This window comes from Colossoma macropomum, unplaced genomic scaffold (genome assembly GCF_904425465.1).
Source record: "Colossoma macropomum unplaced genomic scaffold, Colossoma_macropomum, whole genome shotgun sequence".
In the NCBI taxonomy this organism is placed as follows: Eukaryota; Metazoa; Chordata; class Actinopteri; order Characiformes; family Serrasalmidae; genus Colossoma; species Colossoma macropomum.
This window is the reverse complement of record NW_023494790.1, coordinates 29,808,981-29,881,069: the sequence shown is the minus strand read 5'-3', so window position 1 is coordinate 29,881,069 and position 72,089 is coordinate 29,808,981. Positions and strand designations below refer to the sequence as shown.

The window sequence follows — 72,089 nt, the reverse complement described above, 5'->3', positions numbered from 1 at the left end:
AGAGAGAAAGAGTCTAAATCTGTTGTCATACAGTCTGCTGTGCTATTCCCAAGAGGAGAAAAAAATGTGTATCTTACTAAAGAGTCCCCTCGTGTCCTTCCACTGACGAAGTACAGACCCAGACTCTGACAGAGCAGCAGAGGTTCTTTTAGGTTTCTGTTTGTTATGCTGTTGTGACTGTCTCTGTGGGGATGAAGAGGATTGTTGCTAATAAAATACATTTTCTTTGTAGTAAAATTATCTTTTGGTGTATGTATGAAGTCAGGTTGTGTCCCTGTTCTGGCATTCAAATCACCGCAGACAAGCACATTTCACTGGGCCTGGAAATGGCACATCTTTCTGCTCAACTCAGTAGACATGTGTTCAGAGTAGTAGGGGGATGCTCTGGGGGGGGGGTGTATATAGCGCAGAGGAATAGGTCCTTATGTGAAGGCATTATAGTGTTTTGGATTTTCCTGTTTTTACAACGTCTACACATTGATGTACATTTGAACTGTACAAGATTATTAGTCCTCCTAATCATCTGCCTTGGCATACTGTGCTCAGCTCTTGGGACGGTACTATAATTTCTCTGTATTTTCTGGCACAGTGAGTGACAGTGTCAGCCTTGCACCACATCTCCTGTAGGATGATGATGTTGAGGTCTTTGATACAATTTTAAAAATCACCACTTATCATTTTTCAAGCCAAAGCCTGATGAACTTGACTTGGATATTCTACAAACTAACTTGATATAGTCTAGTCTTAATATAAATCAGTAACACCTTATGCACAATGAATATCTGTTTTTTTTGTTTGTGGGTGTAGTGCCCCTGGAGCTCCTGTACAGTTTTTACATGAGTCTAGTGCAGATGTACTACAATAACTACTTGATCTCACCCATGTCATGAGTGGCAGGTGCTCCTCTGAGGGCATCAGCATAGCTGCGGTGCTGCTGTGTCTGTGGCTTTCTGTGCTGTGCTCTGCAGCCCAGTCCTCTGATTCTCTCCTGTTCTGCTCTAAAGTCATTTGTGCCTGTGTGGATGATGATGCAGGCAGGCTTGTCAAGGATATTGTCAAAGAGGATTTGATTTGCATCTTATGCTCGTGGGCACCATTTCTTTGAAGTTTTCTGTTTAAAGAAAAGCTTCTTTTCTTGTAGGAATCTTCCATTAGAATCAATGAGTCTCTTTGCAGTGCCCCTGTCCTGCTGGTCTGTGGGTCTTGGGTTTGAGTGGTGAGAATTCGGTCTGCTTGTTGTTTCTTTGCTTCTTTGTCAGAGGCTGTGGGTGTGACTGAGGTTGTGTGGGCATCATCTGGGTGTTGGCTGGCTTAATGGTGCTGGGAGTGGGTTCTGTAGGGCTCAGAGTAGGTTGGGCATGCTCAGCGTGGGCAGTGTTCAGGACAGCAGGCTGAGGCTGGGCTTTGAGAAACTCCATGATAGTGTCTCAGTGGTGTATCTCCTGTCTGAGGCCTGACAGCTCTCTTTTCAGCCCCTTTTTTTGCACTGTCCTTGCACTTTTCTAGTTGTCTTCTCAGTGAGTCCTCAAGCAGGCTATCTATGTTTCCTCCTCAGCTCCTGCACTGTCACCTACAGCTGGTGTTTGGTTCTGCTGAGCTGATCTCTGAGGTGAGCAGGGAGAGGCTGTCTCTGCACTGTGCTAAGGTGGTGTGGAGTTGTGGGCTCAGGGCAGAGGTAGTACTGTCTGAGGGGACTGTGTCTTCTGCAGCAGTGGCGTGGCTGTGGGGGGCGGGGGTCTGTTTCTCTCTCTGCACTGTGTGTTTCAGAGGGGACTACTGTTGTCTCACTTTCACACTGTTCTTTGAGAGTGGAAGGCTTCTTCAACTGTATCAGTGCAGCTTCACTTCCTTGCCTCAAGACTGTCCCGTTCTGATATGTGTTGACTGCTCTACTAAGGAATCTATGAGATTTCGCACTTTGTTATGTGGCTGTATTTTATAGTATAGATAGTTGAAGGCCACATGTCTGTGTGTTCAGTGTAGAACAGCAGGTTGGTGATTTTTCCCGTTAATTAGGCTAAAGTCTTTAAATAAGGTTTCTAGATTTTCCCTCTGTGTTTTTGGCTTGTACTGCTGCTGCAGCTCTGAGAATGAGTGTCTGCAGGGAACTCAAACTCTCTGGCTCCGCCTACTGCTGCAGCTACAGCTATTCTGATACAGTGTTTCCTTTTTTCAAAAATGCCAGAAGCCTAACTGACCACTCAGGGGAGGGGCATAACTGACCACTCTGGACAAGGGGCTCAAATGTGACTTTCACAGCACTAGCAGCTTAGCTAAAATCTTTAACAGTATTTTATTGCAAACTAATGGTATTAGCTCTATTTCTGACGATTTAACTTCTTTCAGGACCATGTCAAATACAGCTGTGTTAAACATTCATCCACAGTATTCAGCTATGGCAGGTGCTTCCTTACCCTTAATGTGGAGGAGAACAGATCTGCCTGCTGGTTTCATTATTCCAGTCCTTCTCTCTGTTAGTTGCCTGATCCCTGTTTTCCTGTCTCTGTTGTCCCTGTGGATGTCTTCTTGTTCATTCCAAGAGGTTTAAATGTTCTTTCTCCTGTTCTCCCTTCCTTAGCCCTCTCTTCTGTTCTGGCCTTTGTCCTCTGCTTTTCTCCCGAGTTTGTCTGGTAAAACTGCTATGCTAGACTATTTTTAACATTTCTTAATGTTTCCTTGCCAAATTTGATAACTTTCTAAATCAATTTGTGTTTACTATTAAGATGTGATTTTATATTGACTGTTTTCTGAGTTCAGTCTCATTTTAAAATAAGAGAATAACATGTTTTCTTCTTAATTATTCTCTCTCTCTCTCTCTCTCTCTCTCTCTCTTTTCTTTCTGTTTGTGTCTCTCTCCTTCTCTTCTTCTCCCTCTCCTGTCTCTCTCTTGCTGTCTCTCTCTCCTCTGTCTCTCCTCTCTCTCTCTATCTCCCTTTTCTGTCTCTCCTCTCTCTCCTCCCTCTCCATCTCTCTCTTTTCTCTGTCTGCCTCTCCTCTCTCTCCCTCTCTCCTCTCTCCATCTTCCCTTTCCTCTTTCCCTCTCTCCTGTCTCTGTCTGCCTCTCTCTTTCTGTCTACCTCCACTCTCTGTCTCTCTCTCCTTCTCTCCCTCTCCTGTCTCTGTCTCTCTCTTTCCCTCTCCTTCTCCCTCTCCTGTCCTTCTTCCTCTCTTTCTCTTCCTCTCTCTCTCTCTCTCTCTGTAAAATGGCTGAAGGTGATCTGGTCTCAGTAAGTTCAGTGACTGTACAGGCAGTGGCACATCTGTAAATTGCTCTAATTGCCATTCCTGTTTACTCAGCTGCTTTCATTTGTATGTCTGTACCGACTCCACAAACGTTCAGCCTGACACGTTATAATTCCAACTGTAGCTCTTTGAGTCCTGACTCTGTTGAGTAAACATAATCAGGGAGGGGAAAAAAATAGGCTATTACATTACACACAGTCCAGTGTCTGAGACACTGCACTCAATCAGTTCTGTTGTCAGAGTTAATCAATAATAAGTACTACACTCTCAGAAAAAAAGTGCTAAACTGTACCTTTCAGGGTGCCATCTCTGTCACTGGGTCCCTTTAGTCCTCAGCACTTTTCTGTTGTAGTTTTGTTGAAGCTGCATTGACTCCATTTGCCTGGTCTTGGATGTTTATATTATTTTTCTATATAAAGCTACATTAATTAGGGAACGTCTCTGGTGGAAATGTATAATTGCAAGCAATGTGTGAAAGAACATTTTGTGATGCTGATTATGCTTCAAGAACCCTTCCCTGAGTGGATGAATCGGGTGATTGCAAGAGTAATGACCTTCTATTTCAAAGAGAAGTCCGTCAAAACTTGGTGAAGGACATGTCTTCCATGGATGTAAGTGAATGACCTTCTATTGTCATCATATCTTCATCAGTATAATATTGATTTTGCATTTGAGACATAAACATAGAGCCAGACCTTCTTTTTGAGCCTCTGCAAGTGATGTTTATATGTAAAGACACATGACGTGGTCTGAAAAAATCCTGAGAAATCCTACTTGAAATCTCTGACTTTTGAATGATTATTTCAGGCTTTACAGGGTGACTCGCAGCAGCACACATACACCATATTTTAGCATGACTCAGTGATGATACTTTAATAAAAGTTATAAAAAGGTACAAATATGAAATCTATCTTTGTAATTGATTATAATCAGTTCTGATATTCAACAACAAATGTTCCAATTGGTTCTATACAGAACCAGTAGTTGTTCCACAGCATCACTTTAAGAGTACAATGTATTTATATTTATGTTGGGTATGTTGTATCGACAGGTTGTCACTTGCCTGGCTGAACTGCCAGAAGACAGATAGAGGTCATGCGTTTCGCCCCTGATAGCACATGATAGCATAACCTTCTGCAGGACTGTGTGGCTGTTTTGAAATACAGTACGAAGGATGTGTGCTGTCTGTCCTCTTCTTCGTTAGACTGACCCCACTGGTTGTCATTGACAGACTGTGTGTGACTGACTGTCATCAACTCTGATCTTCAAATGCAAAACCTTCATCTCACCACAGTAATAGCAGTAGGTCACTTTGAAATGCAGGGGTCACAAAAGAGAGAGTGCTTATATTTCAGCACTGCTGATCAGTCTCTCATAGTGTAGATTTGTCCTGAAGAAATAAACCCTCAGAGCCCTCAGAGTCGAAGTCATCACCGGCAATAACAAAAACATGGTGTAATTTGATATGAATTATTTCTCATTCATAGCTCAATGACACAAGCAGAGAAATTCTGCCAAAAGTGCAGATACTAAACTCTTGAACGATAACCACATCTGTGTTTGTAAGCATTAGAGAACCCATATTGTGATTTAAATTTGGAAAGTTGTGGTTGTGTGCAGAGTCTTGTTTTGCAGAAAGATTCTTTATTATTTATGTTTTTGCCATGGCTTTAGTCATTTTTTGTGACAACTGAATAATGTCAGAATTGCAGACATGAACCTTTCAATACAGACTGTGCATTGAATGTAAATCTATTTTTTTGGGACAGTATGTAAAACAATAGTAGTCATTTCTGTTTGATCTGTTTTAAATTGAAAACCATATAGAAAGACCTAACCTTATGAACTTAATTTATTTTTGAAATATATACTCATTCCAAATTTGATGCATGCAAAACGTTCCAAAAAAGTTGGGACAGGAGCATATTTATCACTGTGTTACATCACCTTTCCTTTTAACAGCACTAAATCATCATTTGGAAACTGAAGACACCAGTTGATTCAGTTTTGAAAGTAGAATTTTTTTTGTCATTCTTCCATTATGAAAGTTTTCATATAAGCTGTGCAACCATTTGGGGCCTTAGTTGTCTTATTTTGCATTTGCATTTGAAAGACAGTTTTGGACTGCACGCAGCTCAGTCTTCACCCGCACTCTCTGAATATGGAGCTGTGATGTTGCAACCCATATAGAGTGTGGCTCCACACTGTCATGTCGAAATATGGACGTCCCTGAAAAGGACATCGTCTGGAAGCGGCAGATCCAAAATGTGTCTATATCTGTCAGTGTTAAAGGTGTTTTCACAGATGTGCAAGCTATCCATGCCATGGGCTCTGATACTCCCCATTACCATGACAGACCATGGATTTTGAACTTTAGGCCGGTAACAATTGGGATGGTCCTTTACTTCTTAGGCCAGGAGAACACAATGTCCATTATTTCCGTAAACAACCTATAAGATCAATCTATAATTCATCTGCCTCTCACAATGTGTAATTGGTGAATTCATGTGCTTGCCTACATTTTGTGTGAAACTAAGGACTGACCCATCACATTGTACACTCTTCATTCTTCATTCATTCGACACCAGAGGCACATTTGAAACGGTGTGCAATGAGTTTACAGCCATGAAGCCGCTGCAGCAGTTTTGCAAAGTATTGACGAAGATAACAGAGCATTTTGATATGAAACACATGGCCATTATGTACCCTTAAAGGTGATTTTAAGATTTTAAAGGATTTTAAGATTTTTTTTTTTTAAGAATTTAAGATTTTTAAGCAAAAATCTGGGAAATCTCTTTAAACCCCAGACGGTTATTTTAAATGTTGTTTTAAATGGACAACAAATAAATGATAAATAATTTAACCAATCATATCATACTCAACAGACATATTTCATTTAAGATCCTTCTTTCCAGAAAACTGTTTAAGTGAATTTATTTTAAATCTATAAGGCAGTGTAAATATACACATGCATTGAGTTTGGGGGTGGGTAGTGTGGGGGGGTAATCATATATTTAGATAATCTGATTTTAGTTTTGTGTGTTTAGACTGTGTAAAGAAAAAAAACCCCAAAAAAACATATAAATAAAAGCTGTTATGGTGGTCACGTGTCCAACACTACAGTTAGTATGCTGCCTTTGTAGAGCTGCATGTAAAGCTCGGTCTGCTCTACACGACTTTAAAAGATTTCAAAAATGGAGAGCATCACACTGTTTGTAACATAACTTCCTGTTATTTTGTTGTGAGGCAAACACACTAACAAAGCTAAACTACACCTGGTTGTGCTTTTATGCAGAAAACTCAAGCTGGGGATGAATATGAGGTTGAAATGCAGATATTACAATCAGAGCTGGAGAAATATTTTACTACAAACTGGAAATTGGCTGCTGACTTGAATTTGTAAAGAGAGTGATCATTTGCCTGAACTCAACAAGCAGCTCCTTGGTCTTCATGGTCTGTTATTCATACGATAGAGTGCATGCACATCTCTCTTCTAGTTCTGTCATTGGCTGTTTCTTAAATCACTCATTCAGTTGCTCCACTGACCATCCACTGACAACAGGAATCATTTTGAGTTGTAAATATCAACACATCAAACACATTCCAAACACTCCAGAGCTTGACCGGAAGGCTAAAGATTGACTCATTTCTCCTCTCACACTACCTGACCTACAAAATTAAACCAGATTGTGAAAAATTGTCAGGGTTAACATTGGGCTATCATTCATGACCACCAGAAAAGACAGATGAATAGAGCCCTACCAAACCCAGGTTTGTGCCCAGTTTGCCCATAACTTGATCAATTTTTTTTGTGCAGCTTTAAGGCAAGTTGCTATGCAAAATGATCAATAAATATATTGTGATGTGATCTATTGTTGCCTAAAGTTTCAGTGAGTGGCTGATTTGTTTCTGGTAGGCTCTGTTTTAAGAGGGGATTTGGGTGAACAATTTAAACAAAGTAGTGACTATATGATTACTGCCCCGATATGCTCACACGCTTGTGATGTACTATTAATGTGATCTTTTACTCTAATCTACCCTTTCTGGGGTGTGGACATCAGTGAAGAGCTCAACAAAAGCACAATACAGAAAGATCATTCATAATAATACCATTCACATAATAAGACCATTCACAAAATAATAAGCGTGTGGCAGCCAAACACCTCATTACACAGCATTGTTTAATTTAACAACCTTGTAAATCACCTTGTAAGAAGTCATTTTGTACTTGTTTGCCACCACTAAGGTAATGCTGTTTTTCAGTGCAGTGTGAACGGTGTTAAATGATGAGGTACAAGCCATCATGACTTGTTAGAGACATTAGCCTTGTAGCTCCAGCACAAAACTAAACAAGCAAACTTCAGACAGGTCTTAGCTAATCAGCTACATTTTTGGTAAGGGGATCACACTGTCAAGTTGAGATCACCTAAAAATAAAAAAAACTGTTTAGAATTCAGGACCAATGCAGAAAAGCAAATATTAGATGGTGGAAAGATGCATTTAGAGATCAAAACAAAAGCAGAGGGAGAACTGAGAACAGTTACACTCAATTCAGCTGCTCAGGCTGTGAGAACTGGCTAAAGAGAAGAAAAGCCCTGTGACTGGACCCTCACCACACACACATTCCAGCCAAGTCAGAGCTGACTGGAGCGCAGACTGTCAAAGGGCTCTTTATGCTGCACAAAGGATAAATAAACAGGGTGTCAGAAGTGACAGTTTGCAGATTCTCACTCCAATTTCTGGCTTTATAGGGAAACCGGTGGGTATATACTTCTAAAATTAATAGAATTAAACAAAACACATTCAAAAGTATATCATTATTTTTCCACAATTTATTTATCTGTAAATCATCTGAAGCTTTCTTAAACTTGTGCTATATGCTATATCTATTTTTTCACCAGAATTCCTTTTCTTTCTTTCTTTCTTTCTTTCTTTCTTTCCATCCTATTTATTCCATTTGAATTATATTACTCTTTACTGAGAAACATTAAGTTTAGATAATGTAGTTATGATATTTTTCCGCTAGCCCTCCTGTTGTGTTCCAGTCAAATCTGACCGATTTACAAGTTTCCTCTTTAAAAAGTGTAGTAAATTTCATCTGTTTGTCATGAGGTTCCATGACTTTGTTCACACATGGTATTTGAACACCTACAATAAATCTGAAATATTGTTATAAAAAATTGTGTGTATAATGGAACTTGTACACACCCATGGTGTTCCCAGTCAAAAATGACCGGTTATTGAAAATGAATCTGTAAGACTACAGTTAGTGTATAAAACAGAGCTCAAGCACATATCTACTCTCCTTTCTCACACCTCAACATGTAGGTGTCTTTGAGCAGACACACACATGTGCACACACACACACATACACACATCTTATGCCCCTTTTTGGCATCCATGGCAACCCCCACAGGAACCAGTTGACAATCTAGATTTTATCCCACGGGAGCACCACCAGTTGATAAACAAAACTGTAAAATTGTTTCACTCGTACAACTTTCTCGCAGCTCTGCTATAGAAAGCTTTTCTGAGTCCGTGCTCACAGTTCAGTCTGTGACAGCACAAAGGCCAAGAGATATACAGCATCTGAAGCTCTGGACCTCGTATTTGATCATGACCATGATCAGGAGGAGAGAAGCCAGGTTGACAGTGAGGAGGCCTTCGAGGAGGAAGTGTCAGAGGTTGAAGATGACACAGAGTACAACCCAGAGGAGGAAGACTCAGACACTGATGATGAAGAAGACCCAGCTGAAGTTGTGGCCTCCTTTCGGTCCAAAAATGGAAATCTTCCCTGGGTGTCATCCCCACCTGAGAGAAGAGGTCAGCTTCCAAGTGAAAATGTCATCAGGATGACCCCAGGGCCAACGCGATATGCGATATCTCGAGTTGATGACATCAAATCCTGTTTTCAACTTTTCCTCACGGACCTCATTTTAACCATAGTCATGAACATGACAAACCTGGAGGGGAGAAGTGTTTATGGAGATGCCTGGAAGGAGACAGACCAAGTGAATATTGAGGCCTACATGGGTTTGTTGACTTTGTGTGGTGTCTACACATCCCGTACTGAATCTGCATCCAGCTTATGGGATGCAGACACTGATCAGGCAATTTTCCGTGCTACAATGTCTTTGTAGACCTTCCATATCCTGTCACGTGTGATTCACTTTAATGTCCGCCACACAAGAGCAGCCCGTCGTGAACACGACAAGCTGGCACCAATCAGGGAAGTGTAGCAGAAGTGGGTGGAGCGCCTGCCACTCATTTACAAACCAGGTCCTGACATCACTGTTGGTGAGCGTCTCGTCAGTTTTAGGGGACGGGGCCCATTCAAGCAGCATATGCCAAACAAACCATCTAAGTATGGTATAAAGATATGGGCAGCATGTGATGTGAAGACAAGTTATGCCTGGAACATGCAAGTGTACACAGGCAAACCAGCTGATGGAGTTCCTGAGAAAAATCAGGGGAAGAGGGTGGTCCTAGAAATGACAGCAGGGCTACAAGGACACAACATTACCTGTGATAATTTTTTCACTAGCTATGCCCTGGGTCAGGAGCTGCTCCAAAGACAACTGACCATGGTCGGAACAATAAGGAAAAACAAGCCTGAGTTGCCTCCTGCTTTACTGACAACCAAGGATAGGGAGAGCTTTTCCTCCAGATTTGCCTTTACTGACACACACACTCTTGTGTCCTACACCCCAAAGAAAAATAAGAATGTGCTTCTGATGACAACCCTGCACAGATTATTTTATCTGCATTACAAAAATAAGGCACAATGTTTAGTAAAATGTTCAGTAAATTCGCGAACAATATGGAATCAGTTATTTCCATTTGAATGTGTAAATATGTTTTACATGTGCTAAATTATAAACAGTGCATGTGTGTTTCATGTTACTATGAAATAAGACATGAAATATCAATTGTATGCACTGTTATTTACTGATTATTGCACCTTTGTAGTTTACTGGCACATACTCCTGCAAAAGAATGACGGCACCTTAGCCTATGGTGGTGTTTTTCAACATCATTGATGTGTCGCCCTATAATGCTTGTGGTTTGGAGGGAGATCAATCCAGGCTGGAAGGAGGGGAAAAGCTACAAGAGGAGACTGTTCCTTGAAGAGCTTGGCAAAAGTATGGTGGAGCCCCTCAGGGCGCCGACAACTTCCACGAACACCATCCTCTGCTGCATTGGTGAGAGACATGCAAGCAACAGCAGCAACATCCACAGCAACCAGAGAAGGAGGAGTCAAAAGAAAGAGGTGCCAACTGTGTGCACCAAGAGATAAAAAAATAGCTTTGTGTGCCACAGATGCGGTGTATATATATATATATATATATATATACATATATATATATATATACATATATATATATATGCAAAGAACATGCAATGACCACAGTATATTGCCCCACGTGCTCATGATTGTAAATATGTTCATACAGTGTATGGTTCAAGCATTTCTCTTAAATTTTCCCTGTGTACATTTGGGCTTTTGTTTTTCAATAAATACAATGTCCTGCATGTACCTCTTTGCCATAAATATCTTTTAAAAAATACATTTTATGCCAAATTTATTATCTCAAGAGTATTGTTCAACAAAGCCTCAGGCCTCAGGCAATGTATTTGTGTCCATTTCAGGTATTAACTTTCTGCGATGCAGCTTTTAGATTAAGACTTAAACACTAAAGCATTAAACACTTAAGTCGCCTGGTTCCTATCACCACCACTGTAAACAAACTCAGAGCATTTCACATTAAACTACTCTGAATGACTTTGTTTACATCTTAACCATTTCATTATGTTTGGACCTTGGACAGCAGGTCTTGGCCACTTAAGAGGTTAATCATTAATGCAAACTTAACCATCATCTGATACTGTAATATATATGAATATTGCGTTTTATCAATACCACGCAGAACTTTGACATAAGGGTGCTTCAGTTAAACGCAATAGTATGAATGTGTCTGAATCTGTTAATCTATTTAGAACTGTTTAGCATTATGTTGTTGCTAATTGATTCTTGGGCAGATGCAGGATGAAGTCGTGAGTCGGCTGCCCCACGAGCTCTGCAGAGAGATTTCCCCGCTGGATCAAGGTCAGGATTATAAGCCATCCTTTGCTTCTCAGATGCTGCGTTATCAAACGAAGTCGAGGCCCGCTCAGCAGTGGAGAGGACTTTTTGTTGCTATGAGACAATGTGTCCAGCTGACGTTACGTTTCAGAGCTGACAGGTTATTTATAGAATGTGGAGGGACGGAGAGGAGAGTTCAAATGAAGAGGCTTAAACACTGGTGCATGAAAATGCTTATGTGGTATGTGAGGAACAATGCCTCTGTGAAAAAAACTGAAGACAACTGGCCGCAGCAGCGAGGGCATTTCTGCAGCACTGGATCTGATGGCTGTGTGGAGAACGCACATTCCTGTCACTAAGAGGATTTGAGGGCTTGTCTCATTGAAGACTTTGCCGCATGTGTTGGCAGGTCTTGGTGTTCTCCTGAACCCAGTCTGTCAATTGAAGTGCTTGTTTGTCCCCTTTTTATTTAGCTCATTTTCCCATTGGACTGTAAATCATTACTCAACAAACATTTTATTTAGCAACACATTTCCCAAGAGTCCAGCACTAGTTTCTTCGTTGCAGATGATTCGTGAAGCACTGTGGACTGTCCTGATGACCTCTGGAAGCCTGGCTGCAGCAGTTTAGCGCCACCCACTCACTACCTTTCAAAAGAAAAATCTGTACTTTTTACTCACTACATTTTCAGCCCAGACTCATTACTCTACATATTTCATATTTATTTATTGTTTTTTTAAATGATCCATTGATATACATATTAAAAATAGAATATGGGCCCTTTAAACAAAATGTAAAAGTTGTATACACCATGTGGGATTAAGGAGGGGTAAGACGAAGCTGTGTTCTCTCAGATGATCATGTGAGGTAACAGAGGAAGCTAAGAGGAATCTTAAACTTTCACAAGACACAGGACATGCTGTGACCAACATTCTTACTTCATCACCTCCAAATCAGGCCTATGGATGGACGCTACATCATCAGAAGTCGTCACACTGTCTGGCAGGCTGCAGGCTCTGCTTATGAGTGCTCAGAAATGAACAGAATGATCTGTATGCTTACAAAAACATTCAGTACGGGACAATCCTGTTGAATCATGCACATCTTGTATTACTTCTACAGGACAATTGGTGGCCCCAGCTACAGCCTACTTGAAGGCACGTCATTCCACTGCATCACATTATCTTGTAAAGGAGGGAAAAATAATGAATCATTTTAGTTCATAAATGCCAAAATAAATACAAAAAGTAACCATTTAAAAATGCACTGTGTGTATATGCATGTTTTAAAACAAATTATATCCTGTGATAATCATATCATTATCATGGCAAAACATGCTTTCTCAAAATCTTAAGTTATTTATCTCATTATCATGACATAACAGACAATGTTTTATTGAGATAACACACCTTTGAGATGTCACTGCATATAACACTGTGGTAATGGCATAAATGTCTCAAGATCTCAAAAAGAACAAGATCGTATGTTGTGTCTTATGATGTAATTATGAAATAAATAACTTGAGATCTTGAGAAAACAAATGAAAAAACTCCTTGAGTTAAAAATTGGGTTCTAAAATAACATGCAAATCCATGGCGTTTAGGGAACATTTTATATTGAAAATAATTTTATATTTTAGGAGCAGCTCATGCAGAAGTCTAGGTAGCTCCAAGAGTTCAGAAACTTTTTCATGCAACTGTACATACAGAAAACAGTGCTTGCTTTCTGTCTTATGTTACTGATAATAAATATGTTTATTTTTCAAAAACTCAAACATCTAAGTCCATATGTCCAGGATACTAGACACTGAATGTAATATGTTTCACAGTGAACAAAAAATCACATATTATTTAGTAGGGACAAGAAAATGTTTCCTAGTGAATTTAAAGCGTCTGGAGACTGAGGAGGTTAGACACCTAAGAGAATTACAATGAGAACTTTATCTAATTATTAGAATAAATACAAATTGCATTAATACAATAGGTAGTGTTTTTATGTGTGTCAATGTGCTTATTTACCTGTTTCCAATCTTCTCTTTGTGGCAGCCCAGTATTACTTGTAGTTATCATTCAACACCTGGTTTGGCTAATCAATACTTCATTAAGTTAAATCCAGTGTGCCGTGATGGAATTTAACAAATCAATGTGGTGTCTAGAAGCGTCCAGGAAAAATCTGGAACCAAACTTTGTTCCTCAAACTGGGTCATATAAACAACTTTCATAAGAAACACACTAACTTCCAAGATAAATGTGCTTTGTGTGAAACTGTGTGCTTAGGTGCTTTTTGGAGTCAGTTGCAACATTTTTAGCCATCTTGCTGGAGATGAGTTTGTATGTGAGTTTTGCAGTTGGGCACGTTTACACGCACAACTGATTCTGACAAGACTAATAATCCGTTACATTTTCCCATATTTTCCCTTACATACACGTACATATCTCTTCTGTCGTAACAAAACCTTTTAACTTCATTTTTGTTGTTTTTCAGTTTTTGACACAATTTGAAAATGCCTGTTGCCCTTTACATTGTGTAAAATTGTCATGTTGAATTTGAAAAAATAAATGGCCCAAATTACTTGGAAAAATGTGTGGTTACACTGACGTACATTAAAAGTAAGGTGTTTTTTCCTTCTCCTGTGGAGTTAGCATTTTGGAGATACGAGGTTTTGTTCTCACAACAGTGACATATTTTCATTGTCATGCAAAAACCTTTGAAATTTGAAAATTCTAGTTACTTTTTGTATTGTCATAAAGAACGGACCAACAGAATTGCTCCAAAATAACTTGTTACATTAACTTCTATTACAAGTTACTGTTTTTGTCCTTCTCCACTAAAGCTACCATGTTGGAGATACAGTGACAATATATGTACAGTGCTGCTTGAAAGTTTGTGAACCTTTTATCATTTTGTGAATTTCTACATGAATGCTACCTGAAATTTGATCAGATCTCCATTTAAGCAATGACAATAGACAAAAAAACAATAAAACAAGTAACACAACTATTCATATAGTTTTACATCCATTTATTGAACAAAAAGAAACAAAAAAGTATGTGAACCTCTAGAATTATCAGTTTGGTATAGGTAATAATTAGGGTTAGGAGGTTCAATCAATTGGATGACAATCAGATGTGAGTATGGCTGAACCTATCCTGTTTAAAATCATCAACCTTCATCACCAAACTGGTCTTTATCACACACAACTGTTAGTGCATGCCACATCTCAGTCAAATGAGATTTCTGAGGACCTTAGAAAAATTTGCCAATACTCATTAGGCTGGAAGACGTTCTGAATTTCTAATGAGTTTGGACTTCACCAATCCACTGTCAGGCAGATAGTGTACAAATGAAGGAAATTCAACACCATAGTTACCCTTCCCTGGTGTGGTCAGCCAATAAAAATGACTCCAAGACTCAGGCATAGAATATTCTGGGAGATCACAAAGAACCCCAGGGTAACATCTAAGGACCTGCAGGCTTCTCTTACACTGGCTATTGCCAATGTTCATGAGTCTACAAGCAGGTAAATACTGAATAAGAATAGTATGTATGAAATTATAGCATGCAGAAAGACTACTTGAATGAGCCAGATGACTACCAAAAAAGTGTTATGAAACAGTGACAATGTCATGATTTGGGCCTGTTTTGCTGTTATTGAATCAGGACAGCATGCCATTATTTGATGGAGCAATGAATTCTGGGAAATTCTACAGAAGAATGTTAGGGCAGAATATTAAGTTCATGTCCATCCATGAACTAAACCTCAACAAAAGGTGGGTCCTGCAGAAAGACAATGACTCTAAAAACACCAGATATTCTTCAAAGAGTGGTTAAAGAAATATGTTGCATTTTGGAATGGCTGAGACAGAAATTAAGTCCACTCTTTAATCCAATAGAAATGTTGAGGCAGAATCTAACGTGTGGCATCCATGCAAGAAATCCCACCAACACAACAGAGTTAAAGCAGTTCTGTAATGAGGAATGGGACAAGAATCCTTCAAGTCAGTGTGATCGGGGCTGATCAACAGTTAGAGCAACGGTTTGGCTGAAGTCATTGCTGCTTACCAGTTCTTTAAAGCAGAGGTTCACAAAAACAACAAAGTGTATGTTAAGCTTGACATTTTGACAATAGAAGACCCTTTTGGTGCTATATAGAACCATTTTCAAAAAGATTCTATATAGAACCATATACAACACATTCTCTATTAATCTGAAAAAACAATTCATCAGGCAATGAACCATTCAAGCATTAAGTACTAAGTATTAAGAACACAAGTACAAGTACATTTACGGTAAAAGAAAAAATGTAAAAAAAAAAGATTGAAATGTGTTATATTTTGTTATATTTATCTTGACAAGAAAGTACAAATAAGAACAATACAATATTAAACAATCATTTAATTAATAAAATACAAATTATGCTCCCTTAACATCTCCATTAAGAGTATAGTACTACACAGTGGCTAAGGGTTGAAAAACTACTGATAAAAGATCTGGACAAAAATCTATGAACAAGAAATATTAATCAAAATGAAACTACTGGAAAAGAATACTGTATTAATTTGTTCATGTGAGATATGAGCCCATGACCAAAGGTTTTGGACTATGCTATGCCATATTTTAAAAAGTGTCATCAAGTTGAGCTGAAGCTACAATATTGAGAGCATTCAAAATGTGTTCAGTTTATTCGAAGTGTTTCTCTCAGCCTTCTGTCCCTGGTGGTAATGTATGTTAGAAGGAGAGAAATGCTCCCAAACAGGAAAGAAAAAATATCACACTTTCTTCCTGTTTCAGTTCATTAAAAGTGTGGGATGCTTTACTGATCAACATCTGCTGATTTATTACATAATTTAACCCATTATAGTTTCCCTGTCTTTTGTTTTCCGGTATTAACTGTGTTTGTCCCATGACTGTGGTTATTTTCTTTTGTTTCACATTAAACTCACACAAGACAGACCCTCGCAAAGCACTCGTCAGAACAAGCACCTCTTTTGCATGCCGCCACAGCCAAGAACACGGATGCCTTGCCATGTTGTAAAAAGACCAGCCATGCTGACTGTGTCTGCACATACTGTACAGTCTAGGCTCACAAGAACAGCATAGCCCGAACAACCCCCAAGGTTGGCTGTGGACAGTCTAACACTTGCTCACTTTCATGGAAACACTTGTTAAGCTTGTCTTGTTAATTAAAACGTTATGGTCCAGTTTCAGATCCGGCAGCGTGGTAATCTGAAGCCATAAACAGATCAAACAGTAAAGCTGAGTGTTAAGCTCTGTAGCTAGTCTTAATGTCAGGCTGACAGAGGCCGATATAGCAGGATGGCATCAACAGTGCAGAAATGCCAACACTGTCTGAGCCACGCTCTCCAGTGCTGGGCACAGAGGCACGGGCAACTATGCACTCACTCAGGTTACACTTTGGGACTTTTCCTCTGACTGACAGAGAACATGGTATGCTCAGAGCAAGAGGGAGTGGGAAGTATGAACATATGTGCTAATATACTGTATCCACTAAAAACAGTTCCTGGCTTGGGCCGTTCTGATTTTGTTAGTACCGTTCTATGAAAACATTTAATTGGAACAGAACTTTTACTAAGATTCTTCACACTCTCATTTGCAAAAATGCTTCTTTAAAATAACATAAATTGAAAGGTTCTTTAGGGAACCAAAGTTTGCTGCTGGAGGTGAGCAAACTCCTTAGCCATGAAGGAAAGTTTCTTAGTGAGCACCAAGCAAACTCCTTAGCTGTAAAGTAAGGTCTCTCAGCGAGTGCAGGGTGAACTCCTTGGCCATGAAGGAAAGTATCTTAGTGAGCACAGAGCAAACTCCTTAGCTGTGAAGGAAAGTCTCTCAGCAAGCACAGAGCAAACTGCTTAGCCGTGAAGGAAAGTCTCTCAGCGAGCACAGAGCAAACTCCTTAGCCATGAAGTAAGGCCTCTCAGTGAGCACCAAGCAAACTCCTTAGCCGTGAAGTAAAGTCTCTCAGCGAGCACAGAGCAAACTCCTTAGCCGTGAAGGAAAGTCTCTCAGCGAGCACAGAGCAAACTCCTTAGCCGTGAAGGCAAGTCTCTCAGCGAGCACAGAGCAAACTCCTTAGCCGTGAAGTAAAGTCTCTCAGTGAGCACCAAGCAAACTCCTTAGCCGTGAAGTAAAGTCTCTCAGCGAGCACCAGAGCAAACTCCCTAAGCCGTGAAGTAAAGTCTCTTGGCTGGCAGCAAGCAAACTCCTTAGGCGTGAGGAAAAATCTCTCGGCCAGTGAATTGGCTTTATGGTTACCATTAGAGACCTCTAGTTTCCTATAGGGCACCTTTAGATTCCATTAGAAAACCATCAGGTGCATCTGGAATCAGTCCCAGAACACCTGTTAAACCTTTAGAATCCTTTAAACTGTGATATCAACCCATCAGGAAAACACAGAATACCACTAGTGTAGTGCAGGCTCTTGGCCTGCAGTGAGCAGACTCTTTAGCCATGAGGGAAAATAAACTCACGGCATCTCACGGTCGGCAGAATTTCCAAAAACACACTCACAAACAATACAAGACAATACAAACAAAACAAACAATACTAGTGTAAAGCATAGGGTGTCCCCAGAACTTTTTTATAGGTGTGGCCAGACAGGGCAACTGAAAATCGTGAGGTGGCACAGCAAAACCAAAAGCAGTAACTGAATTTCAGGAATTCTATTATGCTGTTGTGGTATATAGACTGAACACTGTGTTAAACATGAGAGTTAAGGAATTGCATACTGCGCAGTGATTGTATCAGGGTGACCGTGGCTCCCCTGGCCCTCCCATGACAGTGCCATTGGTAAAGCACACAGTATACCAGAAGTGACTCCCATACATAACCTTTGTATTTATTTGCTTTCTACATTGTCACTGTGTAACACTGATGAACCCCTGTTGACTGAAATGTCTGTTCACACATCTCTTTATCTCACCATGCACTTTTTGACATCACAGCCTATTTTTGTGGCCTGTTTGGCACTTTGTTTTGGTGCCTGAGTCATTTTCATGCATTTGCTTTTGAGTTTTTTCTTCACTTACAAGCACTGCATTCGAGGTGTAGTTTTCATACCCCATTTTTACATTCTACCAAAAAAAAAGAGAAAAAATTTGACTTACTCAGCTTCCCTTTACCCCAAATGTAGTTGATCAGCCATTATGTGTTTGATGTCTGAAGTTTGCTTCTTTACTTTTGCACTGGAGCTATGAGGCTAATGTCATTAACAAGTAATAGACCAGGTTAGACTGTGCAAACTGTGCTAAGCCTGAATTTTGCCTGTACTTCTGTCAGTTACTATAGAGAACAGTCTGTCATAGAGTGTTAAGATTAGTGTTGTCACTTACCTGCCAGTCACTGAAGTAAACGACTTATCAGGGGCAACTATCAACATGTGTATATCAATGGCAGATCTGGAGCCTATGACATGCATGTAGTGTGTTCTTTGCCGCCATAAATATAAGAAGAATTTTACAGCGCAAAATGAAATGACACAACAGAGTGTCATCAAACAAATGAAACCGTGGTTAGCTTTTCTGAATGGAGTTGCAACTTTCTCTGTTAACCTAAGTTTTGATACTCAAGCTGTGATTAATCTTAAGCGTGATGTTTGTGGTGAACAGCCAATCATCTGAACCACGTGGCACTTATTTTTTAAAGAATAACGGTGACATTCTTCACAAACATTATGAAGAAAAGTCCCTGATTGGTCAAATGTTTCACCCGGATTGGTCCAAGAGCTGTTTTTGATTCAAAATCTCGAACTTATCCTGACCTGAGCAGCAAAAGTTGCCATGGTGATGTCCTCAAGAGAATCCATGAGACAAACCTGGTGTCATGCTAATGCTATACTCAGACACTGGAGCATTTTTAGATCATGTATACCATAACTCAGGGTTATGTATTTAGTACTAGGACCATTCACTGCCAAATTTTCAGAGACAATTTAACCTGAAACCCTTTTAAAGGGGTAGTGTTTTCAAACAAAACACTGAGAAACAACCTGCAGTAGCCTAAAACCCCCAGGCATGTGCATTGAGTTTAGGAGATGTTGAATTTGTGGAGCAGATGTATTATAACTTTTTTGAGGCATTTGGTTAGATCTGAGCTGTTAAGATGTCTCTGTTCACCCCAGAATATACCCTGCTGCTGCTGCTGTCTGCAGTCGCCTCATCAATAAAGATGAGCAACTTCGCTCCACTGGCAGTCACAGGTGGGATGCTTTGGATCATGAATCAGAAGAAGTTTGGGTTTTTTTTGCTCTCATTTTCCTCTTTCCATCACTCTGGTACAAGCTAATCGTCCTCTCATTTGCCCTTAAGACTTTATGCCAAAACTCTACAGACTTTTATACACTTTTTCACACACTGTAAGCTGACACAACTGCCAACCTGCTCCAAAATAGGCAAACATGGCATTTTATGGCTACTGTAAAAATAAAATCAGCAAGCTCATCAACTCTTCTAATAAACCATCAGAGGCTATGCTAGTGTATTAGTGGTGTTGTTTAACAGGCATGATTAACGTATTTATTGGTTACTGTGGTCTTCCCTAGTCTGCTATGTTGTCTGCTAATGCTAATCTCACCACCGCATTCTGGCTTCTTAACAATGCATTAAATACATGACTCTGACTAATCTATAACTTTGTTTATATTTCTTGATTTTTCAGGCTTGTGATGGCCTGCTTTACTGAAACTGCACCTCCTTTATGTGTGACGTAATGGTGGTATAACACAGCTGACCAAGAAACATCTGAGCAGTCCTATTACTTATGGTTCCCTATAATGGGGGAGTATGTAGAAAATATAAATACATACATACATACATACATACATCATCTAAACCGCTTATCCTTCTGGGTCGCGGTGGGGTGCTGGAGCCTATCCCGGCTGTCATTGGGCAGGTATGTAGAAAACGTGATTCCTAAATGTTTTGCTTAATGCTAATGTAAATAATCCTCAAATTAAAGCTTCCAAACTGCACTTAAACCTCAAAACCTTTCAAGCTTCAAGTACGGCTCAGCTTAATCTGCCATCCTTCAAGACACATGGAAGACAAGCATCTGTCCTGGCACCCAGGTGGTGGAACAAACTTCCACTGGCTGTCTGAACAGCAGAGTCTCTCGGTTTCTTCACATGCTGACAGAAGACCCATCTCTTTGTGGAGCACTTAAAAGGAACACTAATCTAGCACTATTAGAAATGTACTGTATTGCACTTATGCTACGACTTCATTCTGTATTTTGCATCTTTCTTTCTAAGCATCAACACTGGCTTTTGTTTCTGGTAGTGTCTTAGCCCAGTGGTAGTTTGGACTAAAACCTATCTGTACTAGCTAGGATACATTCTCTAAATGAACAACAAAGCACTTTTGTAAGTCACTCTGGACAAGAGCATCTGCTAAATGCTGTAAATGTAACCTAGTCACTGTTTCATTTCAAACGTGCTGGAGTACAGAGCCAATATTGTCAGTGTCCAGTTACTTACTGCTCCTACTGTTAATTACATTTAGTAAAACAAACCTTTCACCATTATACCAAACCTGACCATGACTGTTCCAAAAGTTTGTTGACAGTTGTTCATCTGATGTTTCTTCTGAAATCAAAGGTATTAAGAGGGAGTTTGTCCCCCCTTTACTGCAGACTAAGATCTAACCTAAGATCTAATTAATAGGACTAAGAGCATTAGTGCGATCAAGCACTGATGTTGGATGATTACTTCTGGATCACAAACCACACTCCAACTCATCCAAAAGGTACTGAGAGCCAGCTCTTGCCATTTGGGTGCCCTGAGCAGGATTTTTCTGGGGGCCTCCCATCTACCCCATACTCTATACACGTTGTAAACAAATTGAAAATAAAAGCAGAGAGAATAATTTCTGGCCAATTGTCTAGGTGACGTTAGCCTTTTCTAATCCAACAGCATTTTTTACTTTGCTCCTCAGATTTATTTCTCATTTTACAGAAAAATGTTCTCATAATATCATAGCAGCCTTAAATTCAGAGGCAGAACAAAACATTTCTAAGTTATGAATCCTAAATCTGTTTATAAAACAGTAGCAAACCAGTTCGTTTTGTATGCAGGTTGCATGTGCAGAGCAGTTTTATTAGAGCAAATCCAATACTTATAGTCATCACAAGCAGGGGTCACATGAGGCAAATTCACTACCAAATATCAGGAAACAAAACAAGGGTCAACTACGTCTTGTTTTCCAACTAAAATAAACCAAAATGAACAGCATATCATTAAGTGTAAAAAAATCTTTGCTTTTTCACCTCATCTTATTTTATTTTCCATTTTTTTTGGCATATGTTCATTTTTGAGACATGATTAACCAGTTTTTTGTCATCTCACTCAAGCATCTTAGACAACATGACAGAAAGATCAACCAAAAGTTGTTAGGGGACCTTCTGGTGGACATGGACAATATGTTGCTATGTCACTTATCCGGTAGAGCTCTGGTCCTGGAGAGCTGCCTTCCTGCAGAGTTTAGTTCCAACCTGTATCCAATAAGCTGCCCCACCCATTATTTAACTCTAACACATCTGATCCAGCCAATCTGGGACTTGGGAAGAGGTTGATTGGCTGAGGCAGGTGTGGCAAATTGTGGTTGAAACAAGGCTCTGCAGGAGGGTAGCTCTCCAGGACAAGGGCTGGAGCCCACTGGTCTGGGCACTTTTAGACATACACCTTTAGGCATATAATTTGTCTTGCAGCATGGCTCCAATAAACAAACGTAAAGAATAATAAATAGTAAAATAGTACACAAACTACAGACGTCTACCGCCCCCCGCCCCCACCACTGTTAACTAAGTGAACAATAAGAACAAGGACATACAACAGAAGCTGGATCAAAAAGCTCATGATTATTCTCTACAGTTGAGAGCTTTTATTGCACATACTATGTAGGATTTCTTCAGTCTATTGCACCTGGCCCTAGGGAGTCTGCACCTTCTACCTGATGGGAGCAGCAGAAATTCATCACAGAGAGGATGGGAGGAATTACTAATGATGTTATTTGCCCTTTGCCATACATATTTATTAAAGATGTCCAAAGGTGATATCTGCTGCTTGCCAGTGATCTTGCTGGCAGCATTAAAAAACTTTGACAAACTGATTTTCTGCCAGGCAGTGTTCAGCTTATTCCTGGAGTGGCCTGCCATCCGCTGGTCTGGGTGAAACACATCTAACTATGGTCTCCCTCTCCACCTGCTGGCTGAGTGTGTGTATCAGCTCTAGAGCAGAATGTACTGTAGAGCTACCATCTCTGGGAATATTATATTATCCAAAATTAGGGGTAGATGATCAGAAAAGGCCAAGATTGCCCATAGGAAAGAAAAATAATAAAAGCTTCTTTACAGTGGCAGTGATAAGATCCAACCCAAATTTAGCCATTGCATTTACTGTCCAAAATGACTAGTGAACCTCCATGTAGTTTTATATATAATGTTCATGAAGGTAAAATTGTGGTAAATTTTAAAAATATATTTTCTTTGGGAACTATTTTGACTTACACTCTCTACCATGAATGGATTTGAATAAAAATATGTTTTAGACCAAAACCCTATTGCAAAGCTATCATAAAACAATGTGTCAGACATCAGGCAGTGAATTCAGCACCATTTCATATAACTTTCTGTGAGGGAGCTTTTAGAGGCATTAAACTCCTCAGGCATTAAACACTTTGTCTGGTTCCTATCACCACCACTGTGAACAATTCAGATTTAGTGTTTCTAGAAGGAAGCATTTCACATCAAATCACTCTGACTGCCTTTGTTTAACCATTAAGGCTCAACCCTTTAACTATGCAGAAATTTTGAAAAATCAATGATGTTCCCCTTCAAGTCTTCAGCTGCTCAGATACTTCTCCTCAGAATAAGAGCCCAGGAATCTGGTGTGTGTCTCCTCCAGGTTTTTAGTAGAGAGCTCAATAAAGTCACACATTGTGGTCACTTATCTTCAGCTAAATTCTGATTATCTCCTTTTCCTCTGCTGCATCTCATGTCTCGTCTGTCTATCCTGTTTCATGTCTTGTGTAATGCTGTTTTTCCTAAGAAGACATTTTTAGAAGTCATCTAAGCCACCAAAGACCAACATGTGAGTAATAATGTTTTTCTCTTTTTTCGCTGGTCAGCGGATTTTTTATTTTTTTGAACAAGCAATCAGCCAATTTATTCTTTTTATTTTAGCTGATCTATGTTGCAGTTTTATGATGTCAATAACGTGAGACAGGTAAGTGCACTGCCTCTGTACCTGAATGCTACTGCTACAATTACATCAAAATTCCATAGCGTATTTCTGCATGACTCATTGTGCTAAACAGTCAGTTGCCTGTTGCTTTCGATGTAGCACTTTATTATTTAAATGGGTGTTTATGAATTTAAAGCTTTTAGAGGCATTAAATTTAATGAATTTAAAATTCCAGGTTGCCCATTTAAAGATTGAACAATGTTGTATCTACATAGTGATAAAGTGACTCTGGCTAATAGAAAGTGCTGCTGCTAGTGCATGTCATATGTTCCCTTAGTTTACACCAGTGGTCTCCAGCCCTGGTCCTGGAGAACTACCTTGCTGCCCCGCCCATTACCTCACTCTAATACATCTGATCCAGCCAGTCAGGGACTTGGGAAGAGGTTGACCAGCTGGAGTAGGTGTGGCAAATTGTGGTTGGAAAGACTAATAAAAATTGTCCATTGGCCAATTTGGCTGAAAACAAAACTATAAAAACGCACAGGAACATAGCAATGCATAGTTGCAATGTCTAAATTGCAAATATAACCATTTTATTTATTATCCAAAATGAACAGTTGACCTAAACATGTCTTCTGAGTTTTTATATGTGATGTTAATGATGGTAAAACAGTGGTAAATCTGTCAAGAAAGACTTTGGAAAATAAAAATTTAGACCAGAATCTTACTGCAAAATTATCATAAAAAGCTATAAAAAATCATATTTTGCACACCTCTAACCTAAATATGAAAAATACTGCTGTTGATGATAACTTGTTTACACTTGCCTATTATCTTATAAAACAACTGTATGAATAGTGTTTATTTTTAGCAGACAGAAAGATCTGACAGAAGCCGCAGTGGTAAAAACTCTCTGATCATTTCTCCCTTGGTTTCAATAAACCAAAGCATCTCGTTTATTTCCTTTGTTTGCCTTAATTACTCTTCCCACTTCTGTTGCTATCCATGATTCACACTCCTCCCTCTAATCTGCATTTTCCTGTGTGCTGCTCTCATTATTCCTTTGGCTCTGATACTGTGTCTATAGGCTTCACTGCTGCGCTGTAGCTTTTCCGCTGTTTATCCAGAGCAGTTTTTATCATATAATGTAAAAAGAAATGATATAACAGAAAGAAAGACACCAAAATAACAGATCCACCACAGTACAGCTGATGTAGCTTTTGGTATAGAAGATTTATACAGTATGTTATTGTGCTATGTGTTTGTCTGATATACAGCATTCTGCTGAATTAGTTCAAACTGCAGTGCCACCATAAAACTTAAAAACAGTTTAAAACAATTACATCGTATTCAGATCTTAGATATTTACAAGGATTATGTTATGATCTATTTAAACTCAAGACATTAGAGATATTAATAAGCTAAATATATAAAAAGTTATAATTTATAGGGAATATTTTAGAGCAGGAAGTGAGACTGCATCTCTGTCCCTCATGGCCACATAGTGAGCAGTTAGATCCCTTTGGTTTGAAGTAAATATCTCAAAGTCTGAAAATCAGTGTGGAACAAGAATTCTCATACCTCTTTTCCTCAATCAAGTAAACCTGATGAAAATATTGTGATTTCATGTTTTATACCTACTAATCATGTACTGGCTAATGTTTTTGAGTTATGCTCAAAACTTTCACTACCGAAACATATGGTACTTGCACTTGTGGAGCTTAAGTACACACTGTCTTTAAAGTAAAAGAGGGAACAAATAACAAATACTGAGAAGTTCTGAAATTTATGTAAATATTTCAAAGATTCTACTCAAATTGTTACACTGCTGATATGTAAACAGTCACTACCAAAATGTTTGGTAAAGTTTTGGTAGTGTTATGATTGATTTCATGTTTGATGATTATTTAAATAAAATAAACATAATCATTGAAAAAGCAAAAGGATTTTAGTCTAAAGTCCAAGTCTTTTCAACTCTGACTTTAAACAATTCAGTAGAATGAACCACGTACACACTGAGCCATCTAACTGATGCCTCTTGCATGCAGATATGTTGGTTAGGGGATGTTCCAGAGGGATTCCTGGGCCTCCGCTGACGCACAGAACCTCATAACCTCCTGAGACAGAATGCAAATCCACATCAGTCTGCCTTTGCTGTATTTGAACTATCTGGCTTACTAATAAATACAGCAATATTAACAAAATATAACAAACTACAACAGTACACTCTTAAAAAGATGGTTTTACAAGAGTTTCTAAATAAAATAAATGGTTCTATTTAGAACCATGAGTTCTATACAGAACCATTGCATGCTTCAATGGTTCTTTGCATAGTGAAATGTTTTTTCAGACTGATGGAGCATGTGTTGTATATGGTTCTATATAGCATCAAAAAGGTTCTGCTATTACGATATCAAGCTCCTAACAATAGAAGAACCCTTTTTAGTGCTGTACAGAGCCATTTTCAAAAATATAGAACCACATATGTGAAGCCATATACCAGATATGAAATGTTCTGTTCTAAAGAAACTTACGGAGTAAGAAATGTTCACAGTGATGGTGATAGGAACCAATGTTTAATGCCCCTAAAAAACTCCCTCATGAAAAGTTTTTAAGTCAAATTGTTGTGAAAACATTGTTTCATTTATGATACATCGTCTTACAATAGTTTTGAGAAGGTTTTGGCATAAAACAATTTCCAAAATACTATTTGTAAGGCAAATTGGTACCCAACCACAACACATTTTTTGTATTTATCACTATCTTAGCCTTATCAACATTACATGTACAAACTCGTGTTGCATATAAAGATGTGTAAGGGTCACTGGTGGTTTGGGACAGTGATTTAAACGGCTATACTCGTGTTGTAGATATCATGACCCCTGGCTCCTTTTGCCACCACTGTAAAGAAATCTGAGCCTGAAAGTTTCTCTACAATGAACCGCTTCACATCAAACTACTATGAAAGACTTTGTTAACATCCCAATGATTGAATGATGCAGATTTCTTCAGAGGAATTTCCCTTCAGTAGATGCTTATTAATGCTCACACTCTTTTACACTTTGTAATCTACTTTTATTTTCATCATTATAAAGATTTGTAAGCACAATCATTAAAAGTGCAGCTGTGACAATATGGTTGTTAACCATTTTAATTTATTTGTTAACCTGTGATGTAATGATAAGTGCTGTAATATCTTGACTACAAAAAATGTGTTAAAAAGGGTATGGAAAGAGGGGACAGCAATATATATATATATATATATATATATATATATATATATATATATATATATATATATATATATATATATATATACAAACCTGTGCTCTTCTAACCAGCTCATAAAATATCAACTACTTTTTGGAAACTAAGAAATTCTTCTTGTATGACAGATACTGTGAAAATGTATCAAGTATTCAAGTATTGCAGTATTTGTGTCTCAGGGCGTTTTCACACAAGAGTTTTTTCCCTGACCCAGGACCACTTGCTCTGTGAGTTTGGTACGTTTGGTCAGGTGTGAAAGGTGTTTTGAAGCCCAGGAGATCCAGTGATTCACTGTGACTGACACAATAAATCATTAACACCACTATTTTCTAATGCTTTTATCCATATTGTTACATATCAGTAATTCAACAGTTGTAATTGTAGCAGACTATACTGAACAGTGCTCACAAGACAGAAAGTAACAAAAGCAAAACTGGCAAGAAAAAAATAGTAAAACAAAACAATCTTATTTTATCTATTCATACAGCTATAATAAAATGCACTGCTTTGAAATCTTTCTGTAGGGTCAAATTAGAGCAAATGGTCTTGATTAATCATGATTAACCACACAAAAGAATGAGGTTAAATTATGTTCATTTATTAATTACCTTTCTAATTATCTATCTATCTATCTATCTATCTATCTATCTATCTATCTATCTATCTATCTATCTATCTATCTATCTATCTATCCATCCATCCATCCATCAGGGGCATCATGCCCATTCAAGCTGGGGGGGCATGTGCCCCACCATAATTTTGATATATGTGTGTTTTATATTTTTTGTTTTATTTTATTGTATTACTAAATTTATGATATGTAGTTATGGTGATTGTATATTATGAGTCAAATGTATTCTTCTGATTATGACATAGCTCATAACTCAAAAAGTCGCACACCAGCCTTTCCCTACGTTGTTGGTTTCCTCCAAAAAAAGAAGGATGAAATGAAATGCAATTAGTTATACACACTGAAGTGCGTTTAAGAAATATAGGCATAATTTGCCATGCAAGATAATTGGATATATATATATATATATATATATATATATATATATATATATATATATATTTATTTATTTATAGCCAATATGGGTATATATATATTACCCATGTATAACCTATATATTACAATCTGAATCTGTGCACTTATAATCATTAGCTACGCACACACACACACCACACACACACACACACACACACACACAGAGGCCAGCCCACTCTCTCACACTCTTACGCAGCCTTAGCAGCTCCATCCTCCTCACCAACATGGCGCCAGCGTGCAGCTGCCTCACACACACTCACTCAAACACACACACTCACACACACACACACAGGGCAGCGCTCCGCTGAGTGTCTGAAGTGAGCGGCGACTCTGAGTCCGCTCTGCTTTCCGCTCTGCTCTCGGTTATTTTCTCACACGGAGCTGGATTTTCGTCTCTGGATGGCGAGAACATCGTAGTGTTTCTAGTTTCTTCTGGAAAGTCCGAAAACTCACCTGCTAAGCCTGAATCTCCGCCGCCGCGGCTGCGAGCTGTCTGCCTGCCTGCCTGTCTGTCTGTCTGCTCCATCTGTTTACTGCACTGTGTTCTTCAGGACGGAGCTTTCCGCCTTACTTTAACATTAACACGGACTTTCCTCCACCATCCGAGCCATGTGACTGTGTTTGCAAGAAGAAGTGGTCTTCACCCAGGAGGACATGCGTCTGAAGATGAGCGAGAATAACTACCCGCTAGAAGACAGGGACAGAGACAGACTTCCTCCCATTCTAACCCATGTAAGACTGGCTTTCCTCGCTCTTGTGCAGACTGGAGTTGTTTAAAATGTGACTTTTCACCTCAGAAGCTGTTGCTGATCTTCACTGAATTAACATTAGTTTTATTAGTCAGTCCCGTCTGTCCTGTTGAAAATAAAAACACTGTAGAAACCCACTTTTGGTTCTTCTAACGTTCAGCAGGTAGTAACTCACTTAACTGAAAGTTTTTTACTGCATTAACAGTGGTTATTCTTTAGTATTGCTCCAAAGAACGTTTTTACCACTTTCTTTTTAAAATGTGAGGGAACATTGGCAAGGGTCCCTCAGACTCGGTTCTCCACAGATGGACAAATGAAATGGTTAGAAGTTTCACAGACGCCTCTGAAGTTTCTGAAGTTTGACTGAGTGAAGTGGGGATGCGCAATAATATCAGAATCATATAATTATCAGCAGATAATTGCTTAAAAGAAACATTACAACATTGAACAGATGTTGATGTTGAGCGCAGTGTGTTGGTGATGGTGGGCTACAGTGCTAAAATATCTGCATTTTATTCCTTTTACTGCATTAACACTACAGAAATAAATTGTATATTTCTCTTTAATGATATTTTAAGCTGTAAGTGAATTTATTTTAGTTTTATGAATGTTTATGTATCAGCAGATATATACGTAAAAAAATATCAGATATCGATATTGGCACACCAAAAACGTTAAACCGTATCGGTACATCCTTAGGGTGAGGTAACATCTCGTAGTGTTGCAATGTACTATACTGACTCATGTTGCTTTGAGTTCGTAAGTGCATATGCATGGATGTTTTAAGTTCAATTATCCAGAAATGTTCTAAAAGCATTATAAGACCTGGCTATGTAATACATCACCCTTTAAACTGCTGTTTTTTCTGCATAAAACTTGTGTTACTGATTAAACCAAAGGGTGGAACCATCTGGCTAACACTTGATTTATTTTGTTATGTAAGGCAGCATCCAGAATATCTGCATCTGATGAGGGCAAACGAGGGGAAAAAGGTTCAACTTTTTTGGTGTTCCACTGTTTTTGCCTCAGGCATTGCTTTGTTTATCTGCCCCAACGGTGATGCTGAGATTAGAGGCCTTTGAATTGATTAAACCACTCCTGGTCACGCCCCACATCCTACTCACAGTGCTACACCGATCTCAGGCTTTGAGGTGGTCCTCTGTGCTGCGGCACACAAAGTAAATTAGAGTTTTCCACCCATTTGCTGTGTTCAAGTTAGATCCCACACTTGTAATTTGTGGGGCATGTATTTTTTTGTCATAATTCAAGTGCATTGTCTCAGCTTGTGTGTGTATATTTTGTTTGAATATGGGTTTGTTCCCCTGACAGAGTTTGGATCGTGGACCGAAGCTACCTTTCTCCTCATATGGAAGCTTCATCTCAACCCTGAACCACAAGAGAGAGTCGGGCAGTCACAGCCTTTCCACTCAGCTCCTCTTACCAGCAGTCCGACAAGGTCAGACCACATGCCACCTGCTGCTACCTCGGTTTGCTGGTTCAAGATTTATCACTAATAAATTGTGAAGAACGTTGATTTAAGGGTGTTTTCACACCTGAGTCCGCACCCAGGACCGATTCTGGGCTTGTCTGGGGGAGGGGCTCAGTATCGCTGGTTTGCTTTCACACACAAGTATTCCATCTGAAGCGTGGATCGATTGCGCAATTCCATACGTCACTTTTCTGTGATGTTCGTTTATATACTGAAAAAATTGGGAGTTTTTATGAGTTGTGGCCATTGCCGCTTGATTGTCTCCTTTGCTCCGTGTCTTTATGAGGCGTTACCTCTCCTCCGCTGCCCATAACAGTCTTTTCCCACGATATCATGAACCATTCATGGTACTCCACACCTGGCCCCTGGAGTGGATAGCTTCCACACGTGCAGCACCAAAGAGAACCGGAGATTGCTTCTGTGAAAACAGCTTTCACATTTGACCAAACGTAACTCGCAGAACAAGCGGTCCAGGGTCCGGAAAAAAACTAGTGTGAAAACACCCTAAGACACAAATATAACACTGCAATACTTGATACATTTTCACTGTTTTTTTGTTTGGTAAACAAGTTGGAATAGACAAAATGCACCAGCAAAACATGAGTGCCACATTTTGAAAAAGTCTTTTTTTAATTCAACATTAACAAAATTAGAAGTAAAAGCTGGAAGAATCAAACTGAAGGCAAATAACAAACAAATAAAATGAGATGATGGGCTGACATTCAATCAGATCAATGGGCCTCATTCACCAATATGTTCCTATTTTTTTCTTAAATTTGTTCTTAAGGAAGGTCCTAAGAAAACATCGATGTCAGATTCATGACGTGTTCTTAAAAATCGCACCATGTGCTCTAGAGTATGTGTCGATTCTGTTCTAACCTAAAAACAAATCCCAAATAAGAAAACATTGATGAACATCGGACTCTTTGTGAAAACTGAGAAAGAGGCTTTTAAGAAAAATATTCTTCTTAAGAACATTTGGTGAATGAGGCCCAATGTTACTATGCTGTTTATGCAGTTACTATCCGCTGGCCGTTGCTGTTTACAGACTCTTTATAATTTGCCTAAATCTGTCGTTTTTGTGATATATGAAGTTAATGTTAGCCATGGTGTATTCAGTAAAGCATATTGTGGTGTATTTCATCACTATAAAGATAACACATCCTAGTATTGCCCACCTTTAGTTGAGCTGGTAGCTGGTAGGTTTTGTCTTTTAAAGAAAGACAGAAGCTCCTACTAGCGGATTCGTCACCTGAAGGTCATCGTGACCTTAAATGTCACGCATGTGCACTTTTAAAGGTAAAGCTCATTTAATACAGACACAAAAAGAAAACTCCTGATTGCATATCAAAGTGATCCCTCCGGCTGCTTTGAATTAATGAACAATTGAGTACTTGAAGCAGATGTGTTTCGCTTTCTTTGTCCTTGAGATCAAAGATGCTGTGGGAGACTTGAGGATCAATGCACCCTGTAGAAGAGCTAGAAGGCTAATCAGGCCCAAGCTGCTCCTTCATGGCTGAGTGAGGAAAGGAGCACTACTGAAGCTACTGCAAGATGGCCTAAATGGCCATTCACATGTTCCCACTTATCTTCTGATGATTCTGGGCTTTTGATGAAGCTGTGCAGTGTTGCTAACATTGTATGGCATGATTATTTTCCAAATATATCATGATTTTATGTATCAGGTGATATACAGAGACCACCCTCCCTTTATTTAATTTCCATTCAAATTGGCCATTATTTATTCATGTTATTCATTTTTTCAGGAGACGTTTCTGAGGAGATTAGATATAAGATAATTGCAAGGGGGGAAGGGGAAAGCCAAAGGAAAATAAGAGAAGAAAACAGAAGTTTCCAAAACTGGAGTTTAAGAAACTATTAGTTATGATGTAAATGTTACTAACAAGACCTGGTAGACCACCAAAACTGCCAACATCAGGTAAACAGCACTTAAAAGTTCCGTCTTTGAGAGAGAGGAGAAAATCAAGCTCCACTCTTACTTCAGATCTGAAAATATCCACAGGTATTTCTGTCCATCCTTCCACTGTGAGAAGACGACTCAACACTATGAGTCTGAAAGGATGTGTAGTTGTTAAGAAGCCATCACTGAGAAAACAGAGGAAAGAACATCTGCAAATCAAACAAAGAAGCTGCTGGTGTTCTCAAAACAATGGGCTGACCATCCCAGAGTCTAGACCTCAGCATCATTGGGTGTAAAAAGCAGGAAGTGCAACCAACTTATAAGACTTTGGATGTGTGGAAAAATATCTCTGCAGATTTCTTTGAAAAACTGATAGCAGTCCTCCTGAAAAGAGTGGAAGCTGTAATAAAGGCAAAAGTTGGACACACTAAATACTGAAAAAATTATAGATTTTTATTTTTTTGTTGCTGGGGCTTCTGTGTTATTTTCTGCTAAATCGGTTTGTTCTGCTTTTTCCCTAAAGCTGACAGAATGAATAACTTGTGCTTAATGGCTGGTTTTGCCTGAAAATGAAATAAATGATGGGTGGTCTCTGGCTTTTGTACAGTACTGTCTAAGCTTACATTAATGAAGATAATGAGTGAGTCTTTACGTAGCCTGTTTTGATTGGACTTCCTTGTTCTCTTCTGCTTCACTTCAAATAACACCAATAGTTTGAAAACACATTTCCTTTTTAAAGAACAATCTGAAGCCCTTGGCTAATAGCATACATTGCAATTAACCAGGTTTTTGTTATCAGTATTGTTATGTGCCACTGAGAGTAGTGTACAGGCATATAGACGATATAGCCCAGCACTAGCTTCTGTCGTGTCTGCTGCCTGTTGTTGTTTCTTCTCAGAACTCTACAGTATCTGTAGCTGCTGTCCTTTGTGTGCCTTTGATGGTCAAACTAGCGAAGCGAACGAGAGCAGTCCCATCATGTAATTTTGTTTAATGATAGTGTCTTGAGCCGACGTTGATTGGTGACTACTTCTGAGTGAAGAGGGCAGTTTTCTGGATAGTTGTGCTGGAGGACAGTGATGAGAACTGATGGCTGTGTTTATTTTTGTCAATTTATGCTTTAAACGTGTGTTTTAAATTACTTAAAATGAAAAGAAAAACAGAAGCAGTTGTAATTAAGGAAACCATAAGAACATTATATATGCACTTAAATACTAAAACTAAATCCCAGAATAATAAACCACTGTTAATGTACAAAAATAGATGGAAGTGGGTGCATTTATTAACCACAACAGATTACAGACTAATTAAGCAGCACTGATCTTAATACCACAGATATGGAAGGTAACTTAAGACAGAAAATCAGGAGTCTAGATTTTGGAATAAGCACACTTATTGGCTTTTTGAAATGGAATTTTTTGACAGTCGGTATCATAAAAGTACTTCTGCACCGAGCCCTAGTGTTACTTTCCTAAACTGTACTGAAAAATGATGCATTTGAATTTACTTGATTCACATTCCCACATGAACAAAACATATTACATCATTACGCCTGTAACTGAAAGACAAAATTGTGTTGATGTAATTTATGTTATTCATGTGAATCCAGTCTGTTCTTCTTGTGGAATCATCCATCTACACATGACTCAACCCGTGTTATTGGACTATGTCACAGTCACTGATTAATGTCAGGTGTTGTCTTCTGGCCCTAGTGTTTTCTTCAGTAGAGTCCTAGCATTTGCAGTTTTCTAATGTTGTGGAGGATCGTGAGCTGAAGCTTGATGAGCTTCTGCTGAACTAGAGAAAATGTTTAGTGGATTGGGAAAACACTTAATTGTCACCAGGAGACCAGGATGCATAGAGGCTCCTGATAGAGGAACCAGTGTTTTGTACAGTGAAAGCCCTGGCACTTACACACCCTCTTTTCCATTTATGTAATGGAAAAACATGTCCAGGGTAACTCTCAATTTGTTATAAAAGATGGCAGATTTTTGAATGCTTTGCAAGATTGCTGATGTGAGTGTTGGTTATTGTGGGTATTGTAATACTTTAGGTCACGTTATACGTTTTTGAGCATATCATGGGTATGTCTGTTTTTAAAGAACACTGACCAACTGCATGTTTGATTACAAAGAGGTTTAGCCCAGGAGTCCTTGTGAGCATAACAGGCTGTGTTCAATGGGATGTAATGATAAGCAATAAAACATTGAGAAAAAAACATTGTGGTATGAGAAAGTAATGTGCATTAAACTGTTTTAGATGCTTAAATGGATCTAAAGTGGATGGATGGATTGATGGATTGATTTATTGACTGACTGATTTTTGTTTGAATTTTGTGTTCCACATTAAATGGAGCAGCAGTTACGTTCTTGTACCTGTAAAGGTGCTTAAAGGTAACTTCTGCACCATTTAAGTTGGAACCATGTTAGGCCTATGCTAACCCTAAAAGAATAGCAGTTTGTTTATGTCCACTGTCTTGAACACAAAGCAAAATTAAATGGACTCTACAGTTAGAGAGGGTCTGCTGCGTTTTCATTTTAATTTGAAACATGACTGAAACTACTAATGTAAATCGCTTTTCCAATACTGTTATCGAAACCTTAAATAACTGGCACATACTGATCCACCGAGCACTTCACTTAAGATTATAGTCTACCTAAAAGTATGATGCTCAAACTTCTCAAACACTACACTACTAGAGGAAATAGACAACTAACAACATCATATCACAGAGTGTTGTTTGAGGCTAGTTTTGTTTCAGGAGTAAAGTTTTTTTTTCCTTTTGATATCAAATTCAGCATTTTCTGCTGATATTGGTACAGTACTGATACCTGGTAATGAACTGGTGCCATCTCAAAAAATATAATGGTGCTAATTTTTGGTAGCATTTTAAAATGTTTTACATGTGCATTATCTGTTCCAACTTATCAAACCTCAGAAAAATGAAAATTGCAATCTTGAATTATTGTGATGTCATTATATTTTATTTATGTAATATTACATCAGATATTTGTCATATTGCCTATTTTGTATATATATATATATATGTATATATATATATATATATATATATATATATATATATATATATGTCTGCCTGTATCCTTGCACTGTACACTCTTTTGTTTGTTTTTTTGTCTACAGTGAGAGAACTCCCCCCGATCTGTCCAGATGTTAGACAGAAGCAGCGGATCTCTATTGACGTCTTGCCTCCGGAAGTTAAAGCTCGCTTTGCCTCAGACCCCATCATACCCATCCGCACCAAAACTGCCAAAGAGTTTCAGTAAGGACCATACTTTCAGTACCCTCTGATTACACCCCTTTTCATTCTTCTTGCCATAGTTTACTCACACTAAACCATGCTTCACTGTACTTGTTTGGATGAATCCAGGGAAGACATTGAAAAGGCGACTATCTCAGGTGATTGGAAGCAAGTCCATGATTTCTACTTGACCACATTTGACTCCTTCTTGGAACTCAATGCTGCCTTTAAGGTGTGTTTGACCCAAATATGTAGTCCAAAGTTTTTTTCACTAAGCTTTAGTGTGGCAAGAGTGTTGTAATAGTCATTTCGGTGGATTTGTTTCATGTTGCTTAAAGTCTTTTTCTGGAGTACTTCCATCTAAATCTATGCACATAAAAAAGTCAGAAACCACCCTTTTGTTGATTTAATTTCCAGTCGAAAAGAAAGTATAACATCAGCTCAGTGTTAAATTTGACCACTCTTTACCACCACTTCCAATCTGTCCTCCCAATAAAATCTGCTCCCAAAGCATGGCCGTACTTAACTTTGAGGACTTCGAGGTCCAGTCCTCGATAGTTTCAGGAGGGTTTTTTTCACATATCTCCATTCATGAAATATAAAAGGGCTAGCAGCGCCAATCTGATAATGCAGTGGCCTTATCTGGGATGTCGCCACAGGTATCATAGACTTACCCAATCAAATGGGGATAGAATATTTATTATGCCACATTTTTTATGAAGATGAAATGTGATTGTTTTCTGTGAATTGTGTCACTGTATTATGGCAAATCAAAATCTACCAAGTGCCATGTTATTTCACTGTTTAGCAACCGTTGGTATCCGCCATTGCCTTATTGGTTCATGGTCACTGCCCGTTGTGACCGTAAGTAAGGTCCTCGATAGTTTTGGAAGGGTTTTATGAGATTCTGCGTGGTAAAAGGAACAAGACTACCCAATGAGCAATGAGCAGTTCTCAGATGACCTCATGGTTTGACTGAACTGCCCATTCTCTTTATCTCTGTACTCACAGCAACTTTGGCTTCCTGTGATGTTCAGGTATGCAACACAAATACAATATGCTAACATATAACATAGCTATGATAAAAATGTGGCAGTTTATGAATAATGAGTAATTAACAGATTATGCTTGTAAAACGCAAACACTGAAATTTGTTTTTATTTGGAGTACTCTTAATGTTGCTAGCTAAATGAGCATGCTTAAGCTTAGGTCTAGTAGTTGCTTAGTTTAGGCTGCAAGCTCCTTAGTTGGCTATAGTAGTGTTTAGAAATTAAGTTGTTGTGCTCTCTAATCATAATATATTACAGAAAGCATGAGAAAGTTCACTCTGAACTTGCACACTTATGGCAAAGTATCATGCAATGTAATCAGGAAATTGACATATATTTGTCTGTATTTTGTCTGGTTAACTGTGTGAGTAGTCTACATTTTCCGTTAGCTGGGGTTTGGTAGAGACAGCCTTTTGTAGCGTATTTTTTATACATGCTTTTTCAGTTATCAGTGAGGACTGAAAAGAAAGAGAGAAAAAGACACAAGCAGAGAGAGAGAGAGAGGGAGAGAGAGAAATAAGTTACATAAAATCAATGCAAAACTATCACCTGATTTAGTAACATTTTCACCATGTATTTTCAGCTGAAAATAATCACAAACATATAAATAAATAGTTAAATGATTAAGTAAATAAATTTAAACAGGGTAACTGGAGTCAAGTCAGTTTATGGAACAGTGATAGCAGTTTATAGAAAACTGAATTGATGCGAAAGGAACAAATGAAAAGGTGCATTACAGATATGAATGGGTAAAAAGGAGCAATAAATTGTTTAAATAAAAAGAAAAAAGAAAAAAAAGCTGACAGATGAGAAACTGAAAGTCATACTCATATTTGGCAGTTAGCTTATCCAGTATGAGATTTAAGTCATTCTTTTGCAAAATGGACCTCACTAAAAGTTCTCAAAAGAGTCACTGAAAGAGTGTTCTCTTTCAAAACATTCACACAAGCAACTACCTGAACACACCTTAGCTGCCTTGCAAATTTCTTTCTCATGTGCATCTTAAATGGCTGCATAAAATATTACAAGATTAGAGATGATAATCCACTTACAAGTGAAGGGGAAAGAGAGAGAAAAATAAGTGAAAAACAGGAATTCTAAACCTGAAGGTGAAAAATTGATTAAAAGATACAGGGACTGTAAAGAAAATGGGACTCTTAACAACCGTGTAAGAGCTGGTAGACCACCAAAACTGTCACCTCCAGATAAACAGTACTTAAAGCTGTCATCTTTGAGAAAGAGGAGAAAATCAAGCTCCACTCTTCCTACAGATCTGAAAATATCCACAAGTGTTTCTGTTCATCCTTCCACTGAGAGAACACTCAACACTATGAGTCTTTGAAAGGATGAGTAGCTGTGAAGAAGCCATTACTGAGAAAAGGAAAGAAAGGATAAGTCTAAATTTGTAATTGGTAATTGGATCATAAGAAGCAGAAAATAGAACTAACGTGTAGGACTGAGCTTTGGAGGTGTGGAAAATATCCCTGCAGATTTCTTTGAAAAACTGAACTGGAAAGGAAACTCTAATAAATGGTAGACTTACTAAATACTGAAAAACTTGCTATTATATTTATTAGTTGAAGCTTCTGTGTAATTGTCTGTGAAATATATTCTTTCTCCTTTTTTGGCATTGAAAAATAAATCCCTTCTAATCAATGGCTGTTTTGACTGGAAATGAAATCCTTGAAGGGTTGGTCTCTTTTGAGAGTTTGAGTTTTTCACAATACTGTGTGGTGAACTTTTATTCACTGATTTATACTGCTATACTGTACACAGAAATATAATGTGGAGTAGGTCCAATACATGCCCTTTGAATTGCACTAATGTTTTTTTAATGAGAGCTGCTGGAATTTGGACCCATGTGAAACAGTAACGGTGAAAATTGGGAAAAGGGGAAAACCAAACGTTACTTTTTGGTTTCCAGATGAATGAATGAGCTCATTCAGAGAGCAGTAAAACAAAGAACACCTGCGTATAGTTACTATACTGGTGAACTACTTAGCGTCCGCTTCATCATTTATTTCAACATTCAAAGCAGCTGAAAAAAGACCATGCTAGAAATAATTATGCTGTTTTGGCTCTGAGAAAGTTTTAATACTTCTGTAGCAGCAAGATTTTTCAGATTCAGTATTTGAGGCCAAGTAAATGATTGCTGAATATATTGGTGGGTAATGAGACTGACTTTCTATTTTATCATCCACAGAAGGAAGCAAATGCTCCATACAACACTATTGAAGACTCAGGAATAAACACCAAATTTGTCAATGCTGTTTATGATGCCTTACTTCACACGGTGCGTAAACAGATGGTCTTACCCAAAAAAAAATAAAAAAGAGTCATGTCTCTTGTTATGAGAACACAGAGAGCTATTGTGTGTTTTTGTTGTTGATATTTACTTCATTACTTCAAGAATGTCGATCTGGACAGAGTGTTTTGAATGTTTTTAATTCACAGCCCCCAGACACTCAGAAATCGGTCCTGAAGGGAATCATTAATAGCTTATTAAGGGAATGGAAGGGGTGAGTGCTGTTTTGTTTTCGCTCACTGAACCTTTTAAAGAGGACATTAAACCTGCAGAAAGCAGCATTTTAGTGGGAAAGTTTGAAAGTTTGAAACTTTATGTCTTTCAGGCCGAGGACAAAAGATGACCTGAGGGCTTATTTCATTCTTGTGCAGGTATTTATTTATTTATTTATTTACTTTGTAGCACCAGTTTTGTTTTCTTATTCTCTGACATAGTTTCAGTAATGTTTGCTTACATAAGCTTTGTTTATGACCATTAAACTATATGTTATAGATTATCATAATGATCTAGCCCAACTGAGTTGGCCAGTAAGGCCGAAAGCACACTATGAGCAGAAAACCGTCTCCGTTATATAACCTAAGGACATGTGGTACTTTTCAGTAATAGCTGTAATTTCCTCTCTTTAAATCGAGACGGTTATCTGCGCACGCTTATAGATGTGCATATGTGCAGCACAATCGGGCTAATCTGGATTAAACTTGGCCTTTGTGAAAACGGCGCAGGCTGAGCGGGAGGCGAGGCGAGTCGAGGCTAGGCAGGAAACTCTTGATCTCCTCTCTCACCACATGGCCCATTGACTCCAGCCATAGCTGCAGTCAGAGCGGCTGCAGATATATTATGAGCTAAGTGTTTACTTCACACATGACCAGCATAGACTGGTTCTGGGTTGTCCAAATAAGGCCACAGCCATTGGGCTTCACGTCTGGGGAAAGACTGGCAAGACGTAGAGAGAGTGTCTTTAAACAGTTTTTGATTTGCTGGGTCTTGGATCCATTTTAGAACGTTGTGTTTTGATTTGGTCCATTCATGAGCTCATTTTTTTGAAGTGGAATGGGTTTGAATGTTATGGTTATGAGAGCTGATCGTTTTCATATTCTGAGGTCAGTCTGCTCCGTAATGAGCTTCTGATGCTAGTCGTCCTCGGGCTGTTGATGGGTGTCCTGACCTACATATCTCTTGAAGACAGGGTGAAATCGAAAGGCAGCGGCAATTATTGGGCTGATGCGTCTGCCGCTGATGTGAGTCAGCCTCTGGTATTATTTGCCTTTCTCTGAGCTGGAGGAACCGATGAGGTCATGCTGGAGTGGGGATGGCTGGTTTCCGCTCAAATGCCACTCTTTATTAGAAGCCAGACTTCTTCCTCGGCTCCCGGACGAAAAGTTATATTTCCTTTTTGAAGTGCATTGAAAAAGGCTCCTCTTTGTTGCAGAACCCTCAGTACACCAGCACAGCCACATATGTCATCTATGCACACTTACTGAGGCAAATCGCGGCGCTGGCTGAAGCAGACCACCATTTCCTGATGCACTGGTTTAAGAAGTGAGTCTGAAACGTTCCCTTCTGTCACCACCATTCACAGTCCAGCCTGCTTAAGGAAGCAATTCGCAAAAGTAAAACCATAACTACAGCAAAGCCTCTATTATAAGGGGATCTTTTATAGGACTGTTTACATTTGCTTACATAATCAACTCCAGTAGCTATTTTAGGTAATTAAGCATGATTACTTGCAATGATGTTAATAGAAGGCCTTTACATTTTCAGTTCTTATTTTAATTTGAATGTGGAAATGTGTGGAAATGGCAGTTGCAGAAAATGTGTTCATTTGAGTTGGTTTGCTGGAACAGCAAAAGGAACTGTTGGCTTATTATTCACTTCTTAAGAGTTGTTATTCAGTAACTGATGTTTAAGTCATGTAGTCCTGAGAGTAGGGAAAGTGTGGGCCTTAGGGCTGGCCCGAATAGCATTTTACAGGCTTAGAATAATCGTTGGTGTGTCCGAACAGTACTTGAGTGCTCATTTGCAATTCCACCCTTAAACACAATAATATTTACATTTCATAGTTAAACTTACTTCAAATATGTTCATTTGTTCCAAAGATGCTGTCAGACAGTTGTAGGCTACTGTAAAGTTAAGGAGGAGACCAATGAGTCTTTGTTTAGCGTTGTGCTTTCATAGTCAGTTTAGCTGGTTTACTGAATAGATAGCCAAGTTCTTCCACTGCTAACTTTAACTTCCATCATGAGTGAAATAACTCTAGTAGACGAGCCTAAATCTCGTTCAGGATTGACGACTCAGCAGGGTTTTTCAATGTTTTATACTAAATTTGTACTAATGTGAATTTTAATGTTTTATACTAGATTTATGGCCCTTCTTGTCTTACATGAATCAGCTAAACCAAATAGCTAGCCCGCTATCTCTGTTTTTTCTCCGTCTCTCTGTGGCTAGTGATGAGTGAGTGAGCACATGCTCAGCTTCATCACTTGAATGTCATTCAAACATCAAAACTACAGCCAAACAAATTCATGTTTCTCTTTGAATGTTGTTTGCCGTTTGATATTTTTCTAAGGAAAGTAGCTAAAGCATGCTCGAGAAGTCACTAAATGTCACTAGATGACATTATGTGCTAATTAGCATGTTTCTGATGTCATCATGTCATATTTGCATTCTGCTTAGTGTCAGATGGTGTCCGGAATTTACATCTAATTGCTTCTCTCCTGCTCTCTGTGCTCACATATACTGTATTTTAATGCAGCCGATTTCCTAATAAAGCTGTTCTCATTTATATATTTTTCTGTTTCTGTTGTCAGACAACAGGACGAGTATGAAATAATGATTGAAACGCAGCCCATTAAGACTACATGTTAACCAGCAGTCATTTCCATGCCATTTCCACCCTCCTTCTCTGCACTGCTAAAATTCACATTTTATAACAATGTCATCTGACAAAATCACCATAGACATCATTTAAAGACAATAGCTATGCTGTGATTTCAGCTATATTTAAATGTAAAATGATCACTCAGAGAGAAAGTTAGCAGCGACAGAATATTTTTCTTATTTTTTTCTGACAAACCACAAGATGTTCCATTTTCAGTGTGGCAGTGAGTGATGAGACAGTGATAACGGTGAAAATGATCAAATCAAATTGTTTAAATTAAAACAAAGGAGGGCCAAACAATACAGATTAGTGTTTTGTCCTTGGCAGCACTGTTTGAACATGCACAGCTCACTCACGTCTGTGTCAGCTGCTGTGCAGACTGAATGTGCTGCTCCGCCTCTCTGCCATTCACTGAACAGAGCAGACGCAGAAAGAAGTATGCCTCTCACTCGCGGGGCAGTACTGGAGACTCTCTTCAATGGAAAGTAAATACGTTTTGCCCAAAAAGCCTCTAAAAGGATCCAAAAAGTCACTAAATCTAGCAGTGAATGAGTATGACATGATATTTTATAGCCAACTATCACGTCCATTGTTAAGTAATTGCCATTTTCCCCCAGGTTTTTTATAAAATGTTTTGCTTTAAACAGTGGGAGAAAATCAGGAATCCACAGTTCTAGTGTTCTAGAATTCTGTTGAGGTCTAAAGGGTTAACAAAAGGCGAATACCAACATAACAAATGAATACTTGAGTAGGCTGTGAGAATTATTTGTGCCAGCCCTAGTGGGCCCACATACAGGCCCTTAGAGTTAAAGAGGTTAATTTCACATGAAAATAAGGCCTTTGCTTTTCAGTGCTGTATTGGTATGTTTGACTGAAGAGACATGTCATCTCTCAGACTATCTCAGAAGCGTTTTAAGCAGCTGGTGGAACGCCTACAGCTCTTCATCACCACACGGCTGTTCCCTGCCAAACCAGAGGAGCTGCCGCCCATGGCCAAGTGCTCTTGGTGGATCCCGTCTGCCACTAAAGTCCTCTCGCTGCTCAGTAAGTATGAAAGTCTGTGAGTAAACACTGAATAAGATACTTAATATTAAGAAGCTGATTCTGCTATAACTGTGTTAACCCCTTTAAATTTCAGGCTTATTGTTCAGTAGCTATTCTGAGTTACTCAGTAATTACTGTGAACCTAATATATAGTTTATCTTGTACCTACACTCACTGGCCATTTTATAGGTGACACCTACCATATAGGTGCACTTTATAGGTGTACAATTACAGAATGTAATCAGCCCCACCTCTGCCCTGTCTGTGAAAGGAAAGGGACCACAATATGACCACTTCTTACCAGATATTACCGGGAGTCGATCCTTCAGCAGTATCAATAACATGTTGGTGTGTGATGTAGCGTATCAGTGCTGCTGGGTTTTGTGACACTTCAGTTCATTGCTGGGTTGAAAAATGTCTGCTAATCAAAAATGTCAGCCAACAGTGGTCCTCTAGTCAGAGACTAACCGCTGATGAAGGGATACAGCATGATAAATACTAACTATGCATGGAAAAAAAGAGCTATAGTCTCGGAGTGTACACCTACACACAGAAGGAGGCTGTCAAACTTTGCCGCAACAGAAGAGCCACAGGCAGTAATTGTACATCTACATTACAAAGTGCACCTACAGTACTATGCATAAGTCAGAGACCACCCTTCATTTATTGAATTCGCATTTCCCTTTGCATTTTACAGCTTCTATTTTTTCCATAAGACTTGCATTCAGTTTTTTCAGAGAAATTTGCAGGGATATTTTTCGACACCTCCATAGTTTAGTGTTAGAAGTGTGTTCCATTTTCTGCCACTCACCATCCCAGTAATCCCAAACACATTTTCGACAGGTCTGGACTCTGGGGTGGTCAGTCTACTGTTCTGAGAAGCTTCTTTTTGATTTGTAAATGTTCTTCTTTTTTGTCTGTTTTCTTTTCTCAACAGCTACACATACTTTGAGACCCATAGTGTTGAGTTGTCTCCTCACAGTGGAAGGCCTGTGGATTTTTTTCAGATCTGAAACCAGAGTGGAGCTTGATTTTCTCCTCTCCCTCAAAGATAAAGACTTTAAGTACTGTTTATCTGGTGCTGACAGTTTTGGTGGTCCCCAGCTCTTAGACGGTTGTTAAGAGTCCTTTTTTTTCTATATCTTGTAATCATTTTTTGAACTCTACTTTTGGAAACTCCTGTTTTTTTCACTTCTTTTTTACTTTTTGACTTTGCTGTTCCTTATGCAAGTGGATTAACTGTTGTCTAATATCCTCATGAATATATCTTAAAAAATGACTAAGTTGGACTAAGTTGGAAATGGCTGTTTTGACAGGAAATTAAATAAGTGAAGTGAGGTTTCTGATTTTTGCACAGTGCTGTTTTTGGTCAGTGTTCCTGGAAAAATGGCCACCTAGTCTGGCTACAAAGTGTATCTAATAAACTGGCAATGCAATGTTAGTTATAGAGGGTTTAAGGAGTTAAGGATGATCAATTGCAGTGTTTTCTTTCTCTCCCCTCAGATGCTGCAAACAGCATTTCTTCTCCTCCCATCATCCCCTTCTCCGATTTCTATAATCTGACACTGGACCACATCGACTTCATGGAAGACTACCAGACGTGGCAAGCTCATGGAAATTCCAACAGGTGTGGCACGAAAATATCATTCTGACCGAGCGCCTTTCTGCACAATTTTCTCTCTGCCCACACGCACCCAAGCTCTTTCCGCTCGAGGTGTTTTCTTTAGTCTTTAGTCTAAAAAGCTTGTGGAAAATAGCGAGCTCCCTCTTGTGTTTACCTTCAGCACTTGGTGAGACAAAATAAGATCAGCACACGGTTGGTATCTTTCAGAAAGCAACGAAAATGTAGTCTCACCACTTGCAGTGGCGTTTTAAGCTAACCACTCTTCATCAGTCCTTTCAGTACTTGAGCACTGGACATTGGACCAAATTGTTTTTTGCCACATGTGGTCTCACAGGTCTGAGATCACATTGAAAATCTGGGATTTTTTTTCATTTAAAACTGCATATTAACACCAGAATGTTTTAGAATTTTGCATTTTTACATAAAAGTACTACTCATTGCACTGATGTTGTTTACTTATTGCATTAATATTTATTTATCATAACACTGTAAGTAAATACTTGTCATAAAAAATAGATAAATAGATGTCTAAAAATAGGTGCTGTAAGTACCTGAAACGTTCACACAATACTGTACCTTGGAATAGAACTTTTACTTATCTCATATGGCTCTTTAACAAGCCATCCGATTGGCAGGATGGTTTTAGGGCATTGTTCCAAAAAAAGCTTTTAGCGTCTTGATTTGTGGTATAAGTGGAACTTTGCAGCATATTTGACAGTTTCATTATTATAGCCCTAAAAACAAAAACTTTATGAGAACTCTACTGTTGCTTACAGAACAGATTTTTGATCTGACCTTCTGCTGTCTGTGCAGGTTCACGTTCTGCCAGTTCCCCTTCATCCTGTCAACAGTGGTGAAGAAGGCCATCATCCAGAGGGACTCTGAGCAGCAGATGATCAGCATGGCCAGGGTGAGCATTTGCCTGCCACTGTCTGCAGTTCTTCTGTAGTTAGCTGCGCTGTGGAGCTGCCAGAATGTGCAGGGAACATTACTGTGGAAACTAAAGATTAAGCCTGTTTGGTCCGTAAGGGCCTCCTGGGATTTGATGCTTGCTCTATGGCCGTCTATATGACTGTCCTGAGACTGTAGTGTTTATCTAAGCCCTCTGTGCTTGGAGGCTCCTCAGTGAAGTGCTGTGATTCTCAAAAACCACAAGTTTTCAGCTGTTCTAAAAAAAGTCCCACAAGGTTACTGAAAGCAATGGTACAAATCCATTAATCATATATGGGATAACCCAATCTGTCATTATAAAAAAAAAAAACAAAAAAACAATCCATCAAGTTAAGCAGGAGGGATTGTGTACACCAGTTCCATTACCGAAATTGTTGTATTTCAGCTTACTTACTTACTTTTGGCAATAATTGGACACATAAAGTGTTGATGTAGTATTTTATTCACGTGAGTAATTCATGAACTGAGGTTTTTCAGCACTACATGGAAAGTCTTCTGATAACAGTCTTGTGCAGGGTGGGGCTGCATAAGTGAGACTTTTTTTTTTTGGTGGAATCCTCCCAGACTCCCTCCCAAACATATGTGACCAGAGAGCGTAGGCTAAACAGACACGTGGCTGTCTGACAGAAGACAGTTCAGTCTGGCAGGAGTGTCGGCAGCCATCTCCTTAAGAGCACCAAGGGAATGAACACACTCTCCTGTGTTCTCCTCATCATAGCCTCATGGAAGCATTGTAAAACCAAACCTAGGAACCAACACACTGAGTTAGATATAATCACCAATGCCTTAAAACACAAAAAAGCAAAGCTGTTGTGAAAGGTTATTTGCTGATTATATTTCGTGTGGGTAGAGTAGTCTATTCTCGTACTCAAGGAGACGTATTGATATTTTAATGAAATAATGACTCAAGCTGAATTACTTTAGTACAGAGTTCTCTGTAAAACCGCAGTGAAACTTCTTAGTACACTCAACATCTGTCAGCATGGGAAATAAAGTCTGTTAGGTGCTGTTCTTTTCTTTTTTGTCTGAAATATAATGCTAAAGCTTTAAAGTGAGAGGCATGAACACCAGTAAAGAAGTCCAGATGCTGAACTGAACAGAATGAAATGTTATCCAAAAAATGAATTAGATTACTTTACTTACAACTACACTCAAAAAGAAATTATTGTAGTTTGAAAATACAGAGACAAGTGCACATCTATGAAAATTGTACTTGTGTAATATTTTTTTAATTGAAATTGTATTACTGAGTATTACTGAGTCAGGAAAAAACATATTAAAATATAGTATGTTTTTTCCTGAAACAGTAATACTGTGCTGTCAGAGGTGTCATTTAAAAGTCGGGGGTAATGGGATGGATCTGGCAGGGTGTTTTTAGACCACGTCATATGTCTTGATGTATTAACGTCACATGCACAGACTCAAAAAGAAACGCATATGTATCTTCAAAGTATATATATATATGCCTACAGCAGTTAAACCCTGCCCATTCACATTGAAGTTAAAAATAGTGTTTAAGCCTGAACTGATTTTAAACAATACAGGACAGCAAATCATTTAATGTTAGTTAAACTAACAAAATAGCATGAGACATCATGTCAAAATGTATAATGTCTGTTGTGGTATATAAAACCATACACGTTATAAATGGAGCTTAGGAAAATGAAATACAAGCAACATGTAGGCTATAGGTCTTTTAACATAGTTAGAAATATCACTGGCATTCATGAGAAGCAAACATTTAACAGTATATTACGAGGCAGAATTCGCCATGGTGTGACATTATGTAAACGAGGCTGCAGCATGTGAACACTTGACTGACCAAACACTTGGCTTTCTATTTCGGCTACAGCAAACCCTGGTGGACAAGGTTTCTCGCAGACAGAGGGTGGATATGAGTCTGCTCTTTCTCAACATTAAAGTGAGGCGTCTGCAGCTGGTCAGTGACTCACTGGATGAGGTAATAGCACTCACTCCAAGTATGTGAACACAGCAACATGGACAGCGCCTGTCTGTTCCTTTCAGTTGTTACCACTAAGTTCTGAAGAACTGAGAAATATTTACAGAACTATAAGACTTATGTAGTGGTTCTTTTGCCTTAGTCAAAGCAGCGCTGTAGTCAACATTTTATTTTCCGAGACTGAGAAAGGGTACTTTTGGCCAAGAGCAAGTATAGTCTGGTCTGGAAAGTTCTAAGTCTGGCTATGGCTTAATTTGGAAAAATGGCCCCACCATAAATGTCTTCTCTTTTTTTAATAGCTTTCGAGAAAGAGAGCAGACTTGAAGAAAAAGCTAAAAGTGACGTTTGTTGGGGAAGCAGGCTTGGACATGGGCGGACTCACAAAGGAGTGGTTTCTTCTCCTGATTCGACAGATTTTTCACACCGACTATGGTGAGACATGCAGGACAAACAGTTTTTGGTCTCAGTGGCCCTCTGCCAAACGCATGCTTAGAACAAATGCCTCTGCGCATGTGCTTAACCATGATTTGTGTTCATTGAGAAAGCCGAGAGAGCTATAGTTCAACCACAGCATTACTCACTCTTTTCTTATCCTGCGTAACAGATTGGCCTACTATAAAACCACAGAGATTCCATTTCCTATAGTTTTGCCACATTGTATTCCTGATGGGGAACGTCTACGGCAGAGGTTCAAACCACTGACTGACTCAGCCTGGGCCTGAACACTTATGACTCGTGACTTGATTCAGGCTTGAATGTGATGACAAGAAAATTCTAAGCAGACGTCATATCTGTTTTTTTCTGCTTAATCACTTTAATACTAAGGTAGAAAGCCTTCAGTTAGCTTGCCATCCAGAAGCACTCTACTGAAAAATTAACCTGTAGGTTACTTCTGATTCAGCTTAAAAGGTTACTCAGTATAGTAGTACTCTCAGGCTTAAATGCTCCACTCACATGTACATGGAGCATTTGGCATCTACAGTACACCAAATAATCAGGATTTTGTCAGTTCCATTCTGATTTGCTGTAACATTATGTAGTTGGACAAGCTGTGGGCAAGTGAAACAGCCCTTTCCTTTCAAAGTAGGCAGTTCTTGGTCACGTTAAGCATCAAATTGCGCCAGATAGGAGACAGTCTGGCTTGTGAGTCTAATGTGGTAGAAGCAGCACTGAGAATGATACCAAGTGAAAAGATAGACCTCTGAGGATGGTTCATCATTGTGTAGTTTGCTGTTAGTATATGAATGAATCCTTTGCCGTTGTTCTCTATGACAAAAATGAATGCTGTTTTTGAAATTTGCCCCTATGGTTAGGTGCTGAGTTTGTTGTATGATAGTGTTGAAGTAGTCTTTAGTAACAATAGTAGCTTTGCTTTCACGTAGTGATTAATTCCTACTCAGTTCAATTTGCAGAGGTTTTGCACTGCCTGCAACATGTGTGTAGTAAGGGGTGGGAGTCTCCAAGCTCCTTACAATTCAGTCTGATTTCAATTGTGGATGCCAAGATGTGACTGTAAAATGATTTTCTATGCATTTTGATGCATCTCAATTTTTAATTTTTGCAGACTACATTACATTTTTTCCCTATATTTTTCATTAACATTTAGTGTTATCGTAGTTGAATTTGAATGTAGTCTGCACATTTGAATGTAGTACACTTAGTAAGCCTTTAGGCCTGTTTTACCATCTAACTAATTATAGCAGTTCTAGCTTAAATGTGGACATTTGAAACTTTTAACAGACATTCTGATAACATTTTTTTTCACTTTGTATGTTGCAGTAATACAGTTAATTCTTTAGTAAATCCTTAAACTTAACACTTTGCATCTTAACATTAAAATTTTACATTAGGGAAAATGCAGAGCCTTTATAAAATCTGACTTTGACGTTTTGTGAATCAGTTCAGAATTTTTAAGAGAGAATCATGATCCATCAAAGAATCGATTATCTTTCCCACCTCTAGTAGCAATATTCATATTCATAATTCTGTGAATCTAGTGACATATGGGCGGAAAATGTACAAACCTAATCCGCTTTGGGCCCGCTTTTTTAACCACGAGGGATTTTCTTTCAAAAAGTTGTTAATTTTTTCCATAGACAAAACCAGCCTAAAGCCAGAATTCCTTATTTGGGCATGTCACCAGCTTTAGTCCTCATGGTGCTCTGCACATGCTCAGAGGTCTATGAGGACTCTCTTCCGGTGTATTGCTTTTTAGAATTGCTTTAGCCAGATCCAATTTAAAAAATGGTTTAATTGCTTTAGCCAGCTCCACTTTAAAAGTGTGTGAGGTACAGCGTTTAATGCATAATTAGCCAAATGCAAAGGAAATTTATTTTCCATAGATTTTCAAAATGTTTGTCCAGTTTGTTATATATTTCCATATAAGCATGACATATATGTAAATAATAAACTTTACTCTGTTGCTATTATTTCATCTACAAATGTGCATATATTTCAATATACTGCCAGGTATGTGCATACATTGGCATATGTTTAAATATTCAAAAATGACAAATTTAAATATATTTAGCAAATATATTTAAAAAAAATCACATATTTTGCAGATCAGTTTTTCTTAATGGACAGATATATTTCCTGTTGATTGCAAAATGTGGGCTTTGATTTGAATAAAGTAACTTAGTACCTAATTTGAGATCTAGTCATCACAAACACACACACACACACACACACACACACAAATATTATTGTGTAAACTTAATTTAATTTTACTACACATTTCATTCAGAATAGAGTCAGCATATTGCCACTGTCAGAACAAACCATGTATCACACTTTTTCACTTTTTGTCTTTTGGAATTTGAAAAGCTGTTTACATTGTGTCAGGATGTCATGATGAATGGACCAGTAGAAATCTAAAATGACTTAGAACTGAATCTTGATGTGTTAACTTACTTTGAAAGTTAAGTACATTTTTCCTGCTCCTGTAAAATTACTTTTTTGGCGATACAAGGTTTTTTCTGGCAGCAAAAATATGTAGACTTTCTTACCTCAAAATAAAATGCAGTCGTCAACATGTTTTCAGTTTGTAGACTTGAAATGTACTAGCAATTTGCAAAAATTGTGATGTCATGTGTTTTGACCTCTAATTAGTGGCTTTTCTGATTAATATGTTGACTTGAAAAAACTGAAATTAAGTTTCTGTTACTATACTGATACTATACTGTTCAGCAATGGCACTAAATGCAGTCTGGAATCAGCCACTGGTACCTAATTAGAGTTAGATCTTTATGCAGCTTTGATATGTTTTGTACCTTTCATTTACAGGCATGTTCTCATATGTGAAGGATTCTCAGTGTCACTGGTTCAGTAGCTGGAAGTGCGACAACTGCTCGGAGTTTCGTCTGGTTGGAGCTGTATCCTTTAATTTGCTCATAGGTGGCTGCGTGCGGCTGCTTAGAGCCTTAAATAACCCATAAACACACAGCCCGTTTCCACTTAGAGAAAACCTTGCGCCGTTTATTCGTGGAGCCTGTAAAGAGTTTGTCTTTCAACACAGGAAAGGAGGGATGCTTATTTTACAGTATCAGTCCACTGCTTGAGTCACTGCCGAGGCAACGAAATATGTGACGTTTATCTGTCTGATCAGTGCTGTTTTCACATTGCAAAGCCTTTAATGCTGCATGGTGAAAGACTACCATTCTAAAGTTTGGAAGCTTTTCAAATGGATAACACCAATTTATCTGCAAATACATGCTGTAAAAATTATTTGCAGATACACTATAAAAATGATGAAAAACATTTAGATGTGTTCAGAAAAAAAATATTTTTAGATATTGGTGAATGAAGCCCAATAATACTAATAATTTGTGCACATGGCAATCCAGTACATAAGTGGATATACTTATCATACATTATACATAAGTAGAAACAAATGCTGCAACTGCAACTAAATGGAAAATAACCATGTTTCATTTAAAGACATGTTGAAACCCCAATTTAACACCTAGTTTTAAACCAAGCCTAATTTTGGTTTATAATATAAAAGAAGATATCGGAAAAAGTAGCATTCAGGAATCAGCCTCAAAGTCAAAGTGTCAGTATCAGGGGTGTGGCCACCCCAGTTAAACAAAGTAAGACAGTCAGCTGTCATCAATGAAGAAGTTACCACTGAAAAGTTCTGCCACTTTGTGTGAACGGTTTTCAGTTAAAACCTGCCATTAGGGCTGTTACCAATCTATTATGATCAGATGCAGCACTCAGTGATCACTGTGTCGCAGAGGGGAGTGAACGCTGCTCAAAAGCTTAACGTTATTCTTGTTAATTTTACTTGAGGAAGAAGCTGACATTGGCTTTCTACATTTAAAGAAGTTTGAAAGCAACTAAATCTTAATTTTAGTGTATTACAGTATGTTTTAGTTTATATTGTAACATGACTGTATCTGAGGATTTTAACAGTAATTAGCAGAGAGTATAAATAGTACAAAGAACAAAACATACAATATTTTTCACATAATGTAATGGAAAGAGGATGGAATCACTTTCAGTTTTTCTACAGTGAAACTGTATTTTAAAATGTGGTTAACTGGTTAATAACCCTATTATTTTGTTATTTTTCATAGAATTATGACCATGTTAATAATTTGCACAGTACACTTCAGCAGTGCTGCTCTGTGAGCTATATATATATATATATATATATATATATATATATATATATATCAAACATAAGTAATTACTAACATTTACTAAATCCTGTTAATGCTAAAGCAGATTAGCTTGTTACGTAGTCAGATATTATAGCTATATATTATATTATATATAAAATTGCTAGGTCTCACATGGCCACCCCATTATAAAGATTCTGCCTATGGTCTTGGTATTGGAATCAAAAAATCTTAAACAGTGCCAAGCCCGGGAAGTGATCAAATCTCAAGGCAGAATGTAAAATACATGTTGGTGTCTAGTTTAAAACTGAAGTGTATGAGTTAATATTATACAGAAAGTCTTGAATAACATTTGATCGCTGACGTTCACGCCTTGAAATAACCTACAGTGCTGTAATGAAATGACAAGATGATGAGTATTTGACTGCACACTCATCACTGATGACTGGTTGTGTGGCTTTGGCAGTGCAGTTCATGCAGTGCTCTGTCCGAGGTAGAATTGGAGACACAGTGGCAGCCAAACTCTGCCATGTCCTGCCATTACCCCTCTAATCGTCCCCTTTGGCTCTGGCAGCCCAGCCTGGGCCATTAAAGGCTGCCAGTGCAGCCCTCCTCTGCTCCAAAAAGCCTTGCACGCCCTTCTTCCATCAGCCCAGAAGCGGATGTGTCACATCAGCTGGGGATATTGAAAGAAAAGTCTCTTTTGTTTTGTCTCGACCCGGAGCTGGTCTTGATGCTCCAGCCATCACGAAAGATTTTCCCTCTGTCCGCTAAACTCCAGCCTATCCTTCACAACCTCTCTTTTTCCACTGCTCTCTCTCTTCTCTCTGTGTGCATATGTGGAGCACATGGAGCCGTGCTGTCAGCTGCAGCTGTAAGCACTTAAAGAGCAGCCTCTTCACATTCTCCTCTAAATGTATTATACACCTGTTGGCCGTTCTTTCCCCACATCAGAGAGTGCTGCTATAGCGTCAGGCTATTGTGTAATCCACCAAGTAGATTATTTTTTTACTACTCACAATGGATTCACTGAGTTACAGAGTTAAAGGGAAATTCCATCAATCTTTCAAAAATCTGCATAATTCAGTCAGTAAGATGTAAACAAAGCCATTCTGAGTGGTTTGATGTGAAATGCAAGTAAGGAAGAATGGTTCACAGTGGTGGAACCAGATGTCTGAAGCATTTAATGCCTCTAAAAGCTCCAGCACAGAAAACTGCTACACAAAATAGTTCTGAATACATTGTCTTATGATTGTTTTATGATGTTGTTTTATGATAGTTTTGTGAAACATGCATTGTTGTAAGGCCCCAAAGAAATCTTTTTTGATTTACCACTATCTTACCATCATCAACTTTACGTATAACAGCTTAGAAGACATGTGTAGGTCCACAGGTGGTTTTGGTTAGTAAAGATGGCAATATTTGTGTTGTAGACATTGGGACCCCTGGTTTGTATCATCACCACTGTAGAGAAACCTGATTCAGCAGGTTTCTCCACAGTCAAACCATTCTGAATGACTACATTTCAGTGATTGAAATATGCAGAAATTTTGAAAAATCAGTGGAATTTCCCTTTAAAAGGCTCAGTAGTGACACATAAAACGTCATCAGAAATTGAATTCTGACAGCACTCTCAAATAGGGCCTGCTAGTATATTTGTTGGCCAATAAAATCAGTCAGTATTAACATATTTATTGGTATCAGCAAAAATCTTGCTCATAAAGCACTGATATTACTTTGAAGTTGCTGGTTTTATAATACAGTGAACATGGAAATATGACTCATGTTTTTACCACCCTCACTCAGTCAGCTAGGTTGGCAGTCACAGCAATATGGACTGAACACAAACCACTATTTTATAACAAAATGCTATAAAAAAAAACATATAAAATAAATCCAGATCTAACCTTTAGCATTAGCATATGTTCTAACTAGACATGCATGATAAGATCAGAATAGGTGATGATAAATTTTTATATGACCCTTTTCCAACCTCTCTTCATCTTTTAGAATTAAAAGATGTTTTTGTTATTGTGCCTTTAAGACTGAGCTCTGTTCTGATTGGCTGCCCTGTATTGCACTACTTATACACTACTTATAACCTATAACCTTAGTGAGAACGGGTGGAGTTAACCCGCTGAATGCTGAAGAGGTGGACATATGTAAATGAGATGGTTCTTGTGATATTTGATGATGTATTTATTGTACTCCAACAGAGCACAAGTATTAGATTACACAGATGTACTGCAATAAAATGTCTGTATTTGATTCATTTTAATGCATTTGTAACCTTCTACAAATTAATCTTAAATTTTACATGGATGTTTATGCATTGGCATCAGAATCGACATCAGCAGATGTACATGTACAAGAAAACTATCTGTTATTGGCGTCAGCCCAACATGCCTATGTCAGTGTAGATGTCCCTGGTTATTACACAGAAAACCTTTATGTAAAGAAAATTTATTACATTGATTCAAATTATAAAGAGAACTGATTAAAAATTATAAAATGTCTTAGGAAAAAAACCCTAAAAATGCTGGGAAGTGCTGCCCCCCATAGCTACCACATTCATATTATTTAAAGGGCCCATATGCTACATTTCTCTTGTACTTTACTGTTTCCTCTGAGGTCCACTTATAACATTTGTGTGGTTTTATCATCAAAAATGGTCATAATTCATTTTTAATCAAATATTTTACAACCTGTTTTTGTTACTGTGCCTTTAAGACAGATCTAAGATAAACAAGCTCTGTTCTGATTGGCTGCCCTGTATTGTGCCACACTCAAAGCTGAAACACTGCTTATAACCTCAGTGTGAGTGGGCGGAGCTAAACTACTGTACGCTGAATAGGTGGATAGATGTTCTTGCGACATCTCAGAAGCAGTTAATTCAAAGTGGGCTGTTTTTGCAGCTTAGTCCTTAATTGGGCTGTATGGGGAGTGAATGGTACATTTTTTGACAGATGAGGACCAACAGCCATATTTGACGCTGCACAACTGATATCTAACAATCATATCAGTTGGTAAAGCACTGTTTAACTAAACCTATCGGAGTCATTTTTAGCACCCTAAAATCAATATTGGTGATGAAACATTCATATTGGTTGGGTCCTACTTTCATACATGCATTATCCGTGATGGGTCTGAAGGGTGTGTAGGTTTGTGTGTACAGACACAGTGCAGTTGCACTTTCTTAACCCTGTGCGTCAGCTAATGGGCCTGGCTGTGTATAACAGCATCACCCTGGACATCCGATTCCCTCCCTGCGTCTACAAGAAGCTGCTGACCCCTCCCATCGTGCCGTGTGACCCCGACGCCCCCGTCGGCATGGCGACCCTCACCCTGGACGACCTGCAGCAGATCATGCCTGTATGTACACAAGCTGTGACACGCCGTTCTGCTTAGCACTGTATCTGCTCTCATTAAGGCCAGCCTGTAGCATCTCAAACACACACCCACCCTCATCATTCACACATTACAATGACAGCTAGACCCCTGAGACTCCCTCCTCCACTGCAATATCTCAACTCTCACTGTCACGCAAAGTAGTGTCTGGAGTTTTAACATCTTGTTTTGTTGAGATTCATTGTTTCCCAGCGACCACAGTGCTGTCTCATAATAATTTGACAAAGTTTTCTTTTTACGTTTGAAAACTGTAGTCAAATAATAATTAAAGCTTTAATGCTTCCTTTTGCTAAAAAGTAGTTGAAAATCTGTTAGTAACCAGAAAACATGAAATACACTATGTTTATGTGTTAAATGAGCTCTCTGGTAAATGGGCCATATCAGCCTTATTAGAATAATTTTATAACTTTATGTGGTATACAGACCATAAATGACTATAAAACTGTTATATTGCCAAAAAATCCAAAAGAAATGTAGATTATTTAGGATGGTAATGCTATTTAGCATTAATATGGTCGTTGCATGATAGTAAAGCAGTGCCACAGAGTGTTGTATTTGCCTAAGAGAAACACCCTGAGTCATCAGCATTTAAAATAGCACCTGCAGTATTGTTTCAGCTCGCCCTGTGTGGCCGTGTCACTAGGCAGAGCGGCAGTGTGAGATTAATAAGCGTCGGCTCCAGATGGTGCATTGTGGCTGCGGCTCACAGGACAGCGATGAAAAACGTCTGCTTTTCAAAATGCCGTTTAAAACGCTGCTGATAAATTGCTGCCGAATCCTCTTTCCTGTACAAATCACATGATAAACATGAAATATTTCATTGCTCACTGTTTCACACGGCTGTAGGGTTAAAATGTTGTACAACACCAGTCAGTTTGGACACAATTAACTGAACATACATTTTCATAATCTTAAAAACATATTGTGTGCTTAAAGCCTTCATCTCTGAGAGAACAAAAACTGTATAATATAAAATTTCTTTAAAAAATTGAAAGAATTGAAAAAGATCTCCCAAAAGAATGGAAGAAAAAAGACAAAAAAAATTTTGGCATTATATTTAGTTGTTGAGGGCTCTGTGTAATTTTCTGTTAAACATGTTTTTTGCTTTTTTTTCTTATTTAACTTTTGCTTAATGTCCATTTACTTAAATAAATGAAGGGTGGTATCTGATTTGCAGGGTACTGCATATGGACCATTCTACAAAATTAGTTTGAACTGCAGTGTCACAGTAAAAGAAAATAATGAATAAATAAATAATAAAAAAACAATGAAGCATTCAGACCTTAGATATTTACAAGGATTATGTTATGATCTATTTAAACCCAAGGTATTAATTGAGATATTAATAAGCTAAATATATTAAAAATGATCATTTATAGGGTACTTCCTGTTGGGGATGACTGTCCTGAACCCTAACCCTTAAATTCCAACTTACTTTTTTTCATTTAAAATTGAAAGATTTAGATATATGAGTTTAATACTTCTTCAAAAAAGGCATTTTATTTCACACGTTTTTATGTCACTACCGAAACGCAAAGAGTTCATAGTTCATCGGCGGTTATTTTAGCCACACCCCTGTATTTTAGAGCAGGAAGGGAGACTGCATCCCTGTCCATCATGGCCACACGGTGAGCAGCTAGATCCCATTGTTTTGAAGTAAGGGCGTCCCAAAGACTGAAAATCACCAAAATGCATATTTTCTGCAATTAAGTAAGCTTTTTGTGTAATATTGAATATAATTCTGATTATATGTGTGTACAGCTGTTCAAAGCTGTGTTTAATAGTCATGTACTGATTAGTGTTTTTGAATTCTGCTCAAAATGAGCTAAAATTGTCAGTACCAACAGTCACTACTGAAACATTTGTTAATGTTTTGGTAGTGCTATGACTATTGAATACTCTATTTTGTCACTACTAAAATAATCATTTGTTTTAATAAAATAAGCATGATTATAGGTATAGGGTCACTCAAAGCAAAAGTCCAACCTAGTTAAAAGTCTTAAAATGTTTCACATTCTGACTTTGAACCAGTTCAGTAGAGTGATCGGTATATACTGAAATGCCTCTCTATAAGTGCTTTTCGGTGACAGTAAGACCTCAGCATATGTGTATCTTCTGTAGTCCTGTTGGAAAAGCATTAAAGTTTCTCCTCATGAAGCCGACTGAGAGGATGATCAAGGCAAAAGAGGCTGATTTCCAAAAGAATGATTAAAAGATAGTTTGATTTGTATAACATTTGTTTTGGTAACTTCATAAATCCATATGTATTATTTCATTGTTTTAATGTGTTCATTATTGTCTTGAATAACGTGAAAAATAATAAAAATAAGGAAAGCCCTTCTATAACTGTGTGTCCAAACTTTTGACTTGCAAAATGTATGGCATTGTGTGCTCTGTAAACTCTTTGGTCTTACCAAAATGTAACATCTTGCAGCTAAAGTAAATAATTGCCATTAATCTGAGGAATAATTGGTGAAGCATGTATAATACCATAATTCCATGAATATAAATGACGTAATTAGGCTGTGGGGTCCCAAAGTGGGGATCCGGTTACTTTACTTCTCCAATTAGGATCCTCAGTTGTGATGTTTTGGTGTCCACTAGAGGGTGCCCTAACATTAACTATAATGTGGTATTGCTCTTTGAAACAACATTCATGCAACAAGTGATCAAGTGAATACAGCATGCTGCTAATATGCTTTAAGAATGCTACATATTTGCTTATGTATAAAAGTTGCTTCACATGGAAAACTGTGCACCGTTTTTCTTCATTTTCAGTGGTTTCTGCCGAGTCAGGCTTAAGTGGACCAGATGTTCCATTTTAAAGCAGACTTCTGGCTTCCTCCACACTTATATAACCCGCTGCCTCTGGGCGTTGTTTGCTCCCTTGTTTGAAACTTTTTCCACAAAGTAATGCGGAGCTGGAACCACTAGAACTACTGAAGGTTATTTAATGAGTGAGAGAGAGAGAACACATATTGCTGCAGCTTACGTCAAACATCGCAGCCCGCCGCTCGTTTTTTCCTCTCGGCCTTTAGTTATAAAGGCACTTTATTGGTAGCACCGTGGTGTGGATTAAAATGACTCCAGCTTATTTCCATCAGTATGAAGTGTTTCTCTCTGTCGTAAAATGGTGAATAGAGTTATTATTCAGAATGGAAGTGGGTTTAGTTTCACCTAAAAATGGTCACATTTTCCTAATAAGTTGAATCGCGAGTGCACACGAATAGATAATTAGTAACAGTTGCAGATATGAACGCATCTGCTGCCCTTACTTTTTGCTAGCACACAATGTGTTGTTAATAATGAAGTACACGGTTGATTTGGCCGTTCTTATGAGAGGGATTTTATCTGGATTTATTCATGTTTTCAGTGACGTGCTGTTTGGAGGGTGCCTCTTTATTTGAGCTGATATCAATGGTTCATTTGTATTTCAGGATCTTGCTCATGGCCTTGGGGAGCTGCTCAGTTATGAGGGAAACGTTGAAGAGGACTTCTATACAACCTTTCAGGTGTGCAGCTCACACACAGATATGTCTCTGTGCAGGACGTGTCACTGAAAAAGTGTGCAGACTATTTTGGATTGTGCTTTACCAATATAAAAAAAGATTCTGATTTGTTGAGGGAGGGTGAGAATAGAGATTCATGCTGCTGGTTATCTTTCTAGGTTTTCCAAGAAGAACTTGGAGCAGTCAAGTCATATAACCTGAAACCAGGAGGAGATAAGATCCCTGTCACTAACCAGAACAGAAAAGGTATGCTCTCAGTCTAGCCTCCAACAACACACTGCTCACAAATACATATACCGACATGAAGTTTCTGGGCCGATAATGTTACACAATAATTAACATTTTTTGTGGCTGATATTGATATGTGATAATTGTAGCTTTCTCTGTGTTCAGATGGTAGTCTGTATACGAGAATTAAACCTCTAAAAATCATTGATTAATTTTACATAGATAAATCAGATATACAGTAGTAGGTAAATGTAACATGAATCGTAGGCTCTTATTGTTTTAGCAGCTTCTCTCTTCACCATGTGGGGAGCGGTGGTGTTATCAACTGTGCTGCTCATGTCATTGGTTGAAAAAAAGAAAATGCCCACCACTAGTGATTATACAGGTATACATGCACAAATGTAGCACAATGCTGTCAGTTATAGTTCTCAGCTGTAATTCCAATATCGGACCAATGACATTAATCAGTTCTTCCCTATTTACCAGCAAATAATTCACCAGCTGCTTGTAGTGTTCCACCCTAATATACACCCCTAATTTTTAGCAGTTGTCTTGTTGCATATTTCTAAGCTGAGTGATTTCTCTCCATGCCCCTGCGCAGAGTACGTCCAGCTATACATTGATTTCCTGCTGAATAAGTCCATCTACAGGCAGTTTGCGGCCTTCTATCATGGGTTTCACAGTGTGTGTGCCTCCAATGCCCTGATGGTGAGTTTCTCCTCGATCTGTAATTCAAAGTTTCCAAACAAGAGAACCTTGAATGCATTGATCCCCTAAAGGAATGCAGTGCTGTGCAAGCGTCAGAGACTGTCCTTCATTTGTTTAATTTCCAGTCAAAATGGCCAGTAAACACAAGTTACTCATTTTCAGGAAGTCAGAAAGAAGATAATCCACTTTTCCTCCAGGAAAGAAGAAATAAGTGAAAAACGGAGTGTCCAAAACGGGATTTCAAAGAATTATTTAATAATATAGAGAACCCATAACAACTGTTCAAGACCTGTTAGGCCACCAAAATTGTCGCCATCAGATAAACAGTACTTAAAACTTTGTTTCAGATGTGAAACATGTGGGTTACTTGGATCATGAGAAACAAACAAAGGAAACAACATCTAAGACTGAACTTTGGAGATGTGGAAAAATATCTGTGCCACCCGAAAACGAAGGAAGCTGTAATAAAGAGCGGCCCTGCTACATAACAAAAAATGTGACATTGTTTTGAGTTGTTGAGGCCTCTGTGTAATTTTCTGTTAAACATACGTTTCCTGTTTTTTTTCTAATACCAAAAATGGAAAACTTGTAATTATTGGCTTGGACTGGAAAGTAAATAAATGAAGGGTGGATGCTGACTTTTGCATAGTACTTTAGTTTAAAAAAACTTACTAACAATAAAACAAAGAGCAACCAAGCAGCATATGCAACATCATGCTAATTGGTGGCCATCAGCTTCCATTCACTGTTAGCCGCATTAGCATGTTTGGTGCCACTATTGCTTGAAGTTGGTAAGGTAATTCTCACTGTCCTGCAAGTGAGAGTTTGACTGTTGAACATTGAGGTCAGTGCAATGTAGAAAGTTCCACCGGTTGCTGTGAGACAGAAAGGGTGTCAGTGGAGAGGAAAGGGCAACACTGGCTGCGGTGTGAACTGTGTTCTGTGTGTGTGTGTAAAGGTTGTGCTCAGTCTGCCCTCCCTCCCACCCGTCTTGGCTGGGCTCCATGTAAATGGGGGTGTGTTGTGTGCTCAGCATGCATACGGTTTCCAGGCTTTCCAGCCAAGAGGAAAGAATATGCAACTGAGGCCTGTAGAATTAACACATGCGGATGCATGCAAAGAAAATGGCAACCCCCATGTCCAGCCTCGCATTTCAATTAGAGGCTTCACAAAAAAGCCTTTTTTTCATGCAGATTTTCCGCAGCTCATGACTTGTATGGCTCTTAACGTGCAGTCACCATTTCAGCTGTTAACATTTGGGTTTGGTTTAATGAACTGCCAGATCGAAATTTGGGTCAGTGCTACACGCTGATAGGCAGCCAATACTGTTCCGCTACCTTAAGTGGAAAATGCGTAAGCACAGAGATGTTAACAGTAGCTTTCTATTGCTCAGCATTAGCCAAACCTAGCCCTGGAAATTTCTTTTTGTGTGCATGTCAGCACCTGTTCATGCACAGACAAAACAGCACCTGCAAATACGCTGGTTGCTAGTTTAATTATACTGCACCACTGACGCATGAAGAGTGTTCATCTCAGGTTGGTTCCATACCACAGGCATTGATCCTTATGTTTCCATTTCTAGTAGTGCTGCCACAATCAATTATAGTAGTGATTGAGTTATGTATTAATAAATCAGACTATTTGCATTCTAGTCTATGTTCAGTGTACTGTGCAAAAGTCAGAGACTGTCCTTTACTTATTTTTCAGTCAAAAGAACCATAAAGTATGTTAGTCATTTTCAGTAGATAGTAGACCACCAAAACTGTCACCAAGCTCCACTCTTGCTTCATATCGCAGATCAAAACTCTTGCTTCCGATCACAAATGCACATTCTTTCACTGTGAGAACACAACTCAATGCACTGAATGTGTTTGGGTTTACAAAATACAACCAACCTCTAAGACTGAACTTTGGAGGTGTCTCTGCAGATTTCTATGAATAAGCTGAAAGCAAATCTCCCAAAAAACAGGAACTGCAATAAGGACAACGGCATGGACACACTAAATATTGATCATTTTAATAATATATTTAATAGCTTTAGAAACATCTCTGTAATTTCCTGCTAAATACACATTTTCTGCTTTTTTCCTCATGCTTAAAAATGAATAACTTGTACAGAGTAGCCATTTTTATGTAGAAACTAAAAAATAACTGACTGTATTTAGTTACGGAATAATGCAATAAGGATACAATAAGGGATTCTAAACGGTTTCATAACCATTGACCAAATACTTTAAAAAGCAATATAAAATGCATATAAGTGGATGCCTCCAAAAGGCTCTGTTTCTCACTGTTAGAAAGACCAGTAGTAGGATTTAAAACCTGCATTCTCATTATGCAAACTGACAAATAATCACTGCCCGCTCATCAAAGAGGTACATTTAATTGATGAAATCGTTTTTATCATGTAATCCAGTAATCATAACAGTCCCAATTACAAGGGAGTATATTTATTACCTTATGTATTTGTTCCTGTTTTCTTTGTCTGTGACGTCTGTGCACTAGCATGTGGGAAAAGACTTGAAGCTGTGTGTTGCTCTTTGTTTGCTATCCAGACTTTAAGAGGTTTGGGGAAAAGCTAAAATTGCGCACGTGTTTATCTTGGCAACACCAGGCTGAAAATTATGCTTCCCAATATGGAGCGCTTCTTGTGAAGGCTCGCTGTTCCAAACGCACGGCTAACCAAAAAGAGAGGGAGATTGAGAGGGAGAGGGAGTTGTGCAGTTTTCCTAATCAAGTTACGGAATTTCCTGGCTTTTGCGAGATTGTTCTGAGTCAGTGTTTATCTCACAGTTCACTGAACTGCAGTATCACCGGTTGCTTCTTGTTCGGCTGGGTGTGGAGGCTGAGAATTGGCAGCAGGCTCTCATATGTACACATATGTACACAGCTACTCAGTCCATACGGTCATGCTGGTTGAAGTGAGGGAAAAGTAAGCATACAGACTGTGCTGCCTACTTTCAGTGAATGCAACTGGGTTTAAGCCCACCTCCTGCTCTCTCAGTTATGCAACAGTTGTCTCCGTCCCCGCATGCTTATGTAAGAGGCTCGGGGACGCTAATAACTCTCTGGTGTTGGGAGGGCTTGTGCAGGGGGATGGACATGACTGATGATATCGCACCATCGCACCTTTTACAACTTTCTCTCTCTCTAAGCGTTATCATATCCAGCACCAGTATTGCCTTCAAATCAGAGTTGCAGCAGTCGACCGCAGACAAGGAACACTCCAAGGTGTGTCAGTGTATGGAACACTTGACAAGATGTATGCACCAATACAGTAAAGTATGGATGGTAGGGCTGGTCAAGGAGCAATAAGTTCCAGAGTCATGAAGATTGTCTGTCATACGTCTGAATATTTGGCAAAAATGAAATGGACAGTGGAATAGTAGGAACATTTTAATGGCTTATTAAAATAAAAAAAAAATAACCATTGCTACATATGTGTTGTAAACATGCTTACTCACCTCTTATAGCAGTGGCACAGTAGTCCTAGTCCAGAGAGTGAGATTTTTAAAGACTAAGAAAAGCAGATGCATGAGGCTGTTTGAAATGGTTAGTGCAGAAGGAAGCTGACAATACTGCTAGGAAGCCTTGACATCAGAGCATTTCTCTATTGCCATGAATTGTTGAGTGTATTTGCACAATGCATGCTGGGTGTTGTAGTGAGAGAACATTGATGAGCGAAAATGATGCAAAACTACACTTTGCAAAAGCAAAAATGATGCAAAACTACACTTTACAAAACTTTGAATTTTGTAAAGTAATGAGGGAGGCTAAGGGATACAATGCTGCACTACAGAACATTACGTAACATGACAAATAACATGCTAACATGCTAAATGAATTTTGTTTAGCTAACAGCGGTGCTAATGTTGCAAATGACTAATCAGTAGAGTCATGCTAATCAGTATCACTACCGTAAACAGTGTGGTTATTCTGGTTCATTTTCTCATAGCTGTTGAGGCCAGAAGAGGTTGAAATCCTGGTCTGTGGGAGTCCCAATCTGGACATGAGCTCTCTCCAGAGGGTGGCACAGTACGAAGGCTACAGCAAGACTGACCCCACTGTCCGGTAACAATTCTGCAATCATATCTGAGAATTACACAAATAATGCTTCTTTGCAAAACATGTCAGGCTGCTAGTCAAATGTTACTCTCCAGATAAAACCACATTTGACTGATTTTTTTAGAGTTTGGCCTACATTATACTGACCAAAGTCATGTACTTTTATCAAATTACCTGATTTTGATTCATCAAAACATCCACAGAGACATCCAGTGGAGCTGTAATTGATCCAGATGCTCACAGCATAGAGTAAAAATAAATAATAGTTGGTCAGAGGTTCATTTGCAAAGTGTAGTCTTCTGTGATATCAGTATTGCAAAGACCAGTATCACAAGTGATATGAGTCTAATAGACTACATATCATCACTTGTATCTCCAAAATGGTAGCTTTACAGGAAAAGGAAAGAGCTTTATTTAACTTTCAGTGTAATTGATGTAAAGATATTTTATTCCAAGTAGTTTGGAACCTTGTTTGGATTTTTAAATGATGTAAAAAAATGAAAAATGACAAACAGGATATAGTGTTTTGTTCCGTCTGAGACAATAGATGTACATAACTGCAATGTCTACCATATATCTAAAAAATATATCATTTATTTGCACCCTATTTCTATATTTTTTTTTTTTGCACAGACTACAGTTTATTGCATTGAGCACATGGTTTAAAGCAGTGTTTCTCAGGCCTGGTCCTGAAGGCCTACCGCCTTGCACTTTTTAGTGTTTTCCCTGGTCCCAACACACCTGATCCAACAAATCAGCCAATTAACAACTGCCCACTAAGTGGAAGTGGGTGTGTTAAAGCAAGGAAAACCCTAAGGTGTGCAGGACAGTGGGGCTCTAGGACAAAGCTTGAGAAATATTGGTCTAACGGAAACTAAGCATATGGTTTAAAGGGATAGTTCATCCAAAAAGTATGTTTATACAGTTTTTCTTTTTCCCCAATTGAAGTCAGTTGTCCAACATGTGTTTGGTGTCTGAAGTTTGCTTCTTTAGTTTTGCACTGGAACTATGAGGCTACTGTTACTTTCAAGCACTGGAAGTGGCCTCTTCACCAGTGTAGATCCAAATGTTTTTCAGGGCCGTACTGTGACATTCCTTCCGTTTTGAACTGTGTCCATGTGGAAATGCCACTCATTGGTGCTCAGAACTGTCCAGCCCTACAGTACTACTAGTAGCTGTAGAGCAAAACTGCAACAGCAAACTTCGGACACCAAATATGTTTTGGCTGCTTGGCTATGTTTGGAGTAATAGTTGGGGATTGGAGTCGTGTAAATTTGATTTTTTCACTGGACTGTTCATTTAAAGAATATATTATTTGATGATACAGTGCATTCTGGGACGTGGTTCTGGCCTTTCCGCTGGAGCTGCAGAAGAGGCTTCTGCACTTCACCACAGGAAGTGACCGTGTTCCAGTGGGAGGGATGGCCGACCTCAACTTCAAAATCTCCAAGATTGACGTCTCCACAGACTGGTAATTAACCCTGAGTCAGATCGTTTGTGTATGTGGTTTTAGATTAACTGTAAGCTTCAAATCACATTAACTGCCCGTTTCCTCTGTGCAGGTTGCCCGTGTCGCATACGTGCTTCAACCAGCTCTGCCTGCCTCCCTACAAGAGCAAGAAGGAACTGAGGCAGAAGTTAACCATTGCCATTTCAAATGCTGAGGGCTTTGGCTTGGAGTAAACTGTAATGGTCCAGTGGAAAAGATCATTCCTTTCATTACTTTGATTTAGAATCTGAACTTTTTTTATTTGCCAAGTATAAGCAGTTTGTCTTGGTGCAGGTGTTAACATAATTTCCAATAAAATATGGAAGAAATACATATTTTTACATATTTTTTCTTTATTCTTATTAATAGTTATGTTTATAGCTGCACTGAGACCCAAGACTTGTACACTTTGTACTTGGGTAGTTGAAAGATTCTGATTGTGATTGAAGTCTTTGAGGAATAGTAGCTAATTTCTTGTGTAAGGAAAGCACATTAGGCCACATTAGGTTTGTGAATTCCACACTACAGCTAGGCCTGTCACAATTATTACATAATCATATGATTGCAGTTGTTTGAGCTGACCTCAGTTATTTTCCACAGTTATTAGCGTTCACAGTCATATGTTTACATCACATCATTGGTCTTGGAGAAACCTAAGTTTTAAGTTCTGATTGGTGCTATAACACCTATAGAGGGCAGCAGTGAGTAATGTTTGTTTATTTGAGCTCGAGCTGTTTCTGTCGTCAGTTGGGAACTACTAAGTATTGACCGCTAGCCTGATAGCTAATCGGCCAGTTTGGCCACTTTGGGCTTGTACTTTTAGTAGTCGCAATCATTGAAAGGACAATTAAATTGTTATTTGCAGTTATTTATATGGCAATTAATCATCGCTAAATGTTGATTGTGACAGGCCTAACTGTAGCTAGATTTGAAGTTTTACTAGCATTTAGCCATTTGATATGGCTATGGTGTGATAGGATGTGTTGTGCTGTGTATGTAATTGTTAATAGTTACACTTTGTCCTGAACCAGGATTCTAGGAAGAATCCAGTTAATCTGTACCGCATACCTAGAGGGTTTCAGGTATTGGACTCATATGCATATTTGATTGCATTACGTACATCATAGACCAAACCTTGTGTTGTATTAGAACATTTCATTTTAGTATGAATGACACAGAATATCAGCATTTGATATGTTTAAGACTTAAAGCAGAAGCCTACTTGGTAATGAAGGAGAACTATGTAAATGGTTAGTGAGAGCAAACTTCAGTTTGACAACTTCGAGACTGGCTGGCAGGAGTGAAGTCTACTAATGTAATCCCACAGTCCGCCAGTGAAGAGGCTGAAAATAGGCCAGAGAGAGGCTTGCTGTGTGTGAAAATAGCTTGGCAAACAGTCTGTCACTAGCACTGCCTCTGCTCTGAGTGCTTAAAGTGACAGTACTCCATCTCCCTGGCTACACTCTCTGGTAATTCCAAGTCATTTTGTCAGGCTGTAGTTGAGTCAAAATATTCCTCCGCTGTTCTAATGTAGGGCCGTTAAAGCTGTTAATGTTTCTGGAATTGAATTAGAAATCACTCATGCTCAGAAATGGTCTTGTTATGTATATAATAGTGCAACATGTTGACGACCCTTTCTTAACCTCTGAAAGGAAAACAACCATGCTAACGTCTGCTTTTGTGGCCATTACAGTGACCATTGTGATGACTAGCCATGAGGAGGGCTGTTAGTTTGTACTAGATTCGTGTTGAGTAGAGATTGGATGCTGATGGGATTAATTTATTGTCTGACTGTCTCATGTCTGGTTTTGTATCATTTCTTAACTCGTTATGTCAAAAAAGAACTAATGAAAATTCAAGTGATGGAATTAGTGATGGCAGTTTGAAGTTGAGCGATCTTGCTAATAGTCAAAGAACTTCTCTTGCCTCTTCTCCTGAATGGCTGAACTTTGGTCGCGTCATATGAACTGTTTGTATCACAACTGTCAACCACAATCTTGCAAGCGTTCACTTTATTGCTTAATGTCTTGTATGACTGAATACAAATGTATTTGCCATGTATTTATTTCAACATTGCTCATTCTCAGTGATTAAAGTTTTACAGCAACACTGTTTGACATTTGATAATCATTCATTGTAATAACTTAAGCACTTTTTTACTGACAATCGAGCCTTGAGTACACAGTGCTGTTACACAAAGAATTTGAAGGTCAGATGAGCCATGTTTGCTGAGAGATGGCACGCAGTTGACTTTGGGCTCCTGCCAATTTTTGCTATGTCACTCATTGTCTTATTGTCCATTGTAAGTATAACAGTGCAGAGATAGACTAAAACAATACTTACTAACGTTTTATGTATGTGCCACTTGTTTGCTCCACTGGAGGTTTTTCACACGTTAGCCCACCACATATACAGATGTATGCTAAATTTTGGGCACCACACTTTAGCCCACAATTACTGTTTACTTGCTGAATTTAACACCTTGGGCAAAGAAAGTTCAGCAAATAAATAGAAATGGTTAGTTGTTAATTTTCATGTAGCCAACCTTCATGTAGCCAACTTCCCAGGATCACATCATAAAATTTAACTTAACCGTTAAACAATTCAAAGAGAAATTTAAATGTTATTGATAAAACCATGCAAAATTTCAAAGCTTTGCTCCAGTTGTTTTTCGGTTATGAATTTTAAAAATTTGACTCATCAGGTTCTAAACTGCATCATGAATATTGAGTTTAACTGCTTACAGAAGGACTGAGCTGAGCTGAAATATTGACTATTGTTATAAACACAACACTAAAACAGTATTTAATTTTAAATCAAACAGTTTCATGTTGACACATTCCTACAACAGGTTAATATATTGGAGAGTGAGCTTTTTATGTCAGACTGTGTGACATTGCATCTTTAGAATTAAACCTTTCAGTCTGTTTTCTAAATTATTTTTGCAAATTTAATGGAGTATTCCTACATTTTCTGGTGTAATTTTATCTGTCAGTCAGAAATTAGCTGTAGAATGTTACCATAAACTTTCAAATAGCAATACCAGAAATAACTGGTAACTACTGTAATACAGCTATCACATATCAGATCGCTAACTAGCCAGCCAAGACCAGCTTACTGGAATGTGAGTCTCTGTGGTCTCATCCACTTCTGTCAGTGATTTCCCATCAAAGATATTCCATCCCCTTTGAAAGTCTTCCAGAAACATTTGCGTTGTGTTGTGGCTCACTTGCATTGTGTTGTGACTGGCTTTGCAGCTTTTCTGAAGGTGCATGTGTTTTCTATATTTGCCGTTTGTAAAATGTACAGTGGCAGGCAAGTTTGGGTACCCCCAGTCAAAATATCTGTTACTGTGAATTGTTAGGTGAATAGAAGATGAACTGATCTCCAAAAGGCATTAAGTTAAAGATGAAGCATTTGTTTTAGCAAGTCCTGTGTACTGATGAAGTTAAAATAGAACTTTTTGGTCACAGTGAGCAAAGACTCAAAATGATGCAGAATTTCATGAAAAGAACCTCTCCAGCTGGTAAGCACAGGGGTGGATTGATCATGCTTTGGGCTTGTGTTGCAGTCAGTGGCACATGGAACATTTCACCGGTAGAAGGAAGAACGGATTAAATTTAATACAAGCAAATCCTGGAAGCAAACATCACACCATCTGAAAAAAGCTGAAGATGAAAAGAGGATGGCTTCTACAACAGGATAATGATCCTAAACACACCTCAAAATCTACAATGGAATACCTCAAGTGGCACAAGCTGGAGGTTTTGCCATGGTCCTCACAACCTAAACATCATCAAAAATCTTAGGATAGACCTCAAAAGAGCAGCACAAGAATCTCACTGAACTATAACTGAACTATTTGCTAGAAAGAATGAGCAAAAATCCCCTAAAAAGGATGGAAAGACTCTGAGCTGGTGACAAAAAATGTTTATCAACTGTGATACTTGCCAAAGGGGAGAGTTACTGACCATACAGGGTGCCCAAACTTTTACTTCGTTTTTTTTTTCCTCTTTTATTTTGAAACTGATGGAAATAAAAAAAATATATATCTTGCTTAAAATATTAAAGGAATTTGTCATCTTTAACTTAAAGTCTTTTGGAAAGCAGGTCATCTTTTACTCGCTTAGATATTCACAGTAACAGAAATTTTGATCAGGGGTGCCCAAACGTTTGCATGCCACTATAGTTCAGGTGTAGTCATGTTGAGTGTTTTCTGAATTTGCATCACATTTCTGAGTTCACAGTGGGTTATTCATTGTACTGTGCATTGTGTCGTGTCGGCCACCATATGCTTGCTATCTAGTACATCTATGAAATATTAATTTCTGTGGTATTCTGTAGTATTTAAAGGTAAGGTGTGAGTCCAAAATGGCTTCAAAAACTAAAACTCCAAGTTACAGGCCTTTTAGTCCCTATAATTTCTCAAAACAAACTTTTTTACCACCAGCCACCAGCTCTTCTTCATTGTGAACATTTCATGATGAATGGACCAATAGAAACTAATGGGAATCTGATCACATTACAGTACATTCTTGGGACAGAATTTTTCTCTTCTTCTGTGAACTTACCTTTTCAAAAGTACAGGCAGGATAAGATGACTGTTCAATAAGACCAATTTCCATAATTACGTTTTTCAGCTGTGATTAAAACTTGTTTAGACTTTAGGAAAGCACTACGTTATCCATTAAATGATGACACAATCTGTTAATGCCTGAAAAGATGCAAAACATTTACAGTGTTACAAGCCGATTTCTGAAATGGCGAAAGAGGCTGTCTAGTATTCAATACTTCTGTTGAATCATTGACATTGCTTATGTAAAGCTGTATCACCTCTGCCGCGTTAACGATTCATACACAGCTGTTATTGGTACTGTTCTCGCCTCCTTTATTGAGGCTCTCAAAGTGATGATGCAGCCACAGGGCTTCCAAAGCCCTGTCTATATTTACATCAGGCCTGGAGCCTTTTTTGGGACGTGACTCAGGTTCCGAGATGCTGATCAGTAGGCCAGGCCTCATGGTAAGCACACTGACCTTTACAGCAATCCAGTGGCACCGCAGCCATTTGGCTCCTCTTATCACACACCACTGTCCACAGCTGAAGGTGAAACCAGGTCAAGAAAAAAAGAGAATTAGGGTTGTGGGATTGGAACAAGCCATTTGTTTTTATTTTGGGCTGTCTATTATGATTTTTATGACATAAATGTGAGCCAGCAGGCCTATCTAACACCCTATGTGTTTCATATAAGCACATTCATTAAGCCAACAAAATGCTGGCTAAGTGTAAAGAGCAAAGATATTATGTTACTGTTGCAAATTGCTTTAAAAAAGACTTTGGCTAGTAAAGATTGGAAAAAAATGCAGCCATCAGCCAATTTGACTTTAAAGAAACAAGAATTGGGCTTAAAGCGTCCTGATCAGTGCACCCCTAGAAAAAAAAGATCTATAGTCACTGTTGTCATGTCCTTGTTCAGAGTAAGCACAGCCGTTTTGTTTAACATTACACTTAGTCATATTGTAACAGTCCATGCATGCGAATCTGTAGACCATTGGATCAGCTGGCATTAGGTGAATGAATGGTGGATAGAGTGGTCATTCGACATGCATGTGGCCGCCTGCCACCTGTCCATGTGCAGCTGGAGAGGAGCCAGGCTGAGCTGGCTGACGGACAGGCAGTGGAGAGGGTTTAAATGGCCACAGCTATGCCGAAACGCTGTGGTGATGGCGGGACGTCAAAGGGTGATTCATGCGATAAGCTTGGTAAACAGGTGCTCTCTGTGAGCCTGGGTTAAGGGTCATGCTTTTAGCCTAATACAGTTTTGAGAAGAAAAAATTGTGACCCATTGAAATGATCTGTATGTGATCTAATTTTTATGTCATAATAAATGAAAGCTTATTTTTCAAAGAATGCACAGAACATTTTTCACTTTTACATGTTTGCTGAACAAATGAGCTAAATTCTATTGTTCTTGTGATGGACTCAGACTGTGTTATGAGTAGAGAGCACGGATGGATCTCCTCACATTCTGACAATAAAAAAAAAAAAAAATCCTCAAACAACTTTCATTGATCAGTGACTGCAGAGCCTTCCAGACCCTGAATCAGCAAAGCAGCCCCACAGCATCACACTTCCACCACCATGCTTAACAGTTTGAATGAGTTTTAATGTTGGCTTGCAATGCTTTGTTTTCCTCATATGTAAATATGTTGTGTCATCTTTCCAAAGAACATTGTTCCACACTGTAAAAAAAAAGTTGTTTTTTTTTTTTTACTGTCAAATTAGTGTAAACTTTGACCCAGTAACTACAATCCCAAGATGCTTCAGAGTCTTTAGTGAATGTTTTTGTTCAGTGGGAAGAAAAAACACTTCTCAAATGTCCAGCAATGAAAAATGCAGATAGCTAGAAGGTGGTTAGCATGATATGAAAATGAGTTTCAGTGTGACAAGCCGCAGCAGGGGTTGTGAGCCTTTTTTGGTTTTAAACTGAAAATGTATGTGAATGCTACTATGAATATTTGAATATGATAGGAATATACAAATGATGATTTTAATGTGCTGGGCTTCCCTAATTTGAAATTTGATGGTGGGTTGCAGATGCCCAGTGCTTTTTGGTTTTCTCTGATGAATACCACTCTTGTTCAGTGTAGAGTCATGAGCACAGACTTTATTAAGTGGAAAAAAAAACGCCTGCAGAATGTGCACATCTTAATATTCACCCTGAGGCTCCTCATCACTGCCCAAACTCTTTGTAGGACGCTCACTTTTAAGGAGAGCAGTAACAGAGCTGAATCCTCCAACTGTAAACTATATGCCTGCCATGTTAGCTGATTCCAGTAGGGAATTCCACCAATTTTTAAAAATTTCTGCATTTATAAATGGTGTGGATGCAAACAAAGTCAGTCAGAGTGGTTTGATGTAAAAAGCTCTGTTCTAGAGAAACAGTATTGCTCACGGTGGTGTTGATAGGAACCAGATGTCTGAACAGTTTAATGC

At 38.6% G+C, this 72,089-nt stretch overlaps 1 protein-coding gene and 1 pseudogene across 1 annotated transcript; both read left to right on the top strand.

Annotated features, from left to right (window-relative positions):
- The first annotated feature begins 5,462 nt into the window (after positions 1-5,462).
- On the top strand, positions 5,463-10,540 carry LOC118808963 (annotated as a pseudogene).
- A 17,490-nt stretch (positions 10,541-28,030) lies between these two features.
- On the top strand, positions 28,031-67,250 carry hectd2 (HECT domain containing 2). The gene is made up of 21 exons (XM_036572998.1): positions 28,031-28,563; positions 29,910-30,036; positions 35,135-35,273; positions 35,382-35,484; positions 38,505-38,594; positions 38,756-38,820; positions 38,932-38,977; positions 40,036-40,145; positions 42,380-42,528; positions 44,032-44,155; positions 44,966-45,062; positions 46,956-47,063; positions 47,363-47,495; positions 50,349-50,437; positions 54,902-55,060; positions 58,534-58,608; positions 58,764-58,851; positions 59,435-59,541; positions 63,497-63,612; positions 64,934-65,077; positions 65,169-67,250. The coding sequence occupies exons 1-21, from the start codon at positions 28,486-28,488 to the stop codon at positions 65,287-65,289; spliced, it is 2,268 nt and encodes a 755-aa protein (XP_036428891.1). The 5' UTR covers positions 28,031-28,485; the 3' UTR covers positions 65,290-67,250.
- The last annotated feature ends 4,839 nt before the right edge of the window (positions 67,251-72,089 follow it).

What these genes read in the sequence shown, in the direction of transcription:
- hectd2 (XM_036572998.1), top strand. Translation starts at nt 28,486, where the DNA reads ATGCGTCTGAAGATGAGCGAGAATAACTACCCGCTAGAAGACAGGGAC. An exon ending in TTCCTCCCATTCTAACCCAT is followed by an intron (nt 28,564 to 29,909) that starts GTAAGACTGGCT and finishes TTCCCCTGACAG; the next exon opens with AGTTTGGATCGTGGACCGAA. An exon ending in GATTTTTCACACCGACTATG is followed by an intron (nt 47,496 to 50,348) that starts GTGAGACATGCA and finishes TTTCATTTACAG; the next exon opens with GCATGTTCTCATATGTGAAG.